The following is a 72,089-nucleotide window of genomic DNA, read 5'->3' as shown; positions in this document are numbered from 1 at the left end:
TTTGTTCAATGTGCAAAATGCATTTTCATTTTTAATCATAAAAAAAACTTATTTTTCAATTTTCCAAAATTTTTATAAGGATAGTTGGAATCATGAATTTTGAAACTTGAATTTAAATTTTTGTAGTTTAGAAGAAATCTTATATATAATCCACGCAAATTAAAGTTCAAGATTTAAATTTAATGTTCCTATATGTATAATAAGAAATAGAAACTTAGAAATATAATGAATTTTTTTTTTCAAATTTTCTATATAAATTTAAAAAATTAAAAAATAAGGTGAAATTTTGGTAATCATTTGAAAAATTAGAAATAAAAAATTAAACTATTTTCACAAGCAAATAGTGTTAAAGTTATTTATTGTTATTCGTTCTTATTTCAAATTAATATTGTAAAAATAAAATAAAAAATAAAACTATTTTTAAAACTAAATGGACCCTAATATTAATTTTATTTATATTTTAAAAGCTTTCATTAAGAAAATTATTAAGTTTCAAATTTTGAGTTTATATTTATATTCTAGGATGCCCTCATTACAGTTAAAAATATTAAGTTTCAAATTTTGAAAATAGTTTCTTTTTAATTCTACTATCCTAAATTACTTGAAAATTCTTCTATTCGAAATTACATTCTTCATACTATCATAAATATTTTACATTGTATTACTTTTTTTGAGATAAAAAAATTTTAGAAAAAATTGAATAGACTCCAAATACTCTTATTTTATCTAACATAACATCAATATTATTATATGATATAATTTTAAATCATAAAAATGAAATTTAAAAAATATATGAACAGCCTTAAAAGCGTGAAAAACATTTAAATTAGGTGTTTTTCTTGACCAACACATTTCCTTAACATAGAAAATCAATTAAGAAATTCAATAATTTAAATGTATTGATAATCCCTAAGTTTTGTCGTTATCAAAATATTTATCTAAAAAAGAAAGAAAATAAACATTCGAAATTTTCTGTCATTGTAAGGTCCTAAAAAGGAAAAAATTGTTGTATGCATAACGACAATAAATAAAGAAAGAGGTAATTATAGAATGACATAATATTGGTAAGAAAATTTCAAATATTATAAGTTTTGAAACTTTGTAACCATTGTAATTCTATATAAACTCACTTATACTAAAGTTTTTATACCATTTCATTTTTGTCAAAAGATAAGAGCAGAATGAGTTTCGATGCGGTATTGAAGTTTTTCATTTCGATGGTGGATGGTTCTCTCCTTTTGAAGTACTTCAAGATGAAAGATTTTTGCATTGAAGGACAAAAGGAAGAATCATTCCAAAAGAAGGTCATTGTTCTTGGCAAATCAATGAAGCGCAATTAGCTCATACAAAAAATTATCATTTCGTATCATTTTCTATAAGGATGTTCGCATTATGTTATTTATCACTTTCTATTTATTTGTAAGTGAGCATATTTGAAAATATATATATATATATATATATATATATATATATATATATATATGGCAAAATTTGAATGATATATAAGTATTTTTTTTCATGGTGTTCGGGAGCATACTTTTTTAGGCTTTAATTTGGATTTGTAATGGTTTGAATGAAAATTGAATCTTATATTATTTTTATTCTATGTTTAGGAGAGATATTGAGTTTTAATTTAGATGATTTTTAATGAAATATAATACAAAATTATATTGATAGTATATTTAGATAAACACTAAATTTAGAATTATGTTGGATTTGAATAAAATATAATATAAAATTATATTCAAATTTATTCAAAACGATCTAAATTTAACATCCAAAATCCATACTTCCAAATGTATTATCAAGTAAATTAAAATCCTCAAATTCATACTTACAAATATAACCATAATTTATAATATAAGAAATTCAAATTCAAACTATAAGCCGATGCTATCAGCCTAACTCCTCCGCCTCCTCTCCTCTCCTCTTTATACCTCTACACCGCCTTCTCGATCCTTCCCCATTCGTCTACGTTTTGAGTTTCCGCCAGGAAGGCTTCGCCGAGGCACCTCGCCAAAGCGACGCCGTCTTCCAGCGCGGAGCAGCCGCCCTGGCCGATGTCCAGTGTCATCGGGTTCATGGTGTCGCCGGCGACGCAGACGTTGCCTCTGTATATTTCTCCCCGGTGAAGATCCCACGGCCCCCGGAGCTTCAGCGGTGGCATGTTCAATTCGGTTCTTTCCACCACGCCGGACTTCTTGGGAGAGTTCGCTCAGCACGAATTGCTTCAGCTTTGCTCCGTTATCTTCCTTGTGGTCTTCTTTCTCTGCAATCAAAGAATTTGAAAATATTTCTAATTGATTTTTTTAAGATGTAAAATGCTCTCTTGAATTTTTTTTCCTGAATTGTTTGAGGTCGTGTATTGTGTTCGTAAGAAAATCAATATAGATTTATATTTTATTTGTTTAAATTCATAATCTCTCAAGTACTAACAGATTTTTTGTTTGAGAGCTTTGATTTTAGTTTTTAGATTTGAATTAGGTTTATTTGGGTGAATTTGAATATAATTGTATATTTATTTTATTAAAATTCATACAAACTTAAATTTATGATCTGAATTCTATAGGGTAAAAATTTTTCAAAGTATTTCAGACAGAAAGTGTTCTTTAAAAAAAAAAAAAAAGTGCATGTTAAAGAGCAACATTTAAGGATTCACAGAGTTAGTTTAGCTAACTTAGCAAAAAATTTGCGTTAGCCGAAAAGAAACATTTTTGTAGTTAAGAACAAAGAAATTTGAAGTTGCATCCTGAACAAATTTGAAAATTTAATTTTAATGTTTAAGTATTTGAAGTTAGTCTTAAGTTTAAAATTCTAACTTTATATGAATTTTGAAAAAAACAATATATTAATTTTAAATAATGCACCATCTTAGATTCGAAGTTTGAATTTGAGTTCAAATATTATTTAAATAATTTAGAGACATTTAAAAACACATTCCAAACAAAGATTTCAATTTGATAGAAAAATACTTTGAGATGTAAAACTATAAACATAAATAATTTAGAGTCATTAAAAAAATTCTCTAATCAAAGATTTTAACTAGAGAAATATTTTAATTAATGCAATCACAAAAATTAAATATGCACGTAAGTTAAGCTTGCTTGCTTTAGAGTTTAGACAGAAAAAAGTGAAAGTGAAATACCAATACACGATCTTCTCATTGCAGGATATAAAACCATAACATACATCATCTGATGTGGAAATATGTTACAAAAAGAAATTATAAAATGCATCGGGTGTATGCACCAAATCTGCTATCTAATTTAGTTAAAATATATACACATGAAAAAATTAATTTAAATCCAGCATATACATTTAGTGTATCTAATGTTTTCTTTATAGGTAACGGGTCACACTTCTCATATATCCAATATTAACAAATATAAGGCCTGTGGTAGCATCACATGTTCTACATTTAAAAAATAAATAATTAAATGATTACATGTTGAGAGACACGTTTCTTATGATCTCATCTTATTCACCTTCCACTTTCATGTATATAGTCTCGTATTACGTCATTTTTATGTTTTTACTATTAGCTTATTTGTCGTATTTTGATGATTACAAATTATTAGTGGTTCTAAGTTACTAACAATTGAATATCAAGTTATAATAGGTGCAAGTAGATAAAAGTGTTCCACACAAGAAACAACATTTACATTTATTTTTTTATTCAAATGCTAGCCTTTGCTATACAAGAGATATGACCCATCTCCCATCCTTAAGTATCATACACACCACACATAGAAATACTCAAATACATTCTAACAAATAAAGGAAAATGATTTGAAAAAAATACACTTACGTCTCCTAAATAATATTGTCTGTCATGAATGACTCCCTAAACTTTAGAAACAATGCTTGCACCCCCCTAGACTATCAAGGGGTAACCGAGCTAACATCTATTAAATAAAAATATTTTTTAACACTTTTTTTTTTAATTTCACTTCATCTAATTTTTTAATGACTTCTTGACTGCAAGAATCAAACAATCGTAAGATTGTTGGAATTATTGTGAAGTTTTAAATATAATTGACACTCACTATGTACAAAATGCATTAAATTTTATGAATAAAGAAAAAATTATTTAATTTGCTAAGTTAAATTATTTCTTTAATTAAGTTTTTTTGGATAGTACAATGTATATATGCTATTTTATTTATGATACATTGTATTTTTATTTTATAGAATTAATCATTTAATTTTAAAATTTTTTATCTCCTTTTTTATTCTTGTAGTCCAATTAATTTTTTATTTTATTTTTTAGTGAGTTATTTTTTTAAGTACAAATCTCAACCTACTTGAAAGACAAAAATTTACATATATTTAAATCTAAATTTTATTGAATTTTGTTCATTTTAGAAACTCTTTGTCTAAATTTTAAGAAACAAATAATATTTTTGTCTACAATGATTTACACTATCTATACTTTTATAAATGACACGAGCGTACACACACAAAAGCTAGTAATTTATTTCATTTTTCAGACAATGAAGTTTCCTTGTTTAGATTTAAATGTTTAACTTGATAGATTTTCTAAATATAATTTTATCCAATTCTAGTTAAATTTATTTTCTTCAGAGTATTTCGTTATACATTTAAAGTATAAGGGTATTTCTACTATATATATATATGTGTGTGATATATATATATATATATATATATATATATATATATATATATTGTTTTTATTTTTTTTGGCTAACTAGAATTTTTTTTCTTAGGTTTGAATATTAACTTTAGTAAAGTCCAAATTCTAAATGTAATTTTATCTAATTTTGATTAAATTTACATTTTTTTAAAGAATAATTGGTCTTACTTTTAAAAGTCGTCTCTAAATAATTTATACTACTCATATTTCTATATATATAAAATAGAAATTTATTTCTTTTAGAAATGTAAGGTAAGACTATGTATTGTAGACCCATCATAGTCTGTCCCTTCCTTAGACTCTGCATGCTTGAGAGTTTTTGGCATTGGGTTGTCTTTTTCGTAAAATGATTTGTACTATTCATACTTTTCTATATTATGTAAGTAATTAGAGGAACTAATCTAAAAACGTGGCTATGACATGGGAGATGTGTTTGAGTTTTTCTTATTGTGTACAAAAATCTAAACACGCGGCTAATTAATGTCTTCAAGATAAATATTTATCATTTCTTAAAAAATAGAAATTAATTTCATCAGTCATTTAATTAGAAAGAGAACAAGAGAGAGAGATGAATGAACTTAATGTAAAGTTAATTATTTTATTATGCACTTAAGATCCTTAAATTTTCGAAAATGACTCTGCACTAACATGAAAATATTTTTTTTTAAGGGCAAAAGAGAATATGATTTACCATAATAGCACTCCAAGCCCCACATACATACTTCCCTCAAAATAGTCAATTTATTTGTCAATATCTATAAGCAACACAAAGTGCAATATAAATCACATTTATTTTTAATATATTATTGTCAATTATGTCTCATTCTTTTCGCTATGAAATTATAGATATCAATCTACCCCTTTCTTTCTTAACTTTGAATTAATTTTTGTGTGATGTTAATTTTCCTTGGGAATGGTGTGTATACAGAGTGGATCCCACTTGATTCCAGGAGTTTTTTCCCGTTTTAACTTTTTTTAAAAAAAATATATTAAATAATACCTCATTCTAGGAAGTATTTCCCAGAATGACCCTGACGTAATCTCGCTACTTAGAGTAACGAGATTTACCACGTGTCAAGTGGAGAATTATTTTTTTAAAAAAAAATCTCGTTACTTGGAGTAGCGATATTTTACCAAATCTCACTACTCTAAGTAGCGAGATTTTCCACGTGTCAATTTAAGAATTAGTTTTGTAAAAAAATATTATTTAATATCTATATTTTAAAAAAAATGATAAATAAGGAAAAAACTCGGTTCCTTGTGCTATGGTGTTTTTTGGTTCGTTGGATGGATCGTCTCGCGAGGACAGCCCCAAAATGTGCAGAGTTGGATGACCCACGTCAGCCCAGATTTGTCAGTATCTGATTGGACAATATCAAATGGTTGACAGAGAGCTTAGTCTCTTTGGACGGCAGCAAATCCCAAGATGGGATTTAAAATTTTTTATAGAAATAATTACTAAATATGTTTATATACATTATATTATTTTTATTGCTTATTAGTATCCTTAGTTGATGGATGCTAGCAAAAATAGGATGGTAGGAAATAATGGCTATATGCAGGCTACTGTGCATGCTCTGCAGCAACTGTTCAGAATTCTGACCTGCAGATCACATCCATTATACTGACATGCACAATAAAAATGTAATTCACCTTTTTAGTAATTTATTTCTTAAAAAAAGTTTCTTTAATAGGGAGGCCTAAGGGTGGTTATTGCTCGAGACTAATTAAGAAAGAGGAAGATGAGGTCATCTGTAACACAATTCCTTAGTCCCAATTTTAAGTCTTAGTTACTTCTAAAAATAAAAATAAAAAAATCAAATCTAATTTTGTTGATTTTAGCCTATTTTTTAAAAATATCTTTACTCATATTAATATTTAAATTAGAAGGATCTGACAGTTTCATTTATTAAGTCAAATGACAAAAATACTTATCATAGATAGTGCTGGATCTTGGGGTAATAATAATAATAATAATAATAATAATATATATAATAATAATAATATGCCATTATAATTTTACAAAAAATTCATTAATATGGTATGGTTTTCCCCCGTATATTTTTGGATCCCATTTAAATGTTTATTAAGAATCAGGCAAGACAACAAAATTAAGAAGTGTTAATCTCTTTCAAAATTGTTTCATATCTATCAAAATTTGAATTTAATCTTTTCATTACAATTGTATGATATCCCCCCCCATATACAAAGCATCAAGTTATCTTTTACTTTAAAGTCAATAATAATTAAAGTTATAGCAATATATTGGAAATATTTTTTAACCCCTTTTTATAAAATTTAAAACTCAAATCCATCTCTAAATTCCAAAATATTATTTATTTTAATTTCCTTTACCTACCTAACTCTAATTTTCAATTTTTTTTCTTTTTTAAAAGAGTCCAATAATGATAATGATATTACATAAGACACGTAAAAAGTGAATGCTTAATAAAAATAAGTTTAACAAAAACTATTGTTTAATAATTTTTTTTCGAGGGGATTTTAGAAATTAGCTCAGCACTCATATGCTATATTTGTTAACATTTTTATTCAATATTTTTATCTAATTTCACATTTAATATATTTAGTAATTATTTATACAAAAATTTTTAAATCCCATGTTGCGATTTGCTACCGTCCAAAAGACTAAGCTGCCTATCAGCCATCTCATATTGTCCAATCAGAAGCTGACAAATCAGGGTTTGGGGCTGTCCACCCGAGACGATCCATCGAACGAACCAAAAAACACCACAGCACAAGGAACCAAGTTTTTTCCCCATTTATCATTTTTTAAAATATAGATATTAAATAATATTTTTTAAAAAAAATAATTCTCAAATTGACACTTGACAAATCTCGCTACTTCAAGTAGCCAGATTTGGTTAAATATCGCTACTCCATACACTATATAACAATCATACACTATAAATATATATACATTAACTATATTTAATTAAATAGGAAAATATTTATATATTTTATTATTGAGTAGGAAATATTTAAATGTTATGTTCCATTTATTACCGCTATCTGTAGCACAAAGAGAGTCGATGATCCATCAATTTATGATACTATTTTTTTGATTGAAAAGTAAATATATTGATCAAAATGAGTATTTACATGGAACATTGGCCAGATATAGGGGGGAAATGAACTCCATTAAAATTACGAGTACTAAAGTTAACACTCAGGATCTTAAGAGAGCCTGAGCAAATGTAGGGACCTTTTGGCCTAGTACTGTGTATATATGTTTCTAAATGGTCACAATCAACTCCATTGGAGATATGAATTTTCCTTCAAACCTTTTCCTATTTCTGGCATTCCATATGAGATAAACAGTAGAGGCCAAACCAATTCTCTTACCAACCAAAAGGAACAATACTGGTTTCCTTCAAAAGCAATACGCCAATCACAAGTAGGTAGTTTCCTTATAATTCCTAGCGAAAGAGTGAAAGCATGTATAGGGGTACTTCCACTTTTCCAAACCACCATGGACCAAGGAATCGTAGTTCCTGTAGTTATCCAGAAGTTATAGCAAATGAAAGAGCTAGAATGATCGAGGTCCCATTCCTCAAAAAGCTGAAACAATGCATCCAGGTGGTTCGCACATCTTCACATAATCTGATTCTTAATTCTATTGAGCTTTTTGTATAGTGAGAATTCATCATTTGATATCCTGGCCTCCCACAGACTTGAACCTTTCACGTAGATTTGATTGACGCATTTGGACCAAACAAAGCCTTTTTTGAGTGGATATTGCAGAGTGTTTTTATGAGTAAGGAAAGATGCCAAGCTTTCAGATCCAGCACACCTAGACCATTTTATCATTTCACATTCCCTCTCCTTTCTCATCTATAATTTCACAGTCCCTCTCCTTTCATTCAGTAGTAGTTGCAAGTCACCATCCAAGGGAATGTCGTGCAGTTTTTGTTGGGAGAAGTGGGATGCATTAAGAGCCTTTACAGGTTTTTTTAGGCCCTCAGATCCCCCAGAATCCATCTCTGATTAGCAATCACCCTGGCCAATTTGCTCCAAACCGTACCATTTGTCCAAGTAAGGGAACACCCTAATGATCTCAGATCAGATAGACTAGTCATTACTCCTCCAATGACTACTACAATTATACTTATGGAGTCTTTTGCTCATTTCAAAACTTATTGTTCTTGATGTTGGGAAATAACATGAAATTCCCCAAGTGTCTGCGAGGAAGAAAGTATCAAAGGCTGCAGCACATAAAAGTCGTTAACTGTTACAGAGATATCTGATGGGGAAGATGAAAACGATGATTTCAGCGATGAAGATTTTAAGGTGGATGTGGTAGATGGTCGCCCAGAATATGGAAAGAATGGGGGTAGAAGAAAACAAGTAGCAATAAATGCTAAATCTACAACAACAGCTGCATGAAAGAAAAGAGGACAAGATAATAAGCAGCAGCCTCAGCTAGTAGGCCAGAAGCTGCTGATGGACATTTTGATGCCTGCAGAGAATCCATGTATTTCACCAGAGAAGAAGAGTAGTTCAGTGTTCGGCAGGGTAGGTGGTAATGAAGAGAAGACAGCGAGTAGCTGAGAGAAGGTGAATTCTGATTCTGCTTCTCCTTCATACGACAATCCCCCTTCGGATTGTCTTTACATTTTCGAATGTTAAACGGTTTCACCCTTCATGAATCATACAAAATGAGCTAAAATTTGTAAATTATTTCCTTCTTCTATGTTATTAACATGTTCTAGCATATAGAGTTGGGACAACACTGTTCTACATTTAATGTTTTTTAACTTTTACTTCTTCATCATATACGTATCCATTATCGATAGGAGTTAATAGAACTTCCTCCTTTACAAATCATAGGTTATTATTTTCGTCTGGCTCATGTTTAACTTTCTACATTTTGCATTGTCATTACATTTCTGATTTAATGATTGGTTCTATTGTGCCTTTGCTTAGCATTTGGTTTGTGCATTCAATGATTCCAAAGTATTCCAATGTTTTCCCTCATTTAGTTCGAATTCCATTATCGAGAATAAAGATTTTTCATTGAAGCTGTTCATTCATATCTAAATTCGCAACTTGGTATTAATTAACAAAAAATATGAATTTATATTTAAAATAAGAAGACATACCCTCCTTTCCATATCAATCTTATTATGAACAAAAGATTAATGCTCCATGCCAAGGAATCTATTAGCAATATGTTTGTGGTCAAAACATTAAAATTCTTATGTTCATGAAAATTTTGTATCTTCAGTAACACAATTCTGAAGCATCCGAAAATCGAAGGATACAATGATGCCACGAACCAACTGTTGTAGAAATACAAATGGCTCGGTATACACTTTTTAGGATTATATTTTTTTTGGTAGTTCTAAAGATAAATCATCATATCATATAGCTCTTTTACTGAGTATACATTTCAACCCTATTCAAGTTGAATTGCACCTAATTGAATTCTTTCCTTTTTCCTCGGGGGCCTGTTTGGTGTTACTTTCAATATTGTGAAATTAAAAGTAGAAATAAAACCTAAGAAGCATACATAGAGAGACTAAATTATATTTCACAACGTTACATTCACGAGATTTGTATACATTGAACCTATCAAAATACTATACTAATTTCGGCAGAGTCCTGTTTACAAATTGAGCATATCCATCCACGCACCTGTGCAAATAAAACATTATTCAAATACAATTGATACTAGTATGTTCACAACGTTACATTCACGAGAATCGTATACATTGAACCTATCAAAATACTATACTAATTTCGGCAGAGTCCTATTTACAAATTGAGCATATCCATCAACGCACCTGTGCAAAGAAAACATTCTTCAAATACAATTGATACCAGTATGTTCACAATGTTACATTCACGAGAATCGTATACATTGAACCTATCAAAATACTATACTAATTTCGGCAGAGTCCTGTTTACAAATTGAGCATATCCATCCACGCATCTGTGCAAAGAAAACATTCTTCAAATACAATTGATACCAGTATGTTCACAACGTTACATTTACGAGAATTATATACATTGAACCTATCAAAATACTATACTAATTTCGGCAGATTCCTGTTTACAAATTGAGCATATCCATCCATGCACCTGTGCAAAGAAAACATTCTTCAAATACAATTGATACCAGTATGTTCACAACGTTACATTCATCAGATTCGTATACATTCAACATATCAAATTACTACACTAAATGATACCTGCTTGTCACTTTACCTATTGCTGCTCTATAGATTTAGAATTAAGAAAATTACATTATGTACAAATGATACTCCAAACAATTACATTATGTACAAATGATACTCCAAACAAGTAGAAATAAAGGACAAATGATATATTCTATACAAATAGATGTTGTACAAATGAAGTCATTAATAAATACATTATGCCCAAATGAATAATGAATAAATACATTATGTACAAATGAAGTTGTAAACATATATCTGATGTACAAATGAAAGTATGAACTAATTAACAAATACATATATCGCCTACTCGGTACCGCATGGAGGTCGTCTCCGGTGTCGGGGTGGTTGCCGTCTACATCTGCCCTCACCTGGTTGCTCGTCCGCGTCTGGCGTCCGGTCACGTCGAGGGGTTACATGTCTGTCGTCTCCGCCCATACGTACTGGATAATCCCTCTCTAGGTGAAGCGGACGGGGAGCTATGTCGTATGTAGTCTCTGGACGAGTCCGAGCTAAAAAGCCAGGTGCGTCCACCTCCTCCGCATCAAGAGGGTTGTCTAGTAAGTATGACATCGACGGCGTCGCGGCAGAGTCAGATCGATAATCCGCATGTTTACTGGAGGGTCCCGCAAAATCAGCAGCTGTCGATGGGGCATACGGTGCGGATGGCCCAAACACATACTCCTCATGTACAATGGGTGGTGAGAAGGCCGGACTTGATGGACGGCTGGAGGTAGCTGCTTGACCCCCTCGTACTGGAGCTCCTCGACCACCTCGTGGGGCCGGGGGCTGGCGTGGGGTAGGGATCCATCACCCGTCCTCGTAGACAATGTCCAAACCAACTCTCGCTAAATCGCTCACAGCGGGGTCTGATGATAGCGAGTCGACCTGGTGTAATACGTCAGCCTACAGCATACGAAAATAGTGCTTACAACATTGAACTACTAATGTAAATGGTAACAAATTAGGTATACGTTTGAGTAAGCGAACGAGGCTCATGTAGACCGCCATAGTCCTATCTACGAAGCGACGTGTGATCGACCTGTACCACACGTAATACGGATCCTTCGGACGCATCAGGCCATCTGCCCGCACTCCCTCGACGATGTACTCGCGCCTATGTACCCACATACTCACGTACATGGCGTGCTCCGCAGCCCAATCTGTGTTCCCTTGACCGCGACCATCAATCTCGTGCAAGTCCTCCCCACGTACATCGACCCCCGAAGTACAGAAGCGACCGGGGATGCCCTGTCGAAAGCCAAACTGGCGCATCACTTGGTTTGGGAGATGCCACTCGACAATATGAAAACATATGAGTGGCACTCGAGCAACCCAGAGGTCCGACCCAACTGCATAACTAGTTGGTAGGTCGGCAACAATGTCATCAGTGTAGGGCGCCCATATGAACTGCACGTATACACATAGTAAATGTCAGAGGTGGGATGGGAATATATGCAAATATTGAAAAATACTATCAATACACATAACCGAGACTACCTCGTGCTCCCGGTACATGTCCAGCTGGAATCTGTACCAGGGCAGCATGTGTTGCGCAACATTAGGCGCCAACAACTGATCCCTCCACCTGTACACAATAAAACGTAAGTTAGTAAGGTGTAACCACTAGTACGTACTACAACTGAAGGAAATGATTTTAAGTAGAGTTACTAACCTCCACGAGAGTGGAGCTGGGTCAATCGGCCGTCCGTCCTCGTTCCTCTGAATAAGACGTCGGACATCGCGGCGCGTAGGAGCTAACGACGTGAATCTCTCCCACGCCCAAACCTGCAATAATCGGAGTGCTCCTCTGATCTGTGAGTGCGACACGTCCGCGGCGCGGCACATCTCCCGGTACAGCCAGGCTAACGTCGCAGCACCCCAACTATAATGGCGTATCTCTCCTCGCTCCACGAGCAGTGAAAGGAACATCAAGTGTGCATAACTCCCCGATAGGTCGCAGAACAGCATCCCACATATCAATCGCAGCATGTGGGCACGTGCGTGACACGCTATAGTGTGATCATCAGCATCAGCCGGAAGCTGGCGAAACATCTCCCCTTCTAGAAACTGCATGCGAATGCAAGCACCAACAAGCTCACCATCTGGAGGCACCACTCCTAACAATCTCTCGCACATGCAGCGAAGTCCTCCCCCCTGACCGACGCCTCCATCCTGTACTAGTCCAGCTGTACGACCAGTGACGGGCAACCCATCAATCGGTAGCCCGAACAACACCGCGACATCCTGTAATGTGATAGTCACCTCCCCGTGCGGCAAGTGAAAAGTGTGTGTCTCTGGCCTCCATCGCTCGACCAATGCAGTCACAAGATGCCAATCCAACTGGATATGGCCAATCTGATATATCCCATAAAAACCCGCATCACGTATCCAATCAATAATGTGAGGGTTCGCGTCTATCCTATCCTGTACACTCTGACTGCCCCCTCGGCAATATAACACGTCAGCATGCGAATCGGTCCACGCCCGACTGGACCGGTGTCGATCGCCCATACTCAGTACAGTAGTATCGGATGGCCCTGGATCGATCCTACAAACAAGCCAGAATATTGAAAGCATTAACATAGAAATCATAAGAATTGAGTATCTGTCCCCGGTGCTTTGTATGGTGGAACCGAACAAAAATCTCAGGGTTTATCCTATATGTGTACAAATGAAAATATCTCACCAAGTTTTCAACTGAACATACACTATTCTCGATTGATGGACACAGTGACTCAATTGCTCAGAGACAAATTGAGCATAGAGCATTCGCGTGTTCACCGAAAAATGAAGGCGGTTTGAGGATTTAACATTTGGAAACAAATTGTTCAGAAGGAAGGAGTAGAATGGAAGCTGAAAACTTGTCGTGACGCGAGGAGTATGAGTACGCAAATCCCGGATAACCTATAAGTTATAGGTCAGTGCAAAGGTCCAGCTGCATCCCCAGGTTGGGTCCTTCTCGGACATCTTGTGCGGTTATGTCATTCTTGACGGCATATGCTACACGTGATATGTTTCCGACTTTCCCGAGCATCCATCTGGTTATGTATACGTGAGCTCCTAGGCCGACCTTTATGTCGAGCGTATGCAGGATTTGCCTGCAAGTTTGGCAACGAGCAAGTTGGCCAATATGCCTCATGCATGATTTAAAAAAATTCTGCAGCATATGTTGCATAGTGCTCGACAGTGCTCCAATATGGCTCAACAAACTAGCTCGCATTTAGCCGTGTCTCGACACAGGCTGCAAGAAGGTGCGAGCAGGGATAGTGTAAAGATTGTCACTTCCCGCAGGAGCATTCGTGCCTCTAGATGCTCAAAGTTTGGACATTGTTTCCTTTATGGGGTCCTCGCTGCGCGGTCGTGATGCTAAAAGTACCCCTAGACCGGTTGAACGTCGTGACTCGTTGTTCGGTCGCCTACAACTTCCTTCTTTCCATCGCTAGCAATATATGCGGAGTTAACGTATTTTCTCTAGATATTGCGTTACGAGCAGACTCCCGTCGGCTATTAAAGTAATGTGCAACGCGATAAAATGTTAGTTGCACGAGAGCCGTTATGGGAAGGCTATGTGCGCCTTTTAGGACGGCGTTGAAACATTCGACCAGGTTGGTGGTCATGTTTCCATACCTCTTTCCACCGTCATGGCACTGAGTCCACATATGAGGAGGGATTTGATCGAAGAACGACTTGGCTGGCTCTCCACCCTCATCGAATATTCTTTCCATCCAGGTGTCAAATTTTCTCACCTGATGCTCCCTTCCCGCTCACTCAGTCATTCACTTCATATTGACACTCCGCACTTTCGTATTAAAGTTGCTGACGACATGTCGAAGGCAAAATCGGTGGTGCGCACGTGGTGGTTGCCAATCAAGATTGTGCTGCACTGCAGCGATAATTCCTGGATGTCGATCTGATATGAGGCAAATGTCGTCCCTGTTGGTAATCAAACGCAGAGAACACAGAAACCAATTCCATGTGTCAAGGCTTTCCTTTTGCACAATAGCGAATGCAAGGGGAAATATTTGCCTATTTGCATCGAGGCACATCGCAATAAGGAGTTTGCCTTTGTACTTACCATATAAGTGTGTCCCGTCCACACATATAACGGGAGGGCAGTGACAAAAACCCTGAATAGATGCTGCAAATGACCAAAATACAGATACGAAGGTTGCGCTGTTAGTGCTACCTGGAACCGAAGTTGACCTCCACCTGACTATAGTCCCAGGATTGTATGCGCGCATCGCTTCCATCCACTTCGGTAACGTTTCATACGATTTCTCCCAATCACCGAAGACTTGGGCTATTGCCTTCTGTTTGCCCAACCAAACCTTCTTATAAGAGATTGAATACCCGAATCGACGATCAATGAACTCCTTCAATGTAGCGATCGACGTCGACACATCTCCCCTGATCATATTCACTATCTCCCCAGCAATGAGGGACGACGTGATTTGGTTATGGTCCTGTGATATAAGTTCATTCAGACATGTATGCGGACCCTTATATTGGGTGATTTCGAAAAAATGGTGTATCATCTGATACATGGCACACAATCTCCACGTGCAATAGTGGTCCTTAGACCTAGCAACCCACAACTCAGGAGTAGATCGCACCACATGGAAGTCATGGTGGGTGCGAGCATGATATATTCGCACTGCGGCGATTAGCTGATCCTTCGAACCGAAGAGCATCCCCTTACTTAACTCAGAGGATTCTTCCCAACAAGTGACGCGTATGGGAAGCTCATCGACCGCAGTTAAATCTGCAGTAGCTAGGTCAATATGACAGTACATCGGAAGCTCGCCGATGAATTGCACGTCAAACGTTGCGTCGTCCGTGTCATGGTGACGTAAGTTCACATCATCGGGGACACCATTTAACCCTTCACCCATTTCCTGCTCGTGCATGTGTTCGTCTTCAATATGAACATCATTCGTAATGTTCATGCCCTCGTCCAATGCGTCGTTCGCAATGGCAAACAAAGATGCTGGTCCCGCATTCAGGACTTCTTCGCAACCTCCCTGCGGAAACGTGTGAGGAACAGGTGCTTCATACTCCGACGGCTGGAATGACGATCCCGGATATTCGTTAAAATCGACCGTGGACATAGCACGAACCTCCCCACCAACATCGACCTGATGTGTTTGTTCGGTGTCTTCACCAACTTCATCCAATTGCTCCACGAGCGCATCTGGTTGCCTAATTGCGATTACACCCACTTGAGGAATGGTCTCGACATACAATTGCATCGTTAAATATGTCTCACCGACACAGTGTGCGTCCAATACAATGCACAACCCATAATCATCTGATATCGAAACAGCCTCATAGAACGCTGTATTATTTAACTCTCGCGCAGGGTATCTTGTGGTCACCCGCAATGCATATTGATCTGGATCAATATGCAAATATTTATATATCTTCGTATATAATTTACTTAATTTACACCTACGGCCAATTCGAATAAGTCGAACTGGCCGACTACTATACCTAACACCATCTAATGCGGTTATAATGTTCCCCCTATATATAAAAATACCGTGACTGGATCACTGCTTGAACTTCCTGCCATTTAGATCGGCGATCGGGAAATAAAAAAACCTACGCAAGACAAAATTGTATGTATAAGTGATGTGTAAATGAGACGAAATAATTAATAACTATAAACCAAATAGATGTATAGAAATTCTAATGAATGAATGAACTTAGAGTTTGGACCTAAGTTTCCCACCAAGAAAATAAATAGATGAATTCAACGTCTATGAATAAACAACATGAATATGTATTGATTTTCCCCATATGACATATACTTCGGATTTTCCCAAAATTGTAATTCAACTTAGAATCCAAAGAACTATGAAATGGTGCTCTTAAGAGTAATTTTTCTAAAATGGTACTTCGTACTCTGCCTCATTATGGGTTGGGTTGCCACTTATTTTGAAGTTCAATTTTGTTAAGTAGCCTTTTGAGGATTCATTGCTAATCCGAACAGCCATACTCAAAGGAGTTGAAGGGATCTTTTGGAAAAATGTTACTTAGGACGCATAACATCTTGATTCATGAAATGGGAATGGGATCGTCTTATGGCAAGTGTTTTAAAATGTGAACACTACATTTATGTCGATATATTGGTGAAAAATACATAAATTTGGGGAGGAAAAAACTCATTACTACTCTCCTCTAATAATGTGACCTTTTAGCTATCATCTCTACGGTGTTCCCAGTCAGCGTCATCGACGGTGACTAGTCGAGGCCGGCTTCGCCCTCGTACCGTTGGATCTTTAATGATGCTCTGTCGACTGTGGCCTCCTCAGGCACCCCCCACCCTAGGATCTTATACATATGGGGCTTGTCTCATGATGAATTCCCCACCTTATCTGCTCTTACTTCCTTTGGATATTTTTATTTATTTATTTTTATTTTAAATATAATTTTTGCAAGTTTCAGTTTTTTAGTGTGATTGGTGAACTAAATTATTAGGTAATTTTAATAAAGTATATTAATTTAGACAAAGACACTAATCTTCCCAAAAATTTGATAAAAAGACAATCACATATCTTAAGGTTTCAAGAATTTTAAATATTATACCAGGAGTTTTAAGAATTTGTAGAACGTCCGCTGACATTTCAAGAATTTCAATGATCTCTCTTGAGAATTGTTAAAAATGCACAAATCTCACTTTAAAATTTGCAAAAAGACAAGTTTTTTTTTTAAGATAAATTTCATTTTCTTTTGACAAACATCAAATGAGGTTTTTAACATTTTTGATACTTTAGGAGACGTCTGTGACATTTTTGAAATTTCAGGAAAGATATTTGTCTTTTAAGCAAACTTAAAAAAAATGAATATCTTATATCCTATTAATTATTGTATTCTAGTAATCATAAGAGAGGGAGAGGGGACTTAATCCCGTCACTAGGACCTCTTATTTGACAATAAAAAATTCACAAATGATACTCCTTATAGTATAATTATAAAGTTCTATTCTAATCTATTCCAAATGTTTCAAACATGCGGCTCAACTTGAACTTTATTATGTGGTTGGTTCAAGGTATGAGCTTGATTCATTAGGAATTGAAACTAAAATTCAAGGAAAACTAAAGCTTGAAATTAAATATAAGAAACATCAAGGGCACGTGTATATATATACTCTATGCGTTATCTATGAAATATATCATAGGCATTACATTCTTAAATGAGCTAAAATTATTAAAGTTTGTGTAGGAAATAAAATAAGTCAAAATTTAAATTCTAAATTTCGTTAACTCATAGAAAAGTATATGTACTTAATACGATAAATAATAATACAATTTATAATTACAATGTGCACTCACATTAACTCAAAACATCAATTAAAACCATACAATTTACATGTTCTTGAAAAACTTTAGTGGATGTGCCCAATTATATTAAAAACAGTAGAAGAAAATTCAAGGATTGAATAACAAAATTTTCCATTTTGAAAGTAAACCATATGATCTAATTATAATTGTCCAATTATATTAAAAAGAGTAGAAAGAAATTCAACAAATTTAGTGAGTGGAGGAAACTTCAACAAATTTTAGGGCAGGAAAGATAATGCATTTTACAATGAAACAACAATCCAAAAAAAATAAAAATAAATATTGAACAATAGTTTGAATGGAAAAAATAAAATATTTTCGGCAAAAAATTAAATTCAAATACCAAAACAATGAAATACAAACCTTAAGAGTAATGTTTATCCATGAATCTTTTAACACAAATCACAAACTCTGTCTCTCCGATTATCAAAGCTTTGGATGAAATAAAAATAATTTAAAAATCTATGCACTGAACATGGAAAACATAACTTACCCCATCTCCTTATATAACTCTCGATTTGATGAAGCCCGAAACGGTCACCTGCTCCGGAGTCTTCCTTCAATAGTAACCTGCTCGGCTCTGCAACAGGTACTCTGTTCGCGCAAGAAAGGAGGAAGAACGGGGGTTATTCTGAAGCAGATCTCGCTACTCCAAGTAGCGAGATTTACCATGCGTCAAAAGGTGGTTGGCAGAGCATTAATTATCCCAACAAAATCTCGCTACTTGGAGTAACGAGATTTACCACGCGTCAAAAGACGGTTGGCAGAGATTTACCACGCGTCGAAAGGCGGCTGATAGAGCATTAATTATCCCAATTAAATCTCGCTACTTGGAGTAGCGAGATTTGCCACGCGTTAGCACGAGACCTTCAGTCAAAAGTAAATCTCGCTACTCCAAGTAGCGAGATTTGGTTAAATATCGCTACTTGGAGTAGCGAGATTACGTCAGAGTCATTCTGGGAAATACTTCCCAGAATGAGGTATTATTTAATATATTTTTTTTAAAAAAAGTTAAAACGGGAAAAAACTCTGATTCCAGGCTAGCTTTTTTGTCATCTATTTACTCTCTCTCTCTCTCTCTCTCTCTCTCTCTCTCTCTCTCTCTCTCTCTCTCTCTCTCTCTCTCTCTCTCTCTCTCGCATTTATTTGGTTCAAAGTTGTGACCAGGAAGCTTTTAGTGCTTGCCTGCTAATAGAAACTTGGTTTTGCTCAAATCCAGAGTGAGGCTGGTATCTTGGAATTAGGTTTCTTTTACCTGTGTAGAACTCGTGAAATCACATTCATACTCTTATAGACATACATTGCTTTCTCAGTTTCATCAAAGCCCCTTTATTTCATTTTCTGCAGGCCACAGATAGTAGATTTTTCAGGATTCATCCACTACCTCTTAATTGGGTAAGCACCTTCTTCTTCTTTACATGTATAGAACTTTGATCCCTTATCTTTGATCCCTTATCTTTCTTCTTTCGTTTTGAATATATTGAATGCCATATAAATTTATTGATAGATGTATCTTCTGCCTGGTGAGTACTTAATGGATTTATTTTATTTTATTACCTTGGTTTCTTTTCATATAATGAATTAAAATATGTGATTTTCCCCCAGAAAAAAAAATCTTGCCAAACAAACAACTCCCCCCTCCTAACTTGTGACTATTTGCTACGGGATTGTGTTTGAAATTCGGATTTAGGTCTTGGATTTGAACGTAACGCAGTTTATTCTTCCTCCTAATTTGTGATAATTAACTTTCACATATTATTTTTATGAAAATCATAAATAGAGAAACAATATTATGGGAGGGTATCTAAGTCTCTATGTTCCTTTCTATTTTTTTGGGATTTTGGGTTCGACTCGATCTATAGCTTTTGGCTCCGTTTTAATCACATTCAACAAAACATTTCATTGCCCATTTATATACTTTTTTATTCATCATAATCATAGAATACCCTCCACAACCAAACATTATTTAATATTTATACATACATGATCAAATATACCATTAACCCAAAACCCTAAATTACCTAATAAATTGATGAATCATAGCCAATAAATATTATAGCAGAGCTTAATTGGGATTTTAAAAAACCGTTGAGCTGTTCGGGTGGGGGGTCTAAGTTGTCCATCTCCCTCTTGTCTTGAAACGGCAATTTATGATGGTAAATGGTAATGCATTAAATGTGTAGGAGTTATTCCCCCCCAAAAAACAAAGCAAACATCTCTCTCTTTCTTCCCCTCCCTCCATTGCATTCTCTTGAGAGTTTCCTCTTTTGTTTTGGATAAACTTCATAGGGGATGTTTGCTGATAAATCATATCTTTCTTGATTCAAGTAAGTTTTTTCTTCTTTCCTCTTTTCCTCTATGTGAATAATTTTATTTGTGTTCATTGCATGTGATGAAAGAATCATTAATTTGAGGTTATGGGCATACCCCAACCAAAACCCAAACAGGGAAAGAAAGGGGACATGGTGGATTTACTTTCTGAACATTGGGTTGAGATGTTAATTTCTCTTCCCTTACTTTTAGGATGAACTGAATTTTTTTTTTTTAAAAGGTGAATCGTTCTTCATGGTGATGGCCATTAAAAGGATGAATTTTTGGCTGCCTTAATTAACATGAAAGTGATAATAAATACAGACATCCAATATGGATTGAGAAATGCTGATTGCTAGCTGTTTTTAATTTCCCTTGTCAGAAAAGCCTAAATTACCTAATAAATTGATGAATCATAGCCAATAAATATTATAGCAGAGGTTAATTGGGATTTCAAAAAATCGTTGAGCTGTTTCGTTATACCTTTAAAATATAAGGGCATTTATATATATATATATATATATATATATATATATATATATATGTATGTATGTTTGTGTGTATTTGTGTGATACATATATTGTTTGTCTATTTTTTTTTGGCGAACTAGAATTTTTTTTTTTTTTCTGAGGTTTGAATATTGACTTTTGTAAAGTCCAGATTCTAAATACCATCAAATTTTGATTGAATTTACATTTTTTAAAGAATACTTGGTCTTACTTTTAAAAGTCGTCTCTAAATAATTTATATTACTCGAATTTTTATATATATGAAATAGAAACTTATTTCTTTTAGAAATGTAAGGTAAGACTGCTTAGTGTAGACCCATCATAATCTGCCCCTTCCCTAGACTCTATATACATGAGAGTTTTGTGCATCGAGTTGTCCTTTTCGTAAAATGATTTGCATTAATCATACTTTTCTATATTATGTAAGTAATTAGTAAAATTAATTTAAAAATGCGGCTATGACATGGAAGATGAGTTTGAGTTATTTCTTATTGTGTACAAAAATCAAAACGCAGGGCTGATTAATATCTTCAAGATAAATGCTTATCATTTCTTAAAAATTAGAAATTAATTTCATCAGTCATTTAATTAGAAAGAGAACAAGAGAGAGAGATGAATGAACCTAATATAGAGTTAATTATTTTATTATGTGCTTAAAAACCTTAAATTTTTGGAAATGACTCTACACTAACTTAAAAATATTTTTTAAGGGCAAAAGACTATGATTTACCATAATAGCACTCCCAAGTCCCGCATACATACTTCCCTCAAAATAGTCTCATATAATTTTTCAACAGTTGAAAATTAAAATTTATTTGTCATTATCTATGAGCAACATGGAGCGCAATATAAATCACATTTATTTTCAATGTATTATTGACAATTAAGTCTCATTCTTTTCACAACGAAAATGACAGATGTATTTCTTTCCCTCGCTTTTGCCTTTTCACTTATAAAGTTGCCAACAAAACTTATCGCTTAATAAATAAATAAATAAAAAGATATAACGCACAAATAACACTTGTTAATATTAAATACGCAAATATTTAAAATATTTAATATGAGCAAAGTACTTTTCTTCCCCATACATAGGTTGATTTGATTGTCTGAATTGCAGAAAATAAAAACTGTTGAAATATATAGATATAAAGTGTATAAAAAAGAAAAGAGCTGTGTTTTAAATCATATGTTTCCATAAAACTGTACTCTCACTATACTACTGAAATCAATGCATGGTTTTAACTTGAAGAAAGTTATTGTTGTTGATGGCTATAAATTGTATCTTGCAATCTTGAACATTTATTTTTCACATTTGTTCTCCTTTATAACTTTTACCCAATTTGTTAGTTGATAAAGGTCTCGACTTTTTCTTACGTAGATACTGAGATTGTTGAAGCTATTTATATGCTCGAAATTGATTAGTGTTTGAATAATATTGTTAAATTAACAATAATTGTTTGGTTCCCTCAAGCACGGCCAGCTTAAGCCCAAATTCACAATATCATCATCATCATCATCATTCTCTGTTTTAAATCATATGTTTCCTTTACAACTGTTAAAATTTTTTAGGTTCCCTCAAGCACGGCCAACTTAAGGTCATACACAGAATGAGGAGAGAGGGAGGGAGCGAGAGAGGGAGAGAGGGAGAGAGGGAGGGAGAGAGATGACAAAACAGCTAGCCTAGAATCAAGTGGGATCCACTCTGTATCCACACCATTCCCAGTGAAAATTAACCTCACACAAAAATTAATTCAAAGTTAAGAAAGGGGTAGATTTCAAATAAAACGACGTTGTGAAAAGAATGAATCTTAGTTGTCAATAATACATTGAAAATAAATGTGATTTATATTGCACTCCGTGTTGTCTATAGATAATGAAAAATAAATTTTGATTTTCAACTTTTGAAAAATTATATGAGACTATTTTGAGGGAACTATGTATGTGGGGCAGAGTGCTATTATGGTAAATCAAAAGAGGACACGATCTTGCAATTGAGATGTGTATGGTGCTCTGGTAGGAAAGGGGGGGGGGGGTCTTGTTTATAGCCTTTGGTCCGTGAAAAAAACACACAAGTGGCTCACTTACCATAATAGGTGGTGATAGCTCACCTACCATGGCCGATTTTGACATTAGTGGTCATATTTGACATTAATGGCTGTCTTTGACATTAAAAGGACACAAACATTTCCTCAAAAGATGCATCCTTTTACAAAATATAAGGAAATGTTTATGTGCTTTTGACAAATCTCAACGAAAGTTTTTAGAATTCTTGAAACCTCAAGGGAGGTCCCTAAAATTTTTAAAACTTGAGGAGAAGTTCCTATCTTTTTTACAAATCTCAGAAGAAGTTAGTGTCTTTTGTCAATTATTTTAGATTAAAAAACATTATCGATTGATCATTAGCAAATAAAAATAACAATTATAAATATTTTAGGCAGAAAAATCATAATATTACAATAACTTTTTCAATATTTTTTTTGTTGAAAAAAGGTTATACTAGGATTTTTATACCATAAAAAATAAGAAAATTATTTTGGTTAAAACTTTTTATCTATAATTACATTTTAATATTTAATTTAATATTTCAAATTTATTAAGATCATTCTTGCCTTATCAAATCCATCATAATAGTATCAAATGTTATAATTATAAACAAAATATAACTTTTGAATAATTTTAAATATTCATATTTGAATATTTATAAATTAAATTATGATAATATATTATCCAACTGAACAAAACAAAACACACAAGGTCAGCCATTTGGGAGGCAGCCAACATTAACAAGTGGAAACGGTTTAGGATGAGATCATGAGGAGATCCTTCATTGCCAACTCGTTGAGTTGACTCAGCTTCAAAGTGCAATTAAGAAGCTCACTGGGGGGATTCAAAACCCAAGCTCCTGAACAGGCACAAGCATACCTGAAACCATATGGGTTACATTTATAAACCCCAACACCTACACCCTTAAAAGAACAAATATAGAGGAAACATAAAAGGGGATTTGGGAAAAGATGAGTGGCAAATACAATCTGCAGCATAAGTCTGTTCATCTGATGGAACAGGACAAAAATAGACAAGCAAGGGTATATGGAAGAAGCAAAACTGTGGTTTAAAAACTCAAAGCTGCCATGAAAAGAGAGACGCTATAGCTTGCACACTAATATCAGACAACATCCTGAAGGCAATCAAAGAAATAAGTGATGTTGATCTTTTCTTTGCCTGCATAAATTGCTTCTGCTCCCCCACCTTGTTCTCCTTGGGCAGCCATCTCAATTAGCATGTACAGCTTCTTGATTGGAATCTGTGAAACACAACAAATTGTAGCAGTCAAAAAACCCAGGCAAATTTGCTTCCAGGAGATTGCTTTAACAAAACTAGAGCTGGGTGTTGAGGCTTAGCCTATTTTAACTCGCATCATTCAAGGCCTTATTAGCCATATCAATATCATCATCCAAGAAAACATTTAGCTGTTGCAGCACCTGTTGGGAATTACAAAAACATGAATCCAGAACTTGAGAAACGTGTTATACAGAAACATATTAGGATGGAATGTCTTGCTACCAACTTGATTGCTCCCAAAAAATTAAAAAGAAAGAAAAAAGAAACAAAGGCATTTTATAGCCAGCATTTAAAAGTTTCCTTGCATGGTAGAAAGAGATTCTTCTAAACTTCTTCCCGCTAATATTCCAAGCTAATAATTCGAAAAACGAGAATACAGAAATAAATAAACATTAACATATTTTGTTAACTGAAAAAAAAAAAAAAAAGGTATAAAATTTGCTGTATTTATGCATCTCTTTTGCCTGACACCAGATGATGATCCATTAATTGCAGAATTATCATTTAAGAACTTCATTAAGCATTGTAAAATTCCATATTGCATTGTTCCCAAGTCCAAGGTTAGTGAAAGCATGAAAATAAATTATAACTTAGCTCCCCAAACAAAAAATGCAAAATCTAAATCCAGTCAAACATGCCAACTAAGTTTTTCAAGCCATTTGTTTCCTGATAGATAATAACCACACACCTTAACAGGTGCACACACACAACCACCTCTATGGGTAGTAAAACCTTGGCCACCCATCTTTATTCTATAGATGTCATTATCTGATTAAAAGATTTTCCTTGCATGGTAGGAAATTCTTTCAGAGTTCTATCTAATAATATCCCAAGTAAATCATTCCAAAAAAGAATTAAACTAACATATTTTGTTGACAGACAATATGGCATAAAACTCATAACAGTTACACTTCTCATTTTCCTGACACCGGAGACAATGATCCAGTAAGTGCAACACCTTGTACAAGTATTTCCTTCACAAAGCATTGTAATTATTCATATTGCACTGTAATCCCCAACTCCAAGATAAGTGACAACTATAACTTAGCTCCCAAGGGCAAAATCAAAATTCAATCCATGTTAAATAAATAACAATTCTTTTTATAGACAAATATGCACATTCTCAAAAGACACACAAAACCATCCTATTGGGAGTTCAACACTGGCCGTCCCTGTTTATGTTTTTGCATGTGTTTTGTTTTTCGGTTGCGGATGACAAATCCATGCCCACATAATTACTTTTCAAACCACAAAACACTTTTAGCAATATTGTAGTTGTCTGCTTGAAGTAGCAGTTGTGAAATTGATCACCCAGCAAAAATTTATTTTAGTGTTCTGTTCCAAAAGGTGTGATAAAAATAATCCACCAAGAGTGTAATGAGCACACAGACCTACACATGAGCAAATTGATAGGGATTCCAAACCTAGATTCCAATATCAAGGAAGATTAGCACTACTATAAGGAAGAGAAGAAAAGGCAATTTAAAATTATAAAGGGAATATATTTCAAGGGCTAGAGAACAAGATATTGTTTTAGGATTGACATCGAGAGATAAAAAAAATAAACAGAAGTTACAAGTGCTTATACTCAATAAAATCAATGGCAGCTTGCATATTCACAAAAATTACAAGTGTAATTGGTAAATGATGCAGAGCAGGCTTCTTCTTTGCACAAAAAACAGCAGTTAACCTCAGAAAGTCCCCTTTTTCAAAAATTATTAAAAGCATCCTTTTCCCACACAGCCTCCTATGTGAATTAGGTGAGTTTGGAAGGTCCCAAAATCTTCTAGAGGGAAGGAGATTTTCTCCGTTCCAATCCACAATTCACGTGGCTATAGATCTGGCAGTAGGATCCAACCTCAAAAAACCCATCCTGGTATTCTTCCATCTAACTGCATCAATCCTCCCTATTATCCAACTTTCATATAAAGAATGAAAATACACACACATACACACACACATGAGAAACTCTCCATCTCCCAGTCAAAACCCTCTTACCTCACCCTTTGAAAGTTGTGTTCCAAATTATCTCCACATCAATAGCAAAATGGTTAGAACTTGCCAAGGCTTCTTTGTTACTGGCCAAATTAAACAATTATAGAATAAGATGTATTTCCCATTTTCCCTCTGTCACAAACGTGGAGTTCTCAATGGCCAAAAGGAATAACCCTTTCCAAAACATCCTAAAAAGTCCGGGAGTCAAGCCTGTGCAGCAGCAAGACTACACCAAGTCCAGCCCAGCCGTACCATCCTTATCCAAGGAAACACTCAAGCATCTAACCCTGTGCTTAAGTCTCATGGCTCAACAGCCCTTGAACCAACCAAGGTCATCACTAAGGACCCGGACTCAAAACAATGAGGAAAATAACTCACATTCCACTACTACTGAGGGTAACTCTCATCCCCTCAACATATATGGGTTATTAGATGGTACCACCCAACTATATAGCCGACAGCTAAAAAGGATGTACACCCAAACCTCCGAGCCAAAAAGACACGCACAATCCCATTCCCAAATGGATCGTCCGCGGGGCTCCCAATCCCACACGGAAGCCCAAGACACCCTTTGAGGATGTCGAGAGCTCGTCCCTGAGCTCTCCTCAAGGTTGCTCAGTTGGTACCCATTAAGATACCAAGAGAGGTAGGACGCTTACCTAGTGTTTTCTCAAGAGTTAAGTCTTCGAAGTATTCTCGGTCGGTCACGTATGCGTAACCATTAAGGATCTAATGATCATACATCTTAGATTCAAAAACATCATAATCAGAACTATCCGGACTAACCACAATGCTATAGAGACAAACCGAAACCATCCCTGTGACAACCGCACAGCCGCATCTAGGTTAACTAACCTTACCTCCAAGTCAATAAGCATACACCAAAGCCATGTGTTAGGGTCGCCAAACTCTAAGACCCTAATGTTTTCCTCTACTCAGTTTATCAACTTGCTCATTGAATACACGAACCAAGTTTCAGCAATATTCGTTGAACTCCAACCACAAACCGAAACTCGTCACAACTTTTCTCTGATCCCACGATAGACTTGATCCCACTCTGATCCAAAGTCGCTCGTGGTACACAACTCAGAACACAAGGTCTTCAACGAAACTCAAGCCAAAACCGAATGCAGCTTCCTCTAAGAACCACATTCAGCTCTCTAAACCAACCCAGGACTTCACGTCCAAGGTCACAACTCAACCGCAAGTTGACCACCAATCTGCATACTCAGCAATTCTGAAGAGAACACCACTCCCAGAACACAAACTTTCAATCCTTGATGCGGATCCATAACTCTTACCAGAATTCCAAAGAGTGTTCGCCATTGATCCACGAAAGCACACCACTTCCCAAAAGCCAAACTCATTCTAAAACCAGCATCCTCTCCGATTTCACTCTCAATCCTTGATATAGATCCATAGCTTTTACCAAAGTTTTGAAGAGTGTTCGCTCATTGATCCACGTAGGCAACCTACTTTCAAAAATCCAAACTTGGTCTGAAACCAGCACCCTCTCATCTTCGTTCAACTAATGGAGCAACCAACCCAAAATCACATCTGATCCTGGTTCTATCATACCCCAATTCCAATACATTGTACGATACCATCTTCAGACGACCAATACCATCTCAAGGTTCCAAACCAACCTTCCCATCCAAGAATAGATCCCATCTTGAAGGTTCTTCCATATCTAAAAATCAATAGACTCCATACTTAACCAAACAAGTAAACTTCAAAGCTCAAAATCAACAACCGATGCCAAAGTGAGTCTCCCCCCAAAAGTATTACAAGACACAACTCCAAAGGTGGATCCACAACTCCAAGGATGAGTCCACCCCAAGGAAGACTCTCAAAACACAATTAATCTCAGCATCCAGGGTACATATAACCCAATTCCTCACAAGATAACCCAGAATACCACCATTATAAAGTTAACCAATCGGCACAATCCAACCATAGGACCAATACTAGAACTTTCCTTGAGTCCTCACGTCTCAAGCTCGGGACACAATTCAAGTAACAATCTTCCAAGTTTGCAGATCTTCAAGCTCAAACTTGACAAGTCGTACCAAAGGCGAGTCCTCACCCAAGGAGTCTCTTGAACACAACTCCAAGGATGATTTCTCCCCAAGGAAACTCCACAAAACACAAGTAATATCAACATTCGGGGTTCACAACAAATTTCCTAGAATACCACAATTTTAAAGCTAACCAAGTGACACAAATCCAACCACAAGAACAATACAAGAACTTCCACAAATCCTCAAGTATCAAGCTCACGTCACGCCACAAGTGAAAATCCATAGTATCAAAACCAATCTTCCATGTCCTCCGACATTCAAGTCTTAAAACCCAAATCAAGCTCAATGATTCACAATCTCTTGTCCTCTGACAAAACTGATCTCAACCACAATCCATCATGATTACCATTCTAATATCTTTGCCCCCTAGCATGAACTCAATCTTTCCTCTAAAAGGAAGCCCCCTGGCTCAATTGTGCTGCACAAACCAACACAAAAACAACAAACAAGAAAGGCCCTCTGGCCACAACAACACATGTGCCTACTAGCAACATGGCTCAAATGTCCTCTAGCAAAACTCATCACAATGCCCTCTAGCAAACTCCTCACAATGCCATCTAGCATGGGTCATCGATAAGGGCCATAAGGCAACAAATGTAAACCGCACAAACGCGCTTCCATCAATTCCACAATAGCGGTCTCCAATAAAATTTGTTCCCACCATAACATATCATACAAGCAATTGGGTTCCAATGAAGTCCAATGAGCAACAATTTGTGGTTCCTTTCAACTCCACACCCAAATGGATAAATGTCACCACAATGACCAACACAGAGCTGCACTCATGACTCGAGGACATCTGCCTAGGATGCTCACAAGTCATTGTCCTCAATAGATCAAAGAATGTCACCTCTCTCTATAGGTACGAACTTCTCAAGTTCCATAAACACGGACTTGGACAAACTCCTTCAATTGTCCACTTCCACTAGATCTAAGAGTATCACCTCTGCCTATGGAACGAGGACATCACAAAGTTTCCATGGAAAACCATCCGAGCTCAAATGCCAACCACAATAAGACAATCCTAAAGTATGGTAACAATACTCACCTCAAGAGCACAAGGTATTCTCATCTTAATTCTCATCTATCAACCCTTATCCCTTATCAAGGGTACAAGGCGTCATCAAATAAACCAACTTACGCAGGATATTCACTAAAAGTCAACTTTCATTTCATTTAGCTGCAACAGGTCACATGACAAGAAGGGGGGAGTGCGAGACAAGAACTTACCCAAAGATAACCTGCTCCTTCTCCCTGTCACAAACCGAATACCCGCAATTGAGTTGAAGCCAACAAATTCAATTTTATTCTCATTTGAGAATTGAGAGATCCTCTCTGATACCAACTATCACAAATTTGGAGTTCAATGGTAAAAAGAATCACCCTTGCCAAAATCATCCTAAAGTGTCAAGGTCACGCCCGTGCAATGGTAAGACTACATCAAGTCCACCCTAGCTGTACTCATCTTTATTCAAGAAAACACATAAGTGTCTAACCTAATGGTCATGTATCCTAGTTCAACAGCCCTTGAACCAGCTAAGGTCATCATTAAGAAACTCGGACTCGAAAGATAAGGGAAATAACTCGCATTCTGCTAGTACTGAAGGAACTCTCATCCGCTCAACACATTTGGGGTATTAGATGATAACACCCAATTGTATAGTCGACAACTTAGAATGACGTACACCCATACCTTCGGACCACAGAGACTCGCAGGATCCCATTCCCAAATGGATGACAGCGAGTTCCCAATCCCACACAGAAGCCCAAGACACCCCTCAAGGATGTCAAGAGCCCTCCCCTAAGCTCTCCTCAAGGTTGCTCACTTAGTACCCATTAGGATTACAGGGGAAGATAGAATGCTCACCTAGTGTCCCCCCAAGAGTCAAGTCTCCAAAGTATTCTCGATTATGTACGAGTAACCACTAAGATCTAATGATCATACTGTTGAGTAGCTAGAGCCAGAGACGCGTGTGAGCTGTTGAGCCGCGTTGAGCTGTAATCCGCAGATGTTTGCAGCTATTGATTGAAGCCGCAATTGATTACAATTTAATCCGCCATTTACTGTAATTTCTCCAGCCATCTATAAATAGAGAAGTGTGTGCAAGTGAAAAGATGTGTAGAAAAGAGCGTGAGGAAGAGTGCAAAGAGAGCTGAGAAGAGAGTTTGTATTTTCTCCAGATTTCATAGTGGATTGTGGTGTGCTCTGTGGATGTAGGTCAATCTAGACCAAACCACGTAATTTTTGGGGTCTCTTATTTTTCTGGCGTGTGTTTATTGCTCGCAGATTCCTAACAAGTGGTATCAGAGCCAAGTTCAGAGCAGAAACATCATATTGGAGAAATTCACCAAAAAATAGAGCCCCGTTTAGTGTCTTGAAATTGCATTTTGAGAGCACCACTGTGTTCCTCTCGTTGAGACGAAGCCAACGGTGCAAACCGGAGCTCGAAAGGAGCCCAGACCACACCGCACACGCTTGCACGGGCCGCCAACATCCAAACGACGTGTCCACGTGCTCCCACGCGCATTCACGCGCCGGCAGACAGTCGGTAGGTCATCCCACGCGCACCCACGCGCCCATGAACACCCAACAAAGCAACGGAAGGTTGAAGACACCGTGACGTCAGCGCCACATCACCTGTCCACGTCAGTGTCACGTGGCGCCGAGTAAGCGGCTGAGCCAGCCACCCTGTCACCCCGGGTCCACACCACATCATCTGCCACGTCAGCAGCTGGGACCCACAGAATTTGCTAGTAGGTAGGCCCCACAGTGCCATGTCAGCAGTGGAACCCATCCCTGCCACGTTAGCAAACGGCGTCACTAATGGTAGGTATATTCCGTTAAGTTTGCAAATATTTTGTTAAGTTTGACCTTTTTTGACCGAGAAGTTTGACCAAGTTTCTGGAGTCATTTCAAAGCTGTTTTTTGGAAGACTTAAACCATTTCTAAGGTTTTTGATTGTTTCGAATCCAACCGTGCTGTTCATTTAAGCTAATTCCAGCTCTAGATCAGCAAATCGAGATGTCGAACGAAAAGAGCTCAAAGATCGAGATGTTTAACGACAACAATTTCGATTTCTGGAAGATGCAGATTGAAGATTACTTGTTTGGGAAAGAGTTACACTTACCATTGAAGGGAAAACCAGGATCTATGAACGAGGACGAGTGGGAGTTGCTTGACCGGAGAGCTCTCGGAGCTATCAAAATGACGTAGTCAAAGTTTGTGGCATTTAATATCAAGCCCATATCAACCACCAAGTCTCAAATGGATGCGCTTTCTAACATGTACGAGGAGCCGTCAGCTGCTAATAAGGTACATCTTATGAAAAGGTTATTTACTATGACCATGTCTGCAAGTGAAAGTTTTAGCAGACATTTGAATAGTTTCAATGAGTTGTCGGATCAATTCGCTTCAGTTGGGATTACATTTGATAGTGAGATTCGTGACCTACTGATTCTCAGTCAGTTGCTCGAAAGTTGGAATGGTATTGTTACTGCAATCAATAGCTCCGCAGGGAAATCAAAGCTAGTATATGATGAGGTCGTTAGCATGATTTTGACGGAAGAAATTAGAATGCAGTCAAACCGTGGTTCCACTTCGAGTTTAGCCTTGAACATGGAAAGTTGAGGCAGAGGAAGCAGGCATGGACGATCAAAAAATCGGGGCAAATCTAGGTTCAAATCCAAAAATCCCAGAGGTTCTCAGGACACAGGTTCTCAGGACACAGGTTCCCAGGACACAAAGAATATAGAATGCTGGAACTATGGAAAAACTGGTCCTTACAGAAACCAGTGCAAAGGTCCGAAGAAAGAATATGAGACAAAGGCGAAGACAGAAGAAAATGTTGCTTCAGAAAATGATGATATGTAGATTTGCTCTTTGGAGAGCAAAAAGGAGTCTTGGGTGTTAAACTCTGGAACTTCGTTTCATGCCACTTGCAGTAGAAATTGCCTAGAGAAGTATACACCAAGTGACTTCGGTAAAGTATACCTTGGCAATGATCAACCTTGCGACATAACCGGCAAAGGGACAGTGAAGATCAAGATGAACGAGTCAGTATGGAAACTGAGAGATGTGAGATATATTCCAGATCTGAGGAAGAACTTGATCTCAGTTGATCAACTGGTAGATGAACGATATAACACAACATTCATTGGTAATGAATGGAAGATTTCGAAGGGTGCACTGACGATTGCACGAGTTAAGAAAAGTGGAACTCTTTATGTAATCCCTAATGCATGCATGTCTATTACAGTTGCTACAAGAAATGATGATAGCAACATTTGGCATCAACGACTCGGACACCTGAGTGAGAAGGGACTCGGAGTGATGCACTCAAAGGGAAAGTTGAGTGATTTACAGTCAGTGAAGATTGACACGTGTGAGGATTGCATACTTGGGAAATGGAAGAGGGTCAGTTTCTAGACAAACACCACTACTCCAAAGGAGAGACTTGAGCTAGTCCATTCAAATGTATGGGGACCAACGACCATTTCATCCATAACTGGGAAGCATTACTTTGTGACATTTATTGACGATCATTCTCGGAAGGTATGGGTTTACTTCCTGAAATACAAATTTGATGTCTTTGATGCTTTTAAGATTTGGAAAACAATGGTTAAAAATGAAACTGATTTGAAAATTAAGAAGCTGAGAACCGATAACGGTGGTGAGTATGATGACACCGAGTTTAAGAAATTCTGCTATGAGCATGGTATCAGGATGGAAAAAATTGTGCCAGGTACGCCTCGGCACAACAGCATAGTCGAGCGAATGAACAGATTGTTGACAGAAAAAGCCAGAAGCATGTGTATGTAGTCAGGCTTACCAAAGATGTTTTGGGTAGAAGCAGTCATCATAGCAGCTTACTTGATTAACAGGAATCGATCAATACCATTGGACTATAGACTACCAGAAGAAGTATGGAGCGGTAAAGAGGTAAGACTTTCACATTTGAGAGTTTTTGGTTGTGTTGCGTATGTACATATCAATGATCATGTCAGGAATAAGCTTGATCCAAAATCTCGAAAATGCACCTTCGTCGGTTATGGTGGAGATGAATATGGATATCGCTTTTGGGATGATGAAAAAAAAAAGGTAATAAGAAGCAGAGATATGATTTTTGATGAAAAGGTAATATACAACGATAAACACAACATAACCTACAAAGTTTGAAACAACCTATGTAGATGTGGATGATGTCCTAGAAGGTGTAGGGACATGACAGGGAAACACCGAGAATCCTCAGGCAGAGGAACCTATGGAACAGATTGTTGCACCACTGCCTCCTACTCTAGCTCCAGAGCTTAGGAAGATATTCTCGGCAGCATGTACCAAATAGGAGGTATGTGAATCATTTACTTCTTACAGATAGAGGAGAACCTGAATGCTATGTTGAAGCAGGTTAGGCAGGAGATTCGAGCAATTTGAAGCTTGCAATGAAAGACGAGATGAAGTCTCTTACCTCCAACAAAACATAGGAACTAACTAAGTTGCCCAAAGGTAAGAAGACTATTCACAACAAATGGGTGTACAAGATCAAAGAAGAGCATGATGGATTCAAGAGATATAAAGTCTGGTTAGTAATCAAAGGTTTCGAGTAGAAGGAAGGAACTGACTACACTGATATTTTTGCATCAGTTGTGAAGTTGACAACCATTAGATCTGTCTTGAGTATTGTTGCCTCAGAAGGTTTATCAGTTAAAGGTAAATAGAATCTTGTGTGCAGATTGAAGAAGAGCTTGTATGGTCTCAAACAAGCTTCTAGGCAGTGGTACAAGAAGTTTGACAACTGTATGCAAAGGAAAAATTTTCAGAAGTGCAATGCCGACCACTGTTGCTACTTCAAGAGGTATCGTACTAGCTATATTATCCTATTGTTATATGTTGATGATATGCTAGTCGTAGGATCAGATATAAAAGAGATCAGAAAATTGAAGCAATAATTGTCAGAGGAGTTTGACATGTAAGACTTGGGTCCTGCAAAACAGATTCTTGGGATGTGGATCTCTAGAGATAAGCAACAAGGAACGTTGCGGTTATCTCAGTCAGAGTACATTAACCGTGTTTTACAGAGACTTAACATGCGCAGCGCCAAAATAGTAAATACACCATTGGTAGGTCACTTCCATCTCTCTAAGGATCAGTCTCCCCAGACAGATGAAGAAAAATATTTCATGGCTAAGGTACTATACACCTCAGCCATTGGAAGTCTCATGTATTCTATGGTTGGTACTAGACCAGATATTGGCCAAGCAATGGGAGTTGTCAGCAAGTACATGTCAAATCCAGGGAAGACTCACTGGGAAGCAGTGAAGTGGATTTTGAGATATCTACGTGGCACTATTGATAAGTACCTATGTTTCGGAAAAAGTGACTTGAAAATTCAAGGGTATGTAGATGCTGATTTTACAGGTGAAATTGATCATCATAGAAGTACCACCGGGTATATATTTACTGTTGGCACAACAACTGCTAGTTGGATGTTACAGATATAGAAGATTGTTGTTCTATCCACTACAGAAGCTGAGTACATAGCAGTGACAGAAAGAGATGATTTGGCTTCAGGGTTTGTTAACAGAGCTCTGAATAAAGCAGGAGAGAAATGTTTTGCATAGTGATAGTCAGAGTGCAATACATCTAGAAAAGAACGCTACATTTTCATTCCAGAACCAAACATATTGGACTTCGTTATCACTTCGTCAGATCTCTGTTAAAGGACGGCATGTTGACACTTGAAAAAATCCAAAGTAGCAGGAATCCAGCAAATATGTTAACAAATGTGGAAACTATAGAAAAGCTGAAGTTGTGTTCAACTTCAGTTGGTCTTCATGCCTGAAGACATATTTGAGCACATCATTATCACTAGTTGAGGAGGCGTCTCTGTCTCTAAGTGGGAGATTGTTGAGTAGCTGGAGCCAGAGATGCGTGTGAGCAGGTGCCACGTGTGAGCTGTTGAGCCGCGTTGAGTTGTAATCCGCAGCTGTCCACGGCTATTGATTGAAGCTGAAATTGATTACAATTTAATCTGCCATTTACTGTAATTTCTCCAGCCATCTATAAATAGAGGAGTGTGTGCAAGTGAAAAATGAGTAGAAAAGAGCGTGAGGAAGAGTGCAAAAAGAGCTGAGAAGAGAGTTTGTATTTGCTCCACGGACATAGGTCAATCTAGACCGAACCACGTAATTTTTGGTGTCTCTTATTTTTCTGACGTGCGTTTATTGCTCGTAGATTCCTAACACATACATCTTAGATTCGAGAACACCACAATCAAAACTATCCAAACCAACCATAATGCCACAACGACATACCAAAACCATCCCTATGACAACCACATAATCACATTCAAGTTAACCAACCTTACCTCCAAGTCAATAATCATACACCAAAATCATATGTTAGGGTTGCAGAACTCTAAGACCCTAACACCCTACACCAGCAATCCTGCTAAGTCTCCCCTCTCAAATTCAAAACAAATTTGTTCAAAGAAGAAATCCCAATCTGTCCTAATGTTTTCCAATCCTACCCACAAGCACACAGCATCTTTGCATAATGCAATCACCATGCTCCATCCCATTTTTTTTATTCTTCAGTAATTTCATCCAAACTTGCCCTCTTTCCCCCATGTACCTCCAAAGTCACTACCTCCAAAGCCACTTACCAAATGAAGCCTTGTTAAAAGAGTTAAATCTCTTAATTCACAACCCCCCCTGTTTATGACATTTTTCTCAATATTCTCTAATTTTTTCACCAACAAATAGGAAATGAGCAAGAGAAGCATACATTAAATTGGTAAGTTGTATAAAGTACTTTTACTAAGATTAAGCCTATGCCCCTTAAAGATGTAATTTCTCTTCCACACCTTGGGCTTCTTCTCAAGCCTCTCCACCACCAGGTCCTCAAATACTTCACTCTACAAAGAACCCAAATTGACATGTGCTTGTATAAACTTTAGCCCCCAATTTAGATGATTCCTGACCTGCAAACACTATCCCCATTCTCCTCTGATTCAAACTTCAAACATTATCTCTAATTTCAGACCAATCTCCCTGAGAATATAGCTTGATCATCACGTTCTTGTGAACTTTGAGGTTCATAGTTTCAGACAAACTCCAAGTGATAGCACACCTCCATCTCTGGACACAATCTCTGACTTGAGATTTTGGGCCAAAGTGCATCTCCCTGTCCCCTTCAGAGGTTGCTTTCAAACATCTCTCACTGTCCAGCTGTATGATCACCACTGATTTCCTCTTATGCTTGAGCTCAACCACCCAATTTATGCCTTGGTTGACATGGTGCATTCTTTTCCTCAAGATAACCTCTCATTCACAAGGAGCAGCTTGATCATTGGGCCCTGAGTTCCCCACTGCAGCAGCATGGCCTATCTCATTCTAGGCCACAATCCTTCAAGAAATTAGAGAATGGACTTAAATTACAAGAGGTCCATTCGCTGTATGAAATTCTTATAATTTTCAGGCCCACCCCAGATTCTTTAAAGGAACAGACAGAAATGGGCTTTATCTAGATAAAAGGCCCCTATGTCTTGATTCAAAATAGGATGTGGATTCAAGCTGGTAAACACTCCCTTCTCCGCATTCGCTGTTGGGGTTATCCCACATCGGTTGTGGAAGGGGCTGGTGGTCGGTTATTAAGTGTGAGGGAAAGCCTCACCCCATGAGCTAGCTTTTGGGGTTGAGAAGGTTTGAGACCACCTAACACTGGTATCAGAGCCATGGTTCAACATTCTCCTCAAGATTTCAGGTATGTAGTGCTTCTGTTTGGAGCCCGATGTGTGAGGGGGAGATTGTTGGGTTATCCCACATCGGTTGTGGAAGGGACTGGTGGTCGGTTATTAAGTGTGAAGGAAAGTCTCACCCCATTAGCTAGCTTTTGAGGTTGAGAAGGTCCAAGACCACCTAACACTCGCCACAGCTACATAAGAAGCACACTCTCTTCCCCCTTCCTCAACCCTTTCTGCAATTCTAGTGTTGGGTCTGCTACTGGTTGAGGAAGCTGAGAGAGAAGAAACAGCCTCATAGGAGTTGGATCGAAGGACTTCCTCTCAATAGAAGCATACTTACCCCCTTCAGGTTTCATGGTAAGAAAATAGGTAAGTATTGCAGGCACTAGCACACAGAGTCACCCTCCAATTCTATGCCTGTGGTTACAACATTGAACTTAAAAGTGGTGTTCCTTGCATTGTTGTAGGTTTCAGTGAACAGTTTTATCAGCATTTCCCTATGACAGATTTACAGCAGAACTGTTTGCTCCAGTAGATCCACACTGTAAATTATTTGTTTTTTGGGGGGGATTTGGTATTGTTTTTTCCTATTTGGTTATGGAGAAATTACTTTTACTCCTGCTTAGTTTATTTATTTATTGTGGTGCTCTTTCCCAATGTCTAATAATTTCTTTGTATCAAGGAGAAACCAAATCCTAGCCCTCGGATCAAATAAATATTTTATCAAACCAAGTAGTCAATAAGGAAATGATGACGATGGTGGTGCAAATGATAATTTACCTTTTTAGCATTCCTTCTATGTCAATGTTGGACAACAATCATACGTGACAGAGGAAGAAAGCATCACGGAGGCCAACTGAATCCACGAACTCAACTTCGCTCGTTGTCCCAATCACCAGGAATGTTTTTCCACTGATAAACAGTTTAAGGAATGTGACGCTAATTATTAACAAATTTATGCTGAAAATAGCCATTATCTTTGTTACAGAAAGTGAAAATGGATAATCTCGCAACTAGATTCTGGAATCTGAGCATTCACAATAGCGACAAACTTATTACAGAAACTTATCAACATGGCAACGAGACAAACTAATGCATTTAAACTCCAGTAGAGTTGAACTACTATTTCTTTATTGATATGCTAATATGTCTGTTTAATGTTTTAGAAAAAAGAAAAAAATTCAAGTTTGCTACACGAACATAATTTAAATTCCAAAAGAAGTATACTTCTGATCTGATTTATAGGTGAAAAAAAAAATGACCAGATCAACACGATTAATAAATAGGGTGTGAGACTGCAAAGGATCTGTTGGTAGATTGTAAAGTTTCTAAAACAGACCTTAGAAATCCCACTCTCATTACTTTTTTTGGAATCTCTTGAGTCAGATTTTCATATAAGCTGGGAATTCTGTCTCTTGAAACCAATTTCTATAGATTTAACTCCTTCACAAACATACAGTGTACCATTTGAATTTGGCTATTTTTCATTCAATAACACGATCCTAAATATCATTATAAACATTGTTTTAGCTAAAGAAACATGACATAGAATGTGTACAGAAAGAGCCACTACTTCTGGCCTATTATGTATGTTTTTCTTGAAGAATAGGAACTTTTAGAATAATATGATAGCATTAAATTCATTTTGCCTCGTATGAAAAGCAAGTTGCAGGGAAAGATCCATCCGCGTTGGAAACAAGTTAGTAATTCAAACCAGTACCAATGAAGAGCAAGTTGCAGGAAAGAGATCCACCCACATTAGAAACAAATTAGGAACTCAAACCAGTAGCAGTGAAATCAGTGACACCTACCATACCAAATAACTGTTTAGCTGGGTAATGGAGCAAACAGAAAAGCAAGTAGCAGGAAAAAGATGTACCAGATTGGGAACAATTAGGAATATAAACAAGTAGCCATAACAAAGATAAACAGAATGCATTCCATGACAAAGGTAAATATCATAAACATTTTATAAGACAATGGAAAGAAAAAACCTTTGGAGGAAGCCGTTTCAGGAGGACCAATAATGTTTGAGAAATTATATTTGAAAAACAAGGTCCAATTGCAACAAACTCCAGTAGCCTAGAACAACCAGCAGAACAAATCAAATAAGGGAGGAAGCAAATAAATAATAGCAGGGTCATATAGTTGACATCAATAGAAATTACCTCTCAATGTCATCAAGGATGATAATGCTTAATTGCGACTTGTAAGCATCCTCAAAAACCTATAAAAAATGTAATGCAAGAAAATAAAATTTGACAGACAAGTTGAAAATAGCATAAGATGGCTGGAAAGCAACACATGCCTTGATAACACTAAGCATAAACTTGGCATTTGGCAAACATACATAAGAAGTCAAAGAGGACTTCCTCCTTGTTACGGTAACTTAACATATGTTACAAGCAAGTTCAAATTTTAGGTTGAAACATCAAACCTTGACAATGTGTGCACATTTACTGGCCTCACTAAGCCCAATCATGGATTCAGCTGAAACCTAACCAAGTAGAAGTAGAAAGTCACAAAACTAGAAACTTGTGCACCTCTTCTTGCACACATGAGAGAGAGAGAGAGAGAGAGAGAGAGAGAGAGAGAGAGAGACTTTAGAGGGAACGCATGCAAAAGAAAAAAGGGAAGCCACATACAATCTTGACATAGGGGAAATCACTGTCAATACCAACAGTAGCTACCATTGCAGTTTTTCCGCTGCACAATACAAATACAATTTAGAAAAATGAAACACTAGCAAGCAGAAATATGAAGGCAAAAAATGTCTACCTGCCACTTGGGCCTTCCAAAAGACAAGTAACAAGTGGGCTGCCTTTGCTCACTCTTACTTGCTCTACCAGTAGCCCAGCTCTTTGATAGATATGTTCATGTCGTCCTCCACATTCCACCATGCCATTAAGCCTGCAAGTCACCTCTAGTTGGTACCATATGGATGATCATACTCAAGTGATAAAGTTCATTTGCCTCAAGAGATGAAGCATTTTCCAAGATATATAGATGTGCGAGGACAAATTGGACTTTTGCAACCATGCCATTAAGTTTGCTGATTACCATATCCAGTATTTACAACAACAATAACAACAGCAAAGCCGATAGTCAATCAGCCATATGAATCATTGTCTTCCATTCTGCTCAATCTCAGGCAATGCCATTTGACAAATTATTTGAAATTTTCTTTAATATTATTACTTATTAGAATGGATTTATTAAGATATCTATATATGTATACATGTACAATTTAAGAATAAAGATTAATTAGAGTATAAAAATATTGAATTAAGGGATAAGATTTCGTTTACAAATAATTTTTTTATAAAAGTTGAATTTATATAGAAGAGAAGAAAGAAGCAGTACAGAATAGGTCAAGAAATCCTCCAAGGAAAAACACAAGAAGAAAATAAAATAAATAAAGGATAAATGTGAAGTGAGGCAGAGCCATCCAGTCTTTATGATGTCACTTCAACCTTAAAATCACCGAAGGCAGAACTTTACAGCAACACTAATACAATCTTGCACCATAAAAAATCTAAAGAGATCGTCTGGGCATTGAAAATTCTCCCATTACTTCCATACTAATGCACCAAACAGTAGCAAAAACAACATAATGCCACAAAAATCTTATCCTTCCTGCCTTCTTTCAAAACCGACATTTAGACAAAATGACTTTTTACTAGTGCAAGAAGGTTCCAAAAGAATGTTAAGGCATCAAAAAAATACAAGAAACTCAACATTAGTTCAAAAAGAAGGAAGGAGTTCTTCAAAGAGTTCTTTTTTTTCTTTTTTCTTTTTTTTGGGGGGGGGGGGAGGGGGGGAGTGGGGGCGGGGGGAGGAGTTAGATTGTACATATAGTATGTACTTTTACAGGAAAAAAAAAGGAAAAATGCTTGGGTAGACTCATGTGAGACTTATTTTAGCAGGTAACTTGACATAAATGCAATGAACCTCAATTTTGTTGAATAATACATTTGAAAGCATCATGCATATATTAAAAGTAGAAAAATGAAATTCAAAAAGCCCATAAAATTGTCACTTACCAACAAGAACCAGGCCTCAAGACAAGTAGTATTATGGGAATCAATTGATTTGGAATATCATAGAGGGAATTCCTCCAAAGCAAACATTAAGATAAGATTGTTCAAACAAATTTAGTATTTTTGAACATGTGAATAACGACAAGCTCAGACATCATCGGACCATGAAACATGAAATTTAAAGCATAGATGCAAAATTTCACAATTTAGTTATAGCAAGAGCAAAAACAGAATGCCTAGGCTTTACAAAACCTGGTCAACTACACAATTAGGAACTGAATGATATGGATATTAACAAGTGAATCCAATGAGATTCAAAAATATACCGCCATTTCATATAAATACTAATAATATAATTATACCTGCACCATTCAAGGTCATCTGTGGAGGCACCAAATGCAGGAATAATTTCTTGCAGGGCATTCAGAAAATCATCCATGGTGACTTTTATACTCTCTTCATCCACTGGCTTAATCAGATCATCCATGCTCAGTTGCCGGTTCAAGGCAAATGATACTGCACTTTTTACGACACCTTCAAGCTCTGCCCCACTATAGTTTTTTGTCTTAGCAGCTGCATTGAAAAGAGAAAGATTCCTCTCAAATTCCAAAACCTAAATCTGAGAAATGTATGAATGTAGTCAAAAGCTAGGAGAATTGGACTTAGATACTATAGAGAAACTAACAACATACCAACAAGTAAATACATGAAATTATATTAGATAAAGATAAAAAATAAACTATAATTTATTTCTCTAGGAAAGCGGAGTTGGATACCCAAGACTCCAAAATAAGTTATCAACATAAATAATGAGAATACATGTAATTAGTCTGGATAGAGATCAAAGATAAACTAGAATGTGCTTCACCAATGAATCTAAAGAGACCAAATTAACATATGTTTCATAACATTGTCAATTTTGGTCTGAATAAGTCAATTGTATATTCAATCGTGTATTCTTTACATATTCGGGTCCCTATTGAACATGTACACAAAGAATAAAATATGGAAAAACAGAAGAGGACACAACTTGCAGTTGAGATATGTAGTTTAGCTTCGGTGGGGGGTCTCAATTTGTAGCCTCTGGCTTGTGGCAAGATCTCATGTTAGGTGGCCGTCATTCACCAATCGTGGCCGTTGTTCACACTGCTGGCCGTCATTCACCAACCGTGGCCGTTGTTCACACTGTTGGGATTTCTACATTATTTACATCCTAAACAAATTTTGCCAACATACAGCACATGTAGCTGTCAATTCTGCTAACATCCCCCCTCAAATTGATGCTGGGCAATCAAGAAGCATCAATTTGGCAAGAAGAAATTGATGGCAAGGACAAGAAAGAGCCTTGGTGAAAACATCAACTGTTTGGTGTTCAGTGGAAATGTGTGGAAGAGTAATCTCCTGACGAGCAAAGGCTTCACGAATGGAATGACAATCCACCTCAATATGTTTGGTGCGTTCATGAAAAACGGGAATGGCAGCAATTTGAATAGCACTTGTATTATTAGCATGAAGAGGAGTAGGAGTAAGCTGCAGAACACAAAGTTCTCCTAACAACCCTCGAAGCCATAAGATTTAAGAACAGGCAAACGACATAGCCCGACTTCAAACTCGGTGGATGACTTTGAGGCACCTGAGGGCATCACCAAGGAACAAACACCCACCCGTAATAGAACGACGAGGATCCGCACATCTAGCCCAGTCGACATCGCTAAAACCCATCAACTGTAAAGAATTCCCTAAAGGGAAGAACAAGCCGTGACCAAATGTCTGTTTGAGATATCGAAGAAGACGACGGACAGCAGCCAAATGTGATTGGCACGGAGCCTGCATAAACTGACTGACCTGCTGAACAGCAAATGAGATACCAGGTTGAGTAATGGTCAAATAATTTAAACTACCCACCAGCTGCCGATACATTGAAGGATCAAATAAGGGATCACCATCCGCTGATGCATCTTTAAATTGATCTCCATAGGTGTAAGAGCCGAATTACAGTCTTGAAGGTCAGCTAACGAAAGAAGTTCTTGGGTATACTTATGCTGATGTAAGAGTGTACCATTCGGACAATGTTGAACCTCAAGTCCAAGAAAATACTGCAGTGGACCAAGATCTTTCATATGAAACGAAGATTTGAGGTGCTGTAAGAGCTGCTCAATTACCTGTGGATCAGATCCTGTAATCACAATATCATCGACATACACAAGAAGCATAACGATCCCAAAGGCAGTCTTGCAAAAGAAAAGAGAGGAGTCATACTGACTATGAGTAAAAGTGAAATCCAATATAGTACGAAACTTCTCAAACCATGCCCACGGTGCCTGCTTCAAACCATACAGAGCCCGCTTTAAGCGACAAACCTCAACAGAAGAGGAAGGAAACAAGCCAAGAGGAGGAGACATAAATATTTCTTCCTTTAGATCACCATGTAAAAATGCATTCTTCACATCCATCTGTCGAAGTGACCATCCTTTCGAAACAGCAATGGCCATAACAGTGCGGGCAGTAGTCATTTTGGCCACAGAAGCGAATGTTTCCTCAAAATCAAGCCCATACTCCTACCTATTCCCGAGTGCCACCAGACGAGCTTTATGTCTTTCGATAAAACCATCAGCACATAGCTTGATAGTGTAGACCCATTTGCACCCAATAGGCTTAACTCCAACAGGACAAATGAACAGTGTCCCAAGTGTGATTGTCCTAAAGAGCCTGAAGTTCGTCCTGCATAGCTTGCCACCAACACTCATGAGCAGAAGCCTGCGAATAAGACTTAGGCACATGCAAGACAGGATCAAATGGCGGTTCAGAAGAAGGAAGAGGCAGTGGGCGACGTCGCTAATACACAAAACCTGGCTTAAAACGAGATGTAATACTAGACACGTCATCAAAAGGAGGAAGTGAAATAGAGGAAGAAACATGATTAGTACGAGACGGAAAGAAATATTGATTTTCAAAAAAAATCACATTGCAAAAAATACGAATCTTGTTAGCATCTGCATCATAACACGCAAACCTTTTATGAGAATTACTAGAGCCAAGAAAAGCACATTGAACCGATTGAGCAGCAAGCTTGTGACGTTCAATGGAAGGTAAGTGAACAAAACAAACGAAACCAAAAACATGCAGAGAGTTTTAGTCAGGAGAAACACCAAACAAACGAGAATATGGAGAATCAAGATCCAAGGTAGGAGAAGGCAAACCATTAATCAAATATACAACCGTAGATACGGCTTCTACCCAAAATCTAGAAGGAACAGAAGATTCAATCATCAATGTACGAACAACATCTAAAAGGTGACGATTCTTATGCTCGGCAACGCCATTCTATTAAGGGGTGGAAGGACACGAACACTAAGAAATAACAGGACTCATACCCCAAACATCAGAATGAATAATTTCAAAACACGTTGAAGCATGACTACCCTGTAAAGGAAAAGGTAAAGATTTGCTTTTACCAAGTTTACAAGAAGCACAATCAAAAGATATCGAAGAAGACGCACTTGTATTATTCAAATAACCATGTTTCATAAGATGTGTCAAAATTACAGAGTTTGGATGACCCAATTTCTTATGCCAAAATTGGTTATTATTATTGGCAATAGCAGAGCAACCAAGAGAAATTGAACGAGGAATGGTAAATGACTAAAGAGAAAAAGACATCCCACTTTAGGCCCCTTTGCTAACTCTTGTCCCGACGCTTGATCCTGCACATGACAATCAAAACGATCAAAATGAACAGACCAATTTTCTTCTACTAATTGTCCAACCAAAATGAGATTGGTAGATAAATCAGGAGACACGAAAACATTAGTAAAGAAAGACCCTAGATTTCCAACAGCTGTAATAGGAAGAGTACTGCCATCAGCGATCTGAATATGCTGCTTACCATCATACATACAAACATCATATAAAGTTGCCTGACTGCCAGTCATGTGATTAGAAGCCGCAGAGTCAATTAACCAAGGAGAAGTAAGAAGATTTTTCTTACCTTGGAGACCAAGAGTAGAGAGGGTTGAAATGATCATCTCCCGAACTTGCTCGAGAGTAATGTTGGAAGACAGACCGGGAATAGCAGGTTGTGCGGAAGATGTAGGCACAAAATTGGACTAAACAGCAGTATGAAAAACAGGAGCGGATCGATTCTGAGGACGTACACGACAATCCTTAACGATATGACCCTCCTTCTTGCAATAATTGTAGAAATTCTTGCTGCAATGTTTTGCAAGGTGCCCAATTTCCTTGCATTTATAACACTGTGGCGGAGATCTGGATCATCCTTTGCCTTTAGCGGCATAGGCCACATTAAAAGTCTCAGAACCACCAACATCTTGAGAAAGGCCAAGTTGTGAAGCGAGACACTGTTCTTCATGCATAAGTTCACCCAAGCAAACCTCTAAAGATGGGACAGGTGTGCGATTGATTAACCCAACTCGTGCACTTTCAAACTCGAGTCGGAGCTTCATTAAGAATTGATCCCGCTGGCTCCCAGAGTGAACCGCTTGTAGGGCTGCCAAAGCTTCTTTGGGAACCTGAGAATGCACCAACCCAGAATAATCATTCCATAAATTAATAAAACCATAATGAAAATGCTCAATGGAGAGATTCCCCTGGCGATAGTTTTTGATGTCTAACTCCAATTGAAACTTTCGCGCAGAATTATTTTGTTAATAAATTTGCCGAAGGTAATCCCACATCATCTTGGCAATATTGAACCCACGAAAATTTTTGACCATATGAGGTTCAACAAAGCTGAGTAGCCAAGAAGCAACTTTGGCATCCCTACTTTCCTATGAACTAAGTTCCTTGGAATCAGTTGGAGCCTTATAATACCCATCCAAATGACCCCATAACTCCTTCCTTTTCACAAACATTCGGAACTGGAATTCCCAACTAGCATGGTTCTTGCCATTAAGGCGAACAATAGAATTTTCTCCCGACATAATTACCACGAAAAAAAAAAAAAATTTGGGCAGAACAGAGAAATCTTAACAGTTACTAGAACAAGAATTTCAACAGCCCAACAACATCAAAAAAATTTTTGCCGATAGCCACACACCCAAACAAAATTGCTACAAAGTTATAGCCATAGGAACCAGGCTTGCAATAAAGATACAATCAGAAAGGATAAAACTGATTCACCGAAATTGCCCCTCCAAAATCTGTCGACAGCCATCAAGAATTCATCACAATCAGAAATAGAACCTCCGAACCAGGAAATCACTACACTAGGACTTCACAAAAAAAAAAATTCCCGACACCTTCAATAGAACTGCCGAACAACAGTATAGAATCCACCGGAAATTACCAATCTCCTAAAGAAAGTTGCTACCCAGGATTCTCTGCTGCTACGAAAAAAAAATTTACCGAGAAACCAAGAAACTAAGAATTCAGCTTCAGCCAAGCTGAGAGATAACTATGAAAATCATTTGGGGCTCAGATACCATGTCAATTTTGGTCTGAATGAATCAATTGTATATTCAATTGTGTATTCTTTACATACTCGGGTCCCTATCTAACATGTACACAAAGAATAAAATATGGAAAAACAGAAGAGGACACAACTTGCAGTTGAGATGCGTAGTTTAGCTTCGGTGGGGGTCTCAATTTATAGCCTCTGGCTTGTGGCAAGATCTCATGCTAGGTGGCGGTGGCTCACCCACCATGGTAGGTGACGGTGGCTCATCACCCACCATGGTAGGTGGTGGCATGGTCTTAAATTTCCACGAAATTGTCGAAATTTTCGATTTCCGTCACCCTCGAAATCGAAATGGCAATCGATTTCCGTCTTGCATAATTTCTGTCGAAATCTCAACGAATCATCCAAAATTTATCGAAACCTCGAAATATTAGCAAAATTTGTTGAAATTTTAACTACACAATGAAATTTTGTCGAAATTCAAACAAGAGATTCAAGAGTGAAGTGAAATTTCTCTTTTAATTTATTTTATTGAAACTAAAGGTTACCACAAGTGCTTTTGAAATAATATGAAAAAATGACTTATAGTAATATTTTATTTAACCATTCATGTCTAAATTATCAATATTTGTATAATAAATAATATTTAAATGAATTATGAATTTCATTTGCATTAACTGAATCTGTTTAATGTACATTATCTTACAAACATGTTTGATACACATACTATTTTACAACTTTTCCACCCTATACAAAACATAGATGTATTTAATTTGTAATATATTAGTCTTAAAACTTAAATTATTATATTTGTTAACCATTTCTAAAGTTTCACAAAGAATTCCATGCTTTACTACTAGTTTCCATTATTTTTTCAAATCGAAATCGAAATTGACATCGAAATTGAAATTTAAGACCTTGGGTGGTGGTGGCTCACCTACCACAGTAGGTGGCCTTCATTCACCAATCGTGGCCATCGTTCACACTGCTGGCCGTCATTCACCAACCGTGGCTGTCGTTTACACTGTAGGGATTTCTACATTATTTACATCCTAAACAAATTCTGCCAACATATAGCACATGTAGGTGTCAATTACAGCACATGTAGCCGTCAATTCTGCTAACAAACATAAACTCTATAACCACATATAAATCTAGATCCTAATCAAACATGCACACATCTATGGCCTTCCTACCAAAATTCTATGCACAATCTGACCACATCATACACAAACTCATATCAATTTCACAATCCAGTTGTACTAATCAATTATTAAATATGCCTATTTTATAGACCACAGATGTGTGCAAAAACATGGAAAAACTAAGTGTAATAAAAATACAACAAAAAATTAAAATAAAATGTACAAAAAATAATAGGAAGCAAAATATTATCCCAAAACTGAGCCAATAACACTAAATACCCAAATCTTGCTCATGTGAAACCTCTTCATATTCTCCATCGTTCTTTCCATGTTGGAAATACAGGACAAGAAGTTTTGAAGTGCACTATTATAAGAAACCACAGGCAACAAATTTGAGATCTTTGAAGCATGACATTCCAAAGTGGATCAGGCACGAATTTGCCCCTTGGAAACAACAAAAACAACAAAGTTTAGCAGACTGCTTGCCTATTACATCAATGAATCAACCGATTGCAAACTTAATGATTGGAATGTCTTGGAATCCTCATGCACTTTTATCTACCCAATTCTTTTTAGTGTCTACATCCTCTTCTTTGAAATCGTTATAGGCTTCTTAGATTCTTCATGTTTGGACATTATGACATCACCCCACCTACTTGATTTCCCTTTGGCCCAATGAAATGCCAAGTGAAGATCATTGCTAACAGTACAATGTGACTGAATGGAGTGAGATTCAATTGATTTGAATGTCTTGGAATCTTCATGCACTCTTATCTGCCCCAATTTTTTTAGTATCGACGTCCTCCTCTTCTTTGAAATCTTTATAGGCTTCTTGAATTCTTCATGTTTGAACATTATGACATCACCATTGTTTCCACCTACTTGATTGCCCTTTGGCTCAAAGAAGTGCCAACTGGAGATCATTGCTAACAGCAAAGTGTGACTGAATGAAGTGAGATCCAATTGATTTACTGCCCAAAGCTACAATTTCAATTGCTGATATGATCAAGCTACCCTTAATATTCATCCAGAGTGCACTCAGCATCCTACCAGATACTGATTTAACTTCTGAAGACAACCTGGTTGCAGTAGTCATCATGATTGGAAGATAACAAGAATCCTAACTAGCTCAATTATTGCTTTTTCTGCTGCTGCTGCTTTTTTCTGCCTATTTGGGGCTTCAATAAACTGTTTTAATGAAAAGTATCTAAGAACAGTAATTACATAAGACTAGTCTAAGAAGAGTAACTACATAAGACTAGTATCAGTGAACAATACCAATAAAGAATAACGATGAATGACAGAAGGTGATTTGAACATTTGGGATTGTAGCAAAAAGAAAAACCAAAACAGGATTGGTTTGTGATCTGGCACCAATATGGCGTAGGACAGTAGAGATGGAAGAGAAACAACAAGGGAAGACGAGGAACAAGACAAGAGGGAGTGAGAATAGGAGATGATGAGAAGATGAAAAGGCCACAAGGTCAAACACACAAGCTCATTTCAATTTCATAATGCAACTCTTTTAATCAATTATATTATCCTTATTTATAGACCTTGTTAAAGTCGTGATATACATTGTTGGCCCACAACCTAATAGCTTAAGCTTTTAGGTAAAGTCATAATCTAACATGGTATCTGAGTTGGTTAACAAGAGGCCCTAGGTTCTAGCCTTGTTGCCGATGTTTATTGTGTGATATTTAAATAATGAGTGTTATTTATCGTTTGTTTATCTCTCCATGTGCTGTCAGGCTGCACGTGTGAGGTAGTGTTAAAGGCTTGATATACATTGTTGGCCCAAAACCTAATAGCTTAATATTTTAAGTAAAGTGGTAATCTAATAGACCTAATACATTTGCAAAACAAAAATAAACAATGGGTCATCTGGTATCACTATAAAAAATTATGAAAACAAAAACCAAAAACTAAAAACTAATAACAATTAATATTTCTAAGACTAATACAAATAAAAATTTTGATTGAAAAAATGCTGATTTTGTACTTAAATCAAATAATATTAACATATATGATTACAATAATAAAAATATAAAATAATAAAAATTAAAAAAATATTATAATAGAAATAGAAAGTATCATAATTATTTTACTTTATTATTATATTTCAAAACTCAACTACTTCATTGTACACAACATTTGAAAATAGTAAAAATATTTTTAAAAGGTTTTTATTATTTTTACAATTTTTACAGTTTTTTTAATTATATTTTAAATTCACATGGTCATTTTATTTTAATTTTAAATATTATGTATAACAAATGATTTAATCAACAAGTCCTGCCAACAGGTTGCCAAGTAACTAAAACTATAAAATCTAGTTTTTAGTTTTTTAAAAATAGAAAATCAACAGAAAACAAAAAAATAGAAACATAAACAAACACAATTGCATAATCTGTTTTGTAAACAAACGTGATGGCATAATCTGTTTCGTCACTTTACAAAAACAAGAACAGAAAAGAAAAAACAAAAATGATATCATAAAGGCCCTAACAGAACCAACAATGCTAGCACACCTCTTCCACACTGAATTAAACCCTAGAATCTACTAATTAGTGACCCAAATATTATTACACAGCATTTGAGGGCATGGATTTCTGCCTTGGATTTGGATTTGGATTTGGACAAATTTCAATAGTCCACACAAATCCAAATTTTAGGCCTTTCCCAAACATAAAGGTTAGAAAATTGCTACAAAAATAAAAATTATTAAAATTATGCAAATTTAGAATCATATCCCAAGATTGAAACCATAATCCCAAGTGCATTAACCTTGTTCACGCAGGGCTTCTTCACATCCTACATTGGGTTCCTTATTTATTCCTATTTAAAGAATTGATAAGGGAACACTCCCAATACAAAGCTAGTTCTCCATGCTCAAGTGAATAATTTTGACATAAAGTGTGTTGATATTGGATTTTGTACTTTATTAACCCATATTGCATTTGCTCCAAACTTTAATGCATTCCTAACTTAAATTTCTAACCACTTCACCTTTTGTTTTCTCCTTTTAAAATGGAATACAGTAAAAGAAGAACAAAGTTATATAGAGGGAGGAGACTTTCTTAGTGAATATCCATATGAGAAAAAGAACCAAGTGAGGCTCGTACAAACTCACATATACACATAATTAACCATTTGGTTCCAAATCACTACAAAACCTCTAATCGGGCTTATAATATCACTTATAACAATTTAGCTAACGTGCAGAGTTTGACTTGAACTGCATTGCTTGAATCAATTCAAATCATTGGCATTTGGCACTGATTTCATCGAGATAAACTGCAGTCTAGCTTGTGAAAACCAACTAAATCCAACTAGTAATACTTCAATATAATTTAATTAATCAGAATAGGAGTAGACAGATGCCAATTTCAACCTAACAAGAATATTATGATCATCATCATAATTTGATATTACTGTACCAATAAAATTATTTTAAATAATCTTCATTTCATGGATTCATTGGCATTTCTTTCAAGAGATTATTGGACTCTTTAAGTTACCTTACAACAACAACAACCAAAAAAAAAACCTAGATCAAAAAATCAACACTCAACTTCCAAATGATATGAAATTTTGATTTTTGAAGATGCACATTGGCTTCTAAATGCCCAAAAGAAAATGTTTCACAGCAATAAATAAAATCAAACATGGCAATACCTAAAATTTCACCTTCGCAAATCATCTTACTCGCTATAACAATCATAAATTTGCAGAATAATAGCAGGGGGCATAAGATCGTTCTATTTGAAGAATTTTCCAAAATGTTAAGGATCAAGTGTTTAAATGGGGAAAACTAGTTGAGTTGAACTCATAGATTAAAAGAACATGGATCCCCTCTGCTCATTTAAGGTAGTGTTTTTCATTTGATTGGTAGCTTTGAACAACATCATGGATATGGAGCATTTAATCTAAAAAAAATACGTATGCCAAAATAATGTATCACATTGGAGATGCAGCAAATTGACTGAACTTTCACCCTTGAAGCCCATAGGTCAGATACTGAGGGCTAAAAATAAGAATAAGAGGAGCTCAATACTTTATTTTCCATATTTCGAAAGAAATATAGTAGAAGAATATATATGATAAGGGTGATGTTGAGATTATAAGGTAGGAATGATCTTCATGAAGGGGGAGTAGGCCCCTGTCTATAGTAACCCTTTTGGACCCCAATGCTCGGGTTATAGTTGCCTTTTATTTGTGCACCTCCTCATGAACTCACTAATGAAAGCAGAAAGAGAATAAAGAAAACAATAGGCAAAGAGTGAGAGCTACAACACAGAATACAGATGTTGCTGACTCACCCCTCCCAAAACCTTAACCCTAAATAAAATCCAAATCGCCATTGCAGTACCAAGAACCCTCTGCCTCCGCCATCAATGGCATTAACCTCCTCATGCTCAGCCCCTGACCACCCGCAATCGTCTCGGCCACCTCCACCGCCGCCGTCTTCCCCGAGGCCCTTCCTTTCCCCACCGTCGCCTCTCCTGCGAAGAAACCCCTGCCCCTCCCCTGGACACCCCTCGAGAGCACCCGTCACATCCAAGCCTACCAAGAGAAATGGTATTCCTTCAAGCACCGCCAGCTCAAGGCCAAATTTTGGTGCATCCATGCAGCTGTGAAGTAAAGAACGAACAAAAATATGAAACAGGGACAAGAGAACATTAGACATAATGCTTCAAATATGGAAGCATAATGAATAAGTTGCACTCCAATGCCTCCTCCAGTCATGTGCTTCCAAATCAGTTGGGCTTAGGCATATTTGGGCCAACATCCCAGCGGCTATGGCCTTAATGGCTTGTTTAGTTTAAAATTTTGAAAATCAAAATTAACCAAACCAAACTGTCTTAACAGATGGATTGCGGTTTTTTTAAAAACCGATGGTTTACAGCTCGGTTTCGATTTTATATTTTTAAGAACCAAACCCTTCGGTTCGGTTTTTGATTTAAGCCATAACTGAACCAAATACGACTGAGTTCAACCGTAATCTTGTAGAGACACATATAAGTAATTGATGTGGCTCCCTCAAGGATAACAATAAGAAACATATAGAGGCATAACTTTCATACCTTGCTCTTGCAAATTGACATATGGAGCAAGAAAAGAATTTTCTTTCATCTTGTTTGTATGAATCTGAAGAATTTGTAACCGACCATTCTCATCAGGAAGGCTGATCTCCACTTCGACCTCTAAATGTCCAGGCCTGCAAACCAAATACTTAAAATATTTAATTAAAAAAAACAAATCATAGAACATTCAGATGGACTTAATTTTTATAAGCAAGTAAATGTATAGATCAGAATATCGAGACAATCTTACATAACACATGCAAGAACTGATATGATAGAGGGGTCACCTCAAAAGTGCTTCATCAAGCAAATCCTTTTTGTTGGTTATTCCGATGAGCAAAACATTAGTCAAAGACTCAATACCATCTCTCTAAAACAAGATAATTTCTAGTCAAGTAATGTCATGGTTCAGCTAAAACATGGACAGGCTGCTTCAGTAGTATAGTGAGAGTACACTTTTATGGAAACATATGATTTAAAACACAACTCTTTTCTTTTTTATACACTTTATTTCTATATATTTCAAAAGTTTTTCTTTTCTACAAATCAGACAATCAAATCAAGGGGAAGAAAAGTACTTTGCTCATATTAAATATTTCAAATATTTGCCTATTTTATTTTAATAAGTGTTATTGGTGCTTTATATCTATTTATTTTTATTTATCGTGCGATAAATTTTGCTAATCTTTATAAGTGAAAAGGCAAAAGCAAGGGAAGGAAATATATCTGTCATTTCATTGTGAAATAAATGAGGCTTAATTGTCAATAATACATTGAAAATAAATGTGATTTATATCGCGCTCCATGTTGCTTATAGATAATGACAAATAAATTTTGATTTTCAACTTTTGAAAATTTATATGAGACTATTTTGAGGGAAGTATATATGTGGGGCTGGGAGTGCTATTATGGTAAATCATAAAAGCCCTTAAAAATATGTTTTATGTTAGTGTAGAGTCATTTCCAAAAATTTAAGATTTTTAAGCACATAATAAAATAATTAACTCTATATTAGGTTCATTCATCTCTCTCTCTCTCTCTCTCTCTCTCTCTCTCTCTCTCTCTCTCTCTCTCTCTCTCCCTTGTTCTCTTTCTAATTAAATGACTAATGAAATTAATTTCTAATTTTTAAGAAATGGTAAACATTTATCTTGAAGATATTTATTAGTCCTGTGTTTAGATTTTTGTACACAATAAGAAATAACTCAAACTCATCTTCCATGCCATAGCGGCGTTTTTCAATTAATTTTACTAATTACTTGCATAATATAGAAAAGTATGATTAGTGCAAATCATATTACGGAAAGGACAACTCGATGCACAAAACTCTCACGTATGCAGAGTCCAGGTAAGGGGCAGATTATGATGGGTCTACAATATGCATTCTTATCTTACATTTCTAAAAGAAACAAGTTTCTATTTCGTATATATAGAAATACGAGTAATAAATTATTTAGAGACGACTTTTAAAAGTTAGACTAAATATTTTTTTAAAAATGTAAATTTAATCAAAATTTGATAAAATTATATTTAGAATCTGGACTTTACAGAAGTTAATATTCAAACCTAAGAAAAAAATTTCTCGTTAGCCAAAAAATAAAATAGACAAACAATATATATATATATATATATATATATATATATATCACACACATACACACAAACATACACACATATATATAGTAGAAATACCTTTATATTTTAAATGTATAACAAAATATTCCAAAGAAAATAAATTTAACTAGAATTGGATAAAATTATATTTAGAAAATCTATTAAGTTAAACATTTAAGTCCAAACAAGGAAATTCCCTTGTCTAAAAAATGAAATAAATTATCAGCTTTTGTGTGTGTACGCTTGTGTTATTTATAAAAGTAATAAGCAATCTTACCTTACATTTCTAAAAGAAATAAGTTTCTATTTCATATATATAGAAATACGAGTAATATAAATTATTTAGAGACGACTTTTAAAAGTAAGACCAAACATTCTTTAAAAAATGTAAATTCAATCAAAATTTGATAAAATTATATTTAGAATCTGGACTTTACAAAAGTTAATATTCAAAGCTAAGAAAAATAAATTATATATATATATATATATATATATTTGAAATTTACTAACTTTTGCTCTAATGTAGAGGAAGGTGGGAAGATTTGACTGTTTTGGAAAGATGATGTTCAAGTGGATTGGGTGGGTGCCTCAAATCAATTTATGACAATTTTGTTAACAGAGGAAAGAGGCTCTTTGCTTCTTACTTTTGTATATGTTAAATGTTATCATATTGAGAGAAGAGATTTATGGGAACAATTTCAGGGGCTGTCGAGTTTTGATGTGGCTTGGGTTGTTATGGGGGATTTTAATGTAATTCGGTCAGATGAGGAAAGGGTGTGAGGTAGACCTCGCTTGGGTTCGTCTATGGTTGAATTCAATGGTTGTATTAATAGATGTGGATTATTAGATCTCAAATTCGAAGGAAGTCAATTTTCATGGTGTAATGGCCAACAAGGTTTGATGAGAAGTTGGGCGAAACTGGACAAGGTGCTGATTAATAATGTTTTTTTCTATAAAATATGGTGATGCTAAGACAGCTTTGTTGAAAAGAAATACTTTAGATAATTCTCCTATCATTTTACAGCTATGTGTGAGTATGGAGAGGTATGGGCCAATGCCTTTTAGTTTTCAGAACATGTGGACGTCGCATGGCGATTTTTTGGAAATGGTTGAATCATCTTGGAGAGAACACATTGTGGCGGATTTAGGATTGTGTAAATTGGCAAGTAAATTAAAAAGGCTAAAACAAAGGCTTAAGGTGTGGAATAAACAGACTTTCGGTCGTATTGGTGGTTTTATTCAAGAGTTGGAGGAAATGGTAAAAAAATATGAGAATTTATTACAAACAGAGTACTCGGAATCAGTTGAAGAAGAGTTCCTTGTTTCTAAAGCTGAATTGGAGGTATGGTATAGAAGGGAAGAGGCTAGGTTGGCGTAGCAAGCAAAGATGAAATGGTTGATGGATGGTGATTAGAATTCAAAGTTTTTTCATGCTGTGATTACGCCAAAAAGGCGTAACTGTTGTGTAAATTCAATGGTGCTTCTTGATGGTTCGGTGTTGGAAAATATGCAGATGGTCCATGATGAGGCTATGAATTATTTTGAGCAATTCTTAAGGCAAAATAGTTTAGTGCAAAGATCAAATTTGGATGGTATTACCCATTCGGTTGTTTCTGACGAGTCTATAGGTCGGTTGAGGGAAGAACCGACTGAGGAGGAGGTTTATGAAGCTGTTTCTTCTATTTCTGTGAATAGTAGCCCGAGACCAGATGGATTAGGGTCTTCTTTCTATATTATCTGTTGGACGATTATTAAAAATGATGTGATGGATGCGGTAAGAGAATTCTTCAGAGGTGATATGTTGCCTCGGTGTTTTTGTTTCTCTTACATAGTGTTTATTCCTAAAGTAAAGGATCTTCAGTCTTTTGATAAATTTCGGCCGATAAGCCTTTGTAACGTAATTTATAAAATTTTCTCCAAAATCCTTGTTAGTAAGCTTTCGTTGGTGATGGGTGATTTAATATCTTTAGAACAAGGTGCTTTTGTGAAAGGGAGGAGTATTTTTGAAAATATAACGCTTGCTCAAGAGATGACAAAATTATTTCATAGGCGAGTGAAAGGAGGTAATATAATGCTAAAGCTTGATATGAGCAAAGTGTATGATCGAGTGGAGTGGCAGGTGGTAGATTAGATTTTCTATGCTCTTGGTTTTTCAGATTGGTTTTATAAGTTGATTCAGAATTGTATTTCTACTCCATGGTTTTCTATCATGATGCATGGTACTTATAAAGGTTTCTTCAAGTCAAAAAGGGGCTTGAGGCAAGGGGATCCATTGTCGTCATATATTTTCATCATCATGGAAGAAGTTCTTTCTAAATTAATTCAAAAAAAGTTGTCTGAGAAGTGGATTTTACCGTTTGCACATCCGTGTGGTGCACCTATTATATTGCATTTAATGTACGCATATGATGTTGTTATATTTGCTAATACTGGAAAAAAATCTGTTAGACAGATAATGGAGGTGATTAAGGAGTATGAAAACTAGACTGGCCAAAGGGTGAATAAAGATAAATCAGCTATTTTTTTCTCAAAGAAGTTGGGTGTTCAGAGGAAGGGAGAAATTCTTCAAGAAACCGGTTTTAGTGAAGGTAAATTTCCTTTTACGTATTTGGGTGTGTCGATAGTGGATGGTAAATTGAAAGGATGTCATTTTGACCCTTTAATTCAAAAAATAAGTAAGAGAGTTGAGGGCTGGAAAAGTATATTGTCGTCTCAAGGAGGTCATCTAGTTTTGTTGAGACATGTGCTTTCGAGTATGTCATTGCATTTGCTAGCTGTTCTAAATGTCCCGAAATTGGTGATAAAAAAGATACAAGGTATGTTTGCTTCTTTTTTCTGGGGATTTAAGGATGGAAAAGAAAAATGAAATGGAGGGCTTGGAAGAAATTGTGTGTTCCTGTGGAGGAGGGGAGCATAGGAGTAAGGGACATTTCGAAAGTGCAACGGTATTTGTTCATGAAGTTTGGTTGACATTTATTAACCCAAAATTCTTTTATGGGCTAAATTTTTTAAAGCTAAATATGTGAAAGGAGGACATATTGCTCTTTGCAAATCTCATGGATCAGATTCTTCCTTTTGGAGGAAAGTTCTGCAGGGTATGCCTGAACTGTTAAGTAAATCTAAGTGGAAGGTTAGAGAAAGAGATGTAAAATTGTGGTATGATAAGTTTCTACATTCGGGTCTTTTGTTTGCAGAGTGTCTAGATGGTGCACATTCATATATCAGATTTAAAAATTTAGTTATCAATAATGCGTGAGATGTGAAAAATTTGCAGAGGATTTTTGGGTACAAAAAGCGGAAGAAGTGATGGACAAGGTGGGAAATCTTAGAAACTCTTCGGACATACTGCTTTGGCTCCCAGAAAAGGATGGTTGCTTTAATACAAAGTCCGCATGGGATGTTATCAGAGTTAGAGCTCCAAAGTTTGAATGGGCAAAGTGGGTTTGGAATAAATGGTTACCGAAAAAAATTGCTATCTGCATGTGGAAGGCCGCTTTTGAGTGCTTAAGTGTTGATGAAAAGGTGAGAAGGGTGGGGGTTTTGCTTGCTTCGGCGTATAATTGTTGTGAGATGAGGTAGCCAGAAGATATAGAGCATGTGTTAAATAAAGGTAACCTTGCTACTGAGGTTTGGAGGAAGGTTTCGGTGGAGGTAGGTGTTGACCTTATAGGTCACGCCCGATTTTGATAATGACAAATACTCCTGTATTTAATAAATATCTAGTTCATGTGCAGGTTCATATTAACATATCATCAATGGCACGTGAAAGCTCAAAGCTTGAAGACAATTTCATGCTCTTAATTGTAATATTTTTGTAGTGAATTTGTCTGGGTATTCGGTTTGTAATAAGCACACACATCACATGCATGATTTATCTTGTAAGCTCAAACCAAATCATAATGTAAAATGACCTTAGCATTACCTTAGGGTGTACCCTTCGGTCGACCGATACCGGACTTTTTCGGTGTCTTAATTTTGGACACAAATGACCCTAGGACACTCACTCATGCATACATATGTTTGAATATTTGACTTAGGTAATTGCATGCTTGAAAAAGAACAAAAATGTACAAGTCTTGTACTTTCAGTCAACCGACCCACACAGGTCATTTCCTCCTAGTCGACCGAAACCGGTCCGAGTCAACATGTTGACCACGGTTCGGTCAACCTAGCCCTTATAATTCATTTGACCCTGGTCGATCGAACCACCTGGGAGTCAACATTTTGACCTCCCGGTCGACCGAGCCCTTACAGTTCATTTGACCTCAGTCAACCGAACCACCTGGGAGTCAACATTTTGACCTCCCGATCGACCGACCACTTTTGTACTCCAACTACTTGATCAACCGGAGGGTCCTTGGGAAATTTCCTAACGGTCTGGTCGACCGAACCAGGTAGTTCAAAATGGCCCGGTCGATCGAACCTCGAAAATTTGGGAAATCGCCCACTTCTGGTCGATCGAGCCCTCAGTTAAAAAACCTCCTGGTTGACCAAAACATTTCTGGCCGACCAGACCTCTTGGGTTGCTATAATTTTTACCGCGGATAAATAAATTTTAAACAGGGTTAAAATGCCTTAAGTGTCATTAAACTTTTCCAACAATCCCTAATAGGTCCCCAACGGTCAAAAATTTTGGTATGCCTATATATACTATTTCATTTGAGAGAATTAAGCATCGATTAGCAAAAAGATTAAGAAAATTTCTCTCAAGCAAAAATACTCTCTTTTGATTCCCATTTGGTCATACTCTTCCAAATACACTCTAGCTTACATTCAAAACTCATTAAATCATCTGTAAGTGTTCTTGAGTACTTAGATAGGAAGGTTTGCTCTCTCTTGGTTGTGAGATTGATTTATTTTTATTGAGAGCTGACCCAAAAGGATTCTTAGGGGACTTAGCCAATAAGTTCATCCTAAGAAAACTTTACTAAGCCTTCTGAGATTGCATATTTGTTGCAATAGCTTGAGAAGCTCATATTTGCTTTTGGTTGTAAAATATTTCCAAAACCATTTACAAATATCTATTGCTCTTTATTTTGAAAACCATTTGAGGAGATATTTGTGTTTGAGGTGAAACATCTTTGTTGCAATATTTACTCACTCTTATATTTTTGCTCAAAACAAAGATCATATATAATTTGCAAGTCCAAGCATATACATATTTGTGCGATTGAGATATTCTACTGATTGACATTCTTAAGGCTTGTTTGATATTTTTTGTGAACACATTTGATTGAATACTCTAAAATATACAGATTATTATTGACACTCTCACGTGCATACTACACTGATAGAAAATTTGTTTGAGAGTTGAACTACTTAGACCACACTGAGCTTACATTATTAAATCATCTGTGGTGTTTGTGTTTGTGCGCATTTGTGGTACAAATTTGCTTTACGAGAAAGCACCCATATATTGTACCTTTTGATTGTATATCTGAGAGATTCCAGGCGTGGCTTGAGGGGGCGGTAATCCAGCCCGGTAAGGATTGGTGTAAAGGTTGAGGTCAGTCCTGTGATAATTTGACCTGGTTTGTATAGGTGCCGCTCCACCCGTTCACGTGAGCAAGTTAGTGTGATAATCCTTGTGCTAGTTAGCCAAAGCGGGAACGTAGGCAGTTGGCCGAACCTCGATAACATATTTGCGTGTCACCCTTTATTTACTACTTTCTGGTGCTTGTGTGATTAATCAAACTGCTTCATTTAATTTCTGATATATTTACATTATTCGCATTAGATTAACCATAGGGTTGTGAACATACTATTGTTAGGAGGAACACCTAGGGGTTAAATTCTAAAAATACCAATTCACCCCCCCCCCCTCTTGGGATCACGGTAAAGCCAACAGTAGGTGTTCCTTTCCTTAGACAACAAAGTTAGAATGAAAGAGTCTAAATGTGGTTTAATAGGGCTTCTAGATTTTCTCAATTGGAATCATTGATGGGTTTGATTCCTTGTTTAGTGGTTTGGAGGCTGTGGAGAAGGAGATGTGTGGCTAGAATGGAGGGAAAATTGGAGAGTAGTACAGATGTGTGGCTGTCCATTAAGTGGGTGGGGGTTTTGAGCAGGAACATGACAGGAATGACTCAGTTAAAGGATGTGGATTTTCAGATATTGTAGAATTTGGAAGTGTAAATTGTGAATAAAAGAATTAAAACTATGCAATGTGTGAGATGGCTAAAACCGGGGCAAGGGAGGTTGAAACTAAATTTGGACGGGAGCAGCTTGGCGAACCCAGGACCGGTGGGTGGTGGCGGCATCCTTAGAGACTATACAGGTTCTTTTGTTTTTGGTTTTTCAAAATATTTTGGTTCTTATTCAAATAATGAAGTTGAATTGAGAGCTGTGTTGGAGAGAATAAAGTTTTGCAAACATTTGAGCCATACTAGTATTAATATTGAATGAGATTCGAATATTATTGTAAATTGGATAAGATCCAGTAGGTCCTCCTTATGGTATTTGTGGGATTTTTGGGAGCAGCTGATTGGTTTATTGGAATGAGTAGACTTTTCAATAAAGCATTGGTATAGAGAAGGGAACAAAGTGGTAGATGTCTTAGCTCGACAAGGTTCTATGGGGAGGAATAGTTTGTTTACAAATAGTAGTCAACTCCCTAGAGTTATCAATGGGTTGTATAAACTGAAGAAGATGGGTACGATTTATATGAGGTATGTTTAGCTGATTTCCTATTGGTTTTGGTTTATGCTTTATGTTGTTTATCTTTTGTTTGTTTTTGTTGCATGAGTTTTGTTTTGTAGGTCCTTGTTTTGTTTTGTTTTGCTTGGACTTGTAATCCTGTTTTGGCTGGATGTTGGTGTTATTTTTTGGGAGGCCTTTAAAATTTTGTCTTTTGTTTCTCCCATTGATTGTCTTGTAACCACGGTATTCCTCGGCTAAAAGTGAGGGTTTATCAATAAATAAATGGAGATGCCACCCTTCTTTTTATAAAAAAAATAATATATATTTTAAATGTATAACAAAATGCTCCAAACAAAATAAATTTAACTAGAATTGGATAAAATTATATTTAGAAAATCTATTAAGTTAAACGTTTAAATCCAAACAAGGAAACTCCCTTGTCTAAAAAATGAAATAAATTATCAGCTTTTGTGTGTGTACGCTTGTGTTATTTATAAAAGTATAGACAATGTAAATCATTGTAGCAAAAAATATTATTTGTTTCTTAAAACTTGGACAAAGTGTTTTTGGTCTGGAGGTTTGGGTGTACGTCCTTTGGAGTTGTCAACTATACAGTTGGGCGTTATCATCTAATACCCTGAATGTGTTGAGCAGATGAGAGTTACCCTCATAACTGGTAGAATGTGAGTTATTTCCCTTACCATTTGAGTTTGAGTTTCTTAATGATGACCGTAGTTGGTTCAGGGGCTGTTGAACTATGAGACATGACCATTAGATTAGACACTTAAGTGTTTCCTTGAATAAAGATGAGTACAACTAGGGTGGACATGATGTAGTCTTACTGTTGCACGGGCATGACTCCTTGACACTTTAGGAGGATTTTGGAAAGGGTGATTCCTTTTAACCATTGAACTCCAAATTTAATTGTGACAGTGGGTATCAGAGAAGATCTCTCAATTCTTGAATGAGAATAAAATTGAAATTGTTGGCTTCAACTCAATTATGGGTTTTCAGTTTGTGACTAGGGGAAGGAGAAGGTTATCTTTGGGTAAATTCTTGTCTCATGCTCCCCCTTCTTGTCATGTGACCTGTTGTCGCTAAATGAAATGAAAGTTGGCTTTCAATGAATATCTTGTGAAAGTCAGTTTATTTGATGGTGCCTTGTACCCTTGATAAGAGATGACGATTGATAGATGAGAATAGCTTGTGCTCTTGGGGCGAGTATTGTTACCAAACTTTAGGAGTCGTCTTATTCTGTTTGGCATTTGTGCTTGGATGGTTTTCCAAGGAAACTTTGTGATGTCCTCATTCCATAGCCAGAGGTGATACTCTTAGATCTAGTGGAAGTGGACAATTGAAGAAGTTTGTCCAAGTCTTTGTTTACAAAACTTGAGAAGTTCGTACCTATAAAGAGAGGTGAAATTCTTTGCTCTATAGAGGACAATGAGTTGTGAGCATCCTAGGCAAATGTCGTCGAGTCATGAGTGTGGCTCTATGTTGGTCATTGTGGTGACATTTACCCACTTGGGTATGAAATTGAAGGGAACCACAAATCGTTGCTCATTTGAATTTATTGGAACCCAAATTGCTCATATGATTTGTTTTGGTGGGAACAAATTCTATTAAAGACCGCTATTGTGGAATTAATGGAAACGCATTTGTGCGGTTTACATTTGTCGCCTTATCGATGACCCATGCTAGAGGGCATTGTGAGGAGTTTGCTAGAGGGCATAGTGATGAGTTTTGATAGAGGACATTTGAGCCATGTTGCTAGTTGGCACACGTGCTGTTGTGGCTAGAGGGCCTTTCTTGTTTGTTGTTGTTGTGTTGGTTTGTGTAGCACAATTGAGCCAGAGGGCTTCATTTTAGGGGAAAGATTGAGTTCATGCTAAGGGGCAAAAATATTAGAATGGTAATTATGATGGATTGTGGTTGAGATCGATTTTTTCAGAGGACAAGAGATTGTGAATCATTGAGCTTGATTTGGGTTTTAAGACTTGAATGAAGGAGGACATGTAAGATTGGTTTTGATACTAAGGATTGTCACTTGTGATATGACTTGAGCTTGAGACTTGAGGACTCTAGGAAGTTCTTGTATTGTTCCCATGATTGAATTTTTGCTGGTTAGTTAGCTGTAGAATTGTAGTATTCTACGAATCTTGTTTATCTTATGAGGAATTTGGTTGTGAACCCCAAATGTTGAGATTGCTTGTGTTTTGTGTAGTTGCCTTGGGGAGAACTCATCCTTGGAGTTGTGTTCGAGAGACTCCTTGGGTGAGGACTTGCCTTTGGTACGATTTGTCAAGTTTAAGCTTGAAGGTCTGCAGACTTGGAAGATTGTTACTTGAATTGTGACCTGAGCTTGAGGCATGAGAACTCAAGGAAAGTTCTAGCATTGATCTTATGGTTAGATTGTGCCAATTGGTTAACTTCATAATGGTGGTATTCTGGGTTGTGTTTGTTGTCTTGTGAGGAATTGGGTTATATGTACCATGGATGCGGAGATTAATTGTGTTTTGAGTCTCTTCCTTAGGATGGACTCATCCTTGGAGTTGTGTTCGAGAGACTCCTTGGGGGGTGGGGGGTGGGGGGGGGGGGGTGAGATGTGTTCGAGAGACTCCTTGGGGGGGTGGGGGGTGGGGGGGGGGGGGTGGTGAGACTCGCCTTTGGAACGGTTTGACAACTTCAAGCTTGGTTGGCTTGTTGGACTCCAAGGTGTGGATCCACCTTTGGAGTTGTGTCTTGTAAGACTTTTGGGGGGAGACTCACTTTGGCATTAGTTGCTGATTTCGAGCTTTGAAGTTTATTTGGTTGGTTAACTACGAAGTTTTTTTATGTTTGGTTATGGAAGGACCTTCGAGATGGGATCTAATCTTGGATGGGAAGGTTGGTTTGGAACCTTGAGATGGTATTGGACCGTACAATGTATCATAATTGGGGTATGATAGAACTTGGATCATATGTGATTTTGGGTTGGTTGCTCCATTAGTTGAACGAAGATGAGAGAGTGCTAGTTTCAGACCAAGTTTGAATTTTTGGAAGTGGGTTGCCTTCATGGATCAGTGAGCAAACACTCTTCAGAACTTTGGTAAAAGTTGCAAATCTATTACAAGGATTGAGAGTGAATTTGAGAGGGTGCTGGTTTTAGATCAAGTTTGGCTTTTGGGAAGTGGTTTGCCTTCGTGGATCAATGGCGAACACTCTTTGTAACTCTGGTAAGAGTCATGGATCCGTATCAAGGATTGAAAGTTTGTGTTCTAGGAGTGGTGTAGTCTTCATAATTTCTAAGTATACAGGTTGGTGGTCAACTAGCAGTAGAGTTGTGACCTTGGACTTGGAGTCCTGGGTTGGTTTTGAGAGCTGAATGTGGTTCTTAGAGGAAGTTGCATTTAGTTTTGGCTTGAGTTTGGTTGAAGACCTTGTGTTCTAAGTTGTGTGCCACGAGCAAATTTGGATCAGAGTGGGATCATGTCTACTGTGGGATTAGAGACAAGTTGTGAAGAGTTTCAGTTTTTGGTTGGAGTTCAACGAATATTGCTAAACTTGGTCTGTATATTCAACGAGGACGTTAATTGATTGAGTGGAGGAAAACATTAGGGTCTTAGATTTCTATGACCTTAACACATGGCTTTGGTGTATGCTTATTGACTTGGAGCTAAGGTCGGTTAACCTAGATGCAGCTGTGCGGTTGTCAAGGGGATGGTTTCAATATGTCTCTGTAGCATTGTGGTTGGTTCAGATTATGATGTTTTCGAATCTAAGATGTATGATCATTAGATCTTTAGTGGTTACTCATACATGACCGAGAATACTTCGAAGACTTGACTCTTGAGGAAACACTAGGTAAGAGTCCTACCTCTCCTAGTATCTTAATGGTACTAACTGAGCAACCTTGAGGAGAGCTCAAGGATGTGCTCTCGACATCCTCAAGGGGTGGCTTGGGCTTTCGTGTGAGATTGGGAGCCCTATAGACGATCCATTTGGGAATGAGATTGCCCGTGTTCTTTTGGCACGAAGGTTTGGGTGTATGTGTTAGAGATATAGGAACAATAATCACACATAGAAGCAAAACAAGCACACAAGATAAGAACATCAAATTTACATGGTTTGGTCTAATCTGACCTACGTGCATAGAGCACAATGAATATACTATAATCTGGGAGAAAAATAAGAGGAGGAGACACACACTCTACTCAACTCTCTTCTCACCTTCAGCATAATACTATCACACTCCTTACTCACACTCGCTCACTTCTCCATTCACGCACAAATGCTCTCATTATATAGTTACATAGAATAAATAGTAAAGGAAAGGAGTTATTATGATTTAATGGGATGAATTAGCATGCAACTTTATCATTCTACCGCATGAAAGCTGGCTCCTCCATGGCTCATTTTCATCTGGAACTCATCCTATTCAAGGCCATTTAATTTTTCATTTCCATTTAATCTCTGTTTTCATTTCAGCTTAACAATCTCCCACTTGGAGAGGGAGACACAATATCAACCAATATATAGATAAATGATGTGCTCAAATTTGTTTTCAAGTATGAAGACCAACTAAAGTTGAGCACAACTTCAGCTTCTCTGTAGTCACCACCTTTGTCAACATATTTGCTAGAATCCTGCTACTTTGGATTTTTTTCAAGTGTCAACACTCCATCCTCTAACAGAGATCTTACGAAGTGATAACGTAATCAAATGTGTTTGGTTCTGGAATGAAATGCAAAGTTCTTTGTCAGATGTATCACATTCTGACTATCATTGTCTAGGGAGCCTGATCCTTGGAGAGATGGAAGTGACCGACTAATGGTGTATTTACTGCTTTGGTGTTACTCATGTTGAATCTCTGTAAAACACAGCTAATATACTCCAAATGAGAAAATCGCAACATTCTTTATTGCTTATCTCTGGAAATCTGCATCCCAAGTATTTGGTTGTCTAAACCCAAGTCCTTCATGTCAAACTCCTCTGACATTTGTTTCTTCAATTTCCTGATCTCTTCTAAATCTGGTCCTATAACTAGCATGTCATCGACATATATCAATAGAATGATATAGCTAGATTGATACCTCTTGAATTAGTAATAGTGGTCGGCATTGCATTTCTAAAAATCTTACTTGCGCATAAAGCTGTCAAATTTTTCTATACCATTGTCTGGGAGCTTGTTCGGAGACCGTATAAGCTCTTCTTCAATATGCACACAAGATCCTATTTACCTTTTATTGAGAATCCTTCTAGCTATTGCATGTAAATCTCCTTATCAAGATCACAGTAAAAAAATGCAATCTTCACATCCAATTACTCGAGATGTAGGCCCTCCAAGGCAATAATGCTCAAGACTGACTTGATGGTTGTTAACTTCACAACTGGTGCAAAGATGTCAATGTAGTCAATTTTTTTCCCTTCTGCTCAAAGCCTTTAACTACCAATTGGGCTTTGTACCTCTTGGATCCATCATGCTCCTCTTTGATCCTGTACACCCATTTATTGTGAAGAGCCTTCTTACCTTTGGGCAACTTAGCTAGTTCCCATGCTTTGTTGGAGTTGAAGGACTTCATCTCTTCCTTCATTGCAAGCTCCCACTTGCTCGAATCTCCCACCTGACATGCTTCATCATAACATTCGGGTTCTCCTCTTTCTGTAAGAAGTAAATAATTCATATACCTCTTATTTAGTACATACAGCCGGGAAGATCTCCTAAGCTCCGGAGCTGGAGTAGGAGGCGGTGGTGCGACAATCTGCTCCATAGGTTCCTTTGCCTAAGGATTCTCGATGATTTGCTGTTGTGTCTCCTTTGTCTGAGGATTCTCGGTATTTCGTTGTCATATCCTTATACCCTCTAGGACATCATCCAAGTCTACATAGGTTGTTTTATTTTAAACTAGTTTTTTGGGTTCTATTGGTTCTGTTGTGTGTCTGTCTTTGTACATTACCTTTTCATCAAGGATCACATCTCTACTTCTGATCACCTTCTTGTTTCATCATCCCAAATGCGATACCCATACTCATCTTCACTATAACCAATGAAGGTGCATTTCCAGGACTTTGGATCAAGCTTGTTTCTGACATAATCGTTAACATGGACATATGCTACACAACCAAAAACTTTCAATGTGAAAGTCTCACCTCTTTTCTATTCCATACCTCTTTTTGGTAGACTGTGGTCCAACGGTACTGATGAACTCTTGTTAATCAAGTATGTTGTTCTATTGACTGTTTCTGCCTAGAACTACTTTGGTAAGCTTGATTGCATACGCATGCTTATGGCTCTTTCAGTCAATTTTTATACTATTCCGCTCGGCTACGCCGTTATGCCGAGGCGTACCTCACACAGTTCTTTCCATCCTGATACCGTGCTCATAGCAAAATTTCTTGAAGCTGGTATCTTTTACTCACCACCATTATCGATTCTCAGCTTCTTGATTTTTAAAGTAGTTTCATTTTCAACCATTACTTTCCAAATTTTGAAAGCATTAAATACATCAGATTTGTATTTCAGAAAGTAAACTCATACCTTCTGAGAATGATCATCAATAAATGTCACAAAGTAATTCCTTCCACCTGTGGATGAGATGGTCGTTGGTCCCCATACATCTGAGTGGAATAGTTCAAGTCTCTCCGTATTTGGGGTACTGATGTATGTCTGGAAACTGACCCTCTTTTATTTCCTGAGTATGCAATCCTCGCACATATCAATCTCTACTGACCGTAGATCACTCAACTTTCCCTTTAAATGCATCATCCTGAGTCCTTTCTCATTTATGTGACCGAGTCGTTGATGCCAAATGTTACTATCATCATTTCCTGTAGCAACTGAAATAGACATACAGGCATTAGAAGTCATATAAAATGTTCCACTTTTCTTACCTTATGCAATCGATAATGCACCCTTTGAAATCTTCCATTCATCACCAATGAATGTTGTGGTGTATCCCTCATCTTCTAGTTGTCCAACTAAGATCAAGTTCTTTTTCAGGACTGGAATATATCTAACATCCTTCAGCTTCCATACAGACTCGTTCATTTTGATCTTCACAATTCCCTTGCCGACTATATTGCAAGGTTGATTATTGCCAATGTATACCTTACTGAAGTCATCTGGTGTATACTTCTCTAGACAATCTTTAGCAAGTGACATGAAATAAGGCTCTAGAGTCTAAGACCCAAGAATCCTTCTTGCTCTCCAAAGAGCAATTCAACATATCACCTTCTTCTGAAGTGACATTTGCTTCAATTTTTTCCTCATATTCTTTTCTTGGACCTTTGCATTGGTTTCTATAATAACTGATCTTTCCACAGTTCCAGCACTCAATGTTCTTTGTGCCCTGAAAACCTCTGAGATTTCTGGACTTGGACCGCGTGGTCCTAGATTTGCCGCAATTGTCTGATCATCCATGCCCACTTCCTTTATATAAATCTCTCCCTCGGCTTTTCATGTTCAAGGCTGAACTTGAAGTAGAAGTAGTGTTTGACTGCATCCTGATCTCTTCAGTCAAAATCATGCTGATAACCTCGTCACATTTCAGCTTTGATTTTTCCTATGGAGCTACTGATTTCAGAAACAATACCTTTCCAACCCTCTGACAACTAACTAAAAATTAGTAAGACACAAATTTCACTGTCAAACATGATTTCAATTGAGGCGAGTTGATTCGACAACTTGTTGAAATTTTTTAGATGTCTACTAAAACTTTCACCTACGGACATGTTCATGGTAAATAACTTTTTCATTAAGTGTACCTTATTGGCAGCTAATGGCTGCTCATACATGTTGGTGAGCGCATCCATAAGAGACTTGGTGGTTGTCATATGCTTGATATTGAAGGTAACAGACTTTGCTAACGTCATCCTAATAGCTCAGAGAGCTTTTCAGTCAAGCAACTCCCACTTGTCCTCCATCATGGAATATGGATTTCCCTTCAATGGTAAGTACAACTCCTTACCAAACAAGTAGTCTTCAGTCTGCATCTTCTAGAAATCGAAGTTGGTGTCGTCAAACATCTCAATGTTTGAGTTCTTTTTGTTTGACATATTGATTCATTAATCTAGAGATCGAATCAGCTCAAACTGACAGCATGGTTGGATCCAGAATGGTCGAAAACCTCAAAAATGGTTCAAGTTGTTCAAAAAATGGACCTAAAATGACTCCGAAAACCTGGTCAAACATTTTGGTCAAAATCGGTCAACTTTCCGTTAAACTTAACGGAATATACTCCCACTTAATGGAATATTACTGACGTCGTTACCCGACTGCTGACGTGGTAGGTGGGGCCCAAGGATTACACGGATGCTAATGTGGCAGGTGGTGCCCCAGTGCTAACGTGGCTTGTCAATGGGGCCTAGTTGCTAACGTGGCACAGTGACGTGGCGCTGACACATGCCTGCTACCGTAGCTCTGACACAGCAACATGGCACGCTGACTCAGGTCTGCTGACGCAACACAATGACGTCACGCTGACGTCAATTTTACAGAGACAGGTGATTGTCGTGGACTTGCCAGTGTGTGGGGGCGTGTGACGACATTGCTCACTCTTTTAAGCGTATGTGGGCGCGCGTGGCTTCTTGAGACCTTTGTTTGGGCTTCAGTTTGCACTGTTGGCTTCGACTCGACAAGAGGAACACGATGGTGGCCTCAAATCTCAATTCTGAGATACTAGGGCTAGGGCTTCGATTTGGTGATTTTGCTTTGATCTGGTGACTTTGCTCCGATCTGGCTCTTATACCACTTGTTAGGGATCTAGGAACAATAATCACACACACAAGCAAAAGAAAGTACACAAAATAAAAATACTAGATTTACGTGGTTCGGTTTAATCTGACCTACGTTCACAGAGCAGACTGAATATACTATAATCAGGGAGAAAAATAAGAGGAGGAGACATACACTCTACTCAACTCTCTTCTCACCTTAAGCACAATACTCTCACACTCCTCGCTCACACTCACTTCTCCATTCACACACAAATGCTTTCATTATATAGTTACATAAAATAGATAGTAAAGGAAATGAGTTATTTTGATTTAATGGGATGAATTAGCACGCAGCATTATCATTCCAGAGCATGAAAGTTGGCTCCTCCGCGGCTTATTTTCATTTGCAGCTCATCCTCTTCCAGGCCATTTAATTTTTCGTTTCCATTTAATCTCCGTTTCCATTTCAGCTTAACATTACATCCTTCTTAGCTATCAGCTATATAGTTGGCTGGTACCATCTAATAACCTGGATGTGTTAAAGGGATGAGAGTTACCCTCAGTAGTAGTAGAATGTGAGTTGTTTTCCTTACCATTTGAGTCGGGGTTCCTTAGTGATGACCTTGGTTGGTTCAAGGGCTGTTGAGTAGTAAGGCTTGAGGACAAGGTTAGATACTCGAGTGTTTCTTTGGATAAGGATGAGTTCGGTTGGGCTGGACTTGATGTAGTCTTGCTGCCGCATAGGCTTGACTCCTTGACTTTTTAGGATGTATTGGCAATGGTGATTCCTTTTGGCCACTGGGAACGACAAAAATGGGAAATACATCTCATTCTATAATTGTTTAATTTGGCTAGTAACAAAGAAGCCTTGGCAAGTTTTAACCATTTTGCTATTGATGTGGAGGTCATTCGGAATACAACTTTCAAAGTGTGAGGTAAGAGGTTTTGACTGGGAGATGGAGACCTTCTCATGTGTGTGTGGGTGTGTATATTTTTATTCTTTATATGAAAGTTGGATAATAGGGAGGGGTGATGCAGTTAGATGGGAGAATACTAGGATGGGTTTTTTGAGGTTGGATCCTACAGCCAAATCTATAGCCAGGTGAATTGTGGAATGGAACGAAGAACATTTCCTTAGGAAAGCCATCTAGAAGATTTTGGGACCTTCCAAAGTCACCTAGTTTGCATGGGAGGCTGTGTGGGAAAATGATACTTTCAATAATTTTAGAAAAAGGGGACTTTCTGTGGATAACTGTTGTTTTTTGTGCAAAGAAGAAGCCTGCTCTGCATCATTTACCAATTACACTTGTAATTTTTGTGAATATGCAAGCTGCCATTGATTTCATTGAGTACAAGCACTTATAACTTTTGTTTATTTTTTTTGTCTGTTGGGGTCAATCCTAAAACAATATCTTGTTCTCTAGCCCTTGAAATATATTCCCTTTATAAATTTAAATTGCCTATTCTTCTCTTCCTTCTAGTAGTGCTAATCTTCCTTGATATTGGAATCTATGTTTGGAATCCCTATCAATTTGCTCATGTGTAGGTTTGTGTGCTCATTACGCTCTTGGTGGATTGTTTTTATCACACCATTTGGAACAAAACACTAAAATAAATTTTAGTTGGGTGATCAATTTCACTAGGAACTGCTACTTCAAGCAGACAACTGCAATATGGCTAAAAGTGTTTTTTGGTTTGAAAAGAAATTATGTGGGCATGGATTTGTCATCCACAACCGAAAAACAAAAAGCATGCAAAAACACAAAAAAGGACGACCAGTGTTGGACTCCCTATAGGGATGGTTTTGTGTGTCTTTTGAGAATGTGCATATCTGTCCATAAAAAGAATTGTTATGTATTTAACATGGATTGAATTTTGATTTTGCCCTTGGGAGCTAAGTTATAGTCGTCACTTATGTTGGAGTTAGGGATTACGGTGCAATATGGATACTTACAATGCTTTGTGAAGGAAATACTTGTACAAGGTGTTGCACTTACTGGATCATTGTCTCCGGTGTCAGGAAAATGAGAAGTGTCACTGTTATGAATTTAATGCCATATTGTCTGTCAACAAAATATGTTAGTTTAATTCTTTTTTGGAATGATTTACTTGGGATATTATTAGATAGAACTCTGAAAGAATTTCCTACCATGCAAGGAAAATCTTTTATTCAGATAATGCCATCTATAAAATAAAGATGGGTGGCTACCCATAGAGGTGGTTGTGTGTGTGCACCTGTTAAGGTGTGTGTTTATCTATCAAGAAAACAAATGGCTTGA

General features: G+C 36.9%; 1 pseudogene; it reads right to left on the bottom strand.

Moving 5' to 3' along the window:
- Window positions 1–23,778: 23,778 nt before the first annotated feature.
- On the bottom strand, window positions 23,779–68,515 carry LOC131149188 (vesicle-fusing ATPase-like; annotated as a pseudogene).
- Window positions 68,516–72,089: the final 3,574 nt, after the last annotated feature.

This window comes from Malania oleifera, chromosome 1 (assembly GCF_029873635.1).
Source record: "Malania oleifera isolate guangnan ecotype guangnan chromosome 1, ASM2987363v1, whole genome shotgun sequence".
NCBI lineage: Eukaryota > Viridiplantae > Streptophyta > Magnoliopsida > Santalales > Ximeniaceae > Malania > Malania oleifera.
The sequence above is the reverse complement of the archived record's forward strand: the minus strand, read 5'-3'. Positions and strand labels throughout refer to the sequence as shown.